Raw genomic sequence first — 72,089 nt, forward strand, 5'->3', positions numbered from 1 at the left:
TTGGAAACACCACTTCTCTTAAATAACATATCCAGCATGGTCGACAGCAGCAGTGCTAACACGCATGCCTATTTGATGCATCTGTGTCAGTTTGGGTTGTGTGGATTGGAAGTGCATGGGTGGTTGAGCAAGTAAAACGGTTAAGTATGGAAGGCTGACGCATCTGTTACTTCAGCACCAAGATGCTCAAAGGGATGCATCTATGCTTGCAAATACATATGTCATGTCATGGTCTGTTATGTTGTGTGTGGAGGGGTGAATGACTGTATTGAGACATAAGTAAAAGGATGGAGAAGGGGGTGGCATTGTCAGTTAGAGGACAGTTGGGTGAGTGAGAGGCTGGTTGACTTGTGCATTTATATTCTGATGAATGGTGAAGTTGTGTGGACAGATGGAAGGGTGGATAAATGGAGAATGCATGTGACAAGAAAAGGTCTGTGGATTGATGGGTATTTCTGCAATGATGTTTGATGGTTAGTTTCTGTGTATGGGTGGATTAAAGGTCACTTTGGGTATGTGTATGCCTGTGGTGTGTGGAAGGGTCTTGGGTTTGTACATGTACCCAGATGAATTTATATCTGGATGGATGTGATGCTGGCCCCCTAGTGCACATGCTGAGCCGTAAAAAAGAAGGGTCAAGTGGCTTTGAAGAGTATGTACGACTGCCTGCGGATGGGCAACCAGACACAAGAAATCTATGCAACGGGAAAGCACCATTACCAAATCTCATCCAGAATCCTGGTACTGCCCAAAGATTGGGAGTTGTCTTATGTGCACTCAGGATTAGACACTGTGACTTGGCCAGTGCTGGCTGTATGAGGAGTCCATAACAGAAAGAGTAGCAGTGAGCTATCTCCCATGGTGTAGAACATGTTGTTGACATGTATGTTCCAGTCCTCAGGTCACACGTGCAACAGTGCGAACCATCTCCTCCCGTGTATCAGCACATTCATTATTCACAGTGCTTTAAAAGGACTCGACATGAAGTGCTGTAATGAGTGATTGTTGGGATGCTAATCATTGTCAGTGAAGTGTGCCTGCTTGTTCTGCTGTTCTCTCTGACTTGAACCTGGTGAAAGCTAACAAAGCTCAATTTTGTTGGGACCTGACAGGGCCAGATAGAACCATTGGCATATAGATCCTGTATCTGATACTTCCCATACACGGCAGGGGATTCAGATAGAGGAAAAACAATGCTGCAGTGGGGACACATAATTGAAGAGCCAACGTCAGTAGCTAGAACACTGTATCCCGAGGGCCCAAGCACCACATACAAGGCCTGAGAGGGGCATGAAACTACAACTCTGCGCATCGACCGGATCACTATGGGCATCCTCCCAGGTGGGCAGAGCTTTCAATGGATTAACAAGATGGGGAGTCTCTAAAAAGGACATTAGCAAAGAAAAGGTAATTAAGGGTCTAGCTTAAAACATGAAAACTAACATCTTGTGCCTTACAAAGTATGGCACTGTCCAGTATGTGGGTGCCTCTCTGAGTTGTATGCTCTTGCATTTAGTCACGTGCCTAAAACAACAAGCCAGACCCCTTGGCTTTGCCAATGCTTATTAGCAGTATTAAATAAATGAGTAACAACAATGAATTTGCTGTGGTCGATTAAAATTGGGAATGTTACCGTTCTGAAAATGTGAAGCCATCTTCAGTGTCCCAATCACTCCACTTTCTTCTGCTGTTCCTCCCCCTTTAGACACTCCCTCCCTTTTTCTCTCCACATCTCTGTGAAATCGTCTGCATATCTCACACATCATCATTTTCCTCTTCACAGTGTCTTGTCACTTTCCCTTCTACATGTACCTCTGCCCACCTCCTCACTTCACCCCCCCCCCCACACACACACACACAACCCACTAGCTCAGCTTGAAGCACTGCATTTTATTTTCCTCTCTTAGGTGTCAGTATTCCGACGGTTGTGTACCTCCTTCACTTTGACATAAAACCACTGTTACAATTGGCACATGTGTGACCATCACGATGTGGGCTCTGCAGAGAGGCCAAGGAATGTGTGTGCGTGAGATCTGAACACCTGGTGCACATGCGCTTAGTGCAGAACCAGACACTTGGCTAGCTTGATGGCTTGCCTCTCCCTGTTAACATGTTGGCTCGCCCAGGTGCTCGCCCGAAACCTAGCCAGGGGTCTGGCTTGGCACTAAGATGCCGTCCATGAGCCGAGCAATGAAAATATGTGGCATGCAAATCCTGAAATGAACATCACGCAAATGTTTGTCAAAGTCCCTTCAAAACTCAAATAAAGTGTATTTCATTAATATGCGGAAGTGTTTCACCATCGGAAGTCATCGTATGTCAGATTACATCACGGCATTAAATATTCACGCCTTCCCCTGCCCTGACGTCAACACCACTAGTACAATCAGAGGCAAGTAAGCTGTCATGTGCACTTCTATGTGGCCTTGGTTCTTGATGTCACTGTGGCTGCAGACAGCCAATGTGACTGTCATTGCCAGGCAAAAACCCGACTAAGGCATTATTACGGGGTGCCCCCCCCCCCCCATACGCCCCTCTGAATCTGTGCCCCTTCCCGGGGATCACCCACCGTGTGCTGGGGTACACTCTATGTGGTGGTGTGTGCTGAATCAGGACAACCTACCAGGCAGGGTGCAGAAACCTCCAAGGCTTGCGCCCCTTGGGGGTTTCCTGCACCCCACAATAAACACACTGGAATCCAAATGGATGAATCTGCAAAAAAGAGCTTCCACCCAATTTGATAAGTTTTTGATCAAGAGACGAAGAGAAGAAAGTGAGGGCAGTAATTCTCCATCCAAACTCAAGGTCCTGTGCACCCAGCATGATGATGATATTGTCTATTCCCCTCAAGAACATACATCTCCAGCAATGAATTCTCTTGAGCTATGAACAGATCTACAGATGGGGTCCTTCACCTTATGAAGAAAGCCTCTCATCTTTGGATGCAGTCTCCTCACCGGTGATGAATGTAGTCATTGCAGCCTCTTTGCATGCTTGAGGTCACCAACTCGATGAGGCACACGTGGTGATGAGGAGCACAGAGCTATTTAGAAAAGGGGGTGGTGATGGACAGAGCATCTGAATTAAACAGAACACTCATACCCAGTCAAAAGATCAGGGCTTGATCCATCACCGTTTTTTAGCTCACTGCACCATCCCAGCTCAGAACCTGGCTACATGCAAATTAGTCTGTCCCTGGCCCAGTGCATCATGGGAACAGGGCAGACCAAACTACCAAGCCAATTCTTTACTGGAAAGGAGCACAGAGCTGGCACTCCAAAGCATAGGCCTGTGGGTGAGACGGCCATGTTGGTTGATGTAGAACATTTTGGTGAAGTACAAACAAATGTTATGTTATGTTAGGTTGTTTTCTATAGCGCATGGCTACCCCACCAACGGGGCGTCCCAGCGCTCACGGACATGCATGACTGAGTGGCTGCGAGGCTGCATGTGGAGAGAGAATGTAATACCCGGCTCCACAGCACGGCAAATTAGATTGATGAAAATAGCCAGGTTTTAATTAGCTTACGGAAACACTGATGGTGTGTGGTGGTACGTGCTTGTATAGGGATGGAGTGGCTAGAAATAAGGACTCTTTTCAACACAGGCCTGCAAAGCCAGAAATATGGCCTTCAGCTAAGACAGAAGTGTGTTTCACAGCTCTTTGAAAAGGTATAGATACATTTTTGAGAACCTCAAGACCTAGATGGGCAATCCTTACAAACTCAGAGAGATCTCATTTTATAGAAACCTCTAGCACTTTAAAGACTCCTTCTTGTACCATGAAAGGTTGGTTTCCTTGAACCTCCTAGTAAATGTTGCCATCAGAAAGTTGTGCAAGATGTGCACTGTTTATTTGTAGGACAATGGGGCAGATCTACAAGAAACTAACACAGCGTGGTGCCGCTAGTCATTTTGCTGTGCCGTGCTGCGTTCGTTTTGAAGCATAGGGATGCGACATATTTACAACAATATGTCGCATCTCAGTGCTTCCCCCTCGCTGGCGCACAAACTGCTGCCATGCAACGACGCAGGCACCTTTGCACCATGGTGCAAGGAGGCCTGCATCACGGGGATGATTGTTTGTGTACAGGAAGGGTTCCTTTCCTGCACATAAACAATCAGTAATGGCGTTTTCCAAATTCTATGTGTGCTGCATTAGCACACATAGAACTTGTAAAATGTCTTGTATTTAAAGGATTGTTTATGTGCAGGAAGGGACACCTTCCCTTACATAAACAATCATTAGAGGTTATTTCCTCGTTATATGTGTGCTGCAGATTACAGCACGCATGGAAAGAGGAAATACTAGGAGAATTGAATACATTTCTCCTCGTTGCGCCTCCCCTGGGGAGCCTTGGCATTCAGACGCATTTCCAGGTTTACGATTTCTCATAAATCTGGAAATGTGTCTGGTTTCATTGGTGTTGTATGGGAACACCCACAGCAACACCCATGGAACGACCCTTTCACGCAAACTGCTGCCTTGTAAAGGGGCCGTAATTACAAGGACAGGAAAAGTCTTGCAGGGTGGCTTTTCCTTTCTTTTTAAATATGGGGCAGAAAAATGCACTGCCAGTACGTCACGAAAAGTGACACAATGGCAGCGCAATGGGCTTGTAAATCTGCCTCATAGGTTTTTTGAAGAAATCCCTGAAGGAAGCCTGTGGGGCGGCCTGGCATGAGTGTGTGAAAGAGAGGCTCAGGCTGCCGCGAGCCTGGAAGGGCGTGAGCACCAGTGGGTCCCACAGAGTAGATGTAACTGGGTGGGACGTACCTGTGGGACCCCAGGAAAGCTCCTGTTTCTAAGTGTAAGGCTTGTGCCTTCAGAATACGTCTAGTTTGAGTGTATATTTAACATGCCAACATGTCCCATAATACACCCGGTAGCTGTGGTTGCCAAGTAACCAAACGCAGACCACAGAATTGACATCAGGGTAAAATAGACCTGGCTGGCTGGCTCTTTGGTAGTAAGATATTTTACTAGATACCTTCTAACACTATCTGTCCTCTAGTCCCTTTTTAGTAGCACTGTTTCCCGTGCTTGTTTGCATGTTTGTTATTTAGCTCCGTGTAGAATAAAGTACTTTTGCCTTTTAAAGTGAAAGGCAGCACTGGTTGGACACTTAAGTGTTACTGTGTGCTGTAATGAATTAAGGGTCTCACACCCCACATAAGCCTTGGACCGCTCTGCCTTGGTACTTTCTGTTATACTTTGGTGTGGTAATAGTAAAAAAGTCCATGTAGCCGAGGTGTAGATGAAGAAGATGGTACTTTATTGATATCCTGGAGGCAGAGTGCTTGGTTTTATGTGAGAGGGTGACCTAGCATGAGCTGAGCCCCTCTGCAGCTTTCGGAACCATCTCCTTATAGCTGTTCTATGATATAGCTATACCATATACTCCTAAATGCATTATAATCCTCGCGGTTAATGCTAACTTTGGTTTGGCTTTATCAAAACATGTCGTGTAAGGTGTCAAACACTTTGGAATACTACACCCCCTGCCCCCCACCAGTCCTGGCAGCGGGGTTAGCATTCCACCCTTCTAGAGGGATAAAACATGTAGTTACTGGTTTACCTGGTTAAAGGTAAACAGAGCCTCAGCATCACAAAATGGATGCTGCTGCCACAGACCCGAGTCTGACCTCCTGTTGCTGGACGAAACTCCGGCAGGGGAGGCCTGGACAATAGGTTTCCTGTCCAGGGAGGTGCCAGCACCTCCCCAGACAGGCTTTTGTATATTGGGGCAGGGAGGGCTGCATTCAAGGATTGACCACCCTGTTCAAACAGGCACCAACAGCAACTTTGCCAGTCTGCATTTCCAATGCTCCCGCCGGATCCCAAAGAATCTGCGACACAGGACACAGACTTCCAGACATCTCTGACCCCGACCCACACCCACAGCAAAGCTGAGACACGTGGCGGACACGAGAGACGTGGGAGCGGAACTTCTGGACATCCTGCATTTTGCAGGCGGCACTCCTTCTACGAGGTACCTTAGAGTTGTGCACTGGGGTGCTTGAAGCACCAGCCCCGAGCACCATTTGCACCGAAGCCCAGGCCCCCACACTCCGCGAGTGTCCAGTGGGCCCCACTTTAGCATTTGAGCTTGATGCGTCTTACCGGTTCTTTACCTGTTGGCTAGTGGGCCCCCTGAAGACTTTTCTTTACAACAAACTTGCTTTCCTGGTTGCTCCAGGGTTGCTCCAGCTTTCCTGCAAAGGAGAAGCGCCACAGACCTTACTGGTCTGCAACAGAGCCAATCTCAACATCCTGCGTGGGTTGCAGTTGCCAAGGCTTGTTGGTCCAATCCGGATACCGACACCGCAGTCAACTAGATCCGTCGTGGGACAGCTTGAATCAGGGCCTGGTCATTAACGATGCCTCCTGGACCTCGTGGCTGAAGAGACAAACTCGACTTCTTCCCCTGAAATCACCCGACTTCGCCTGGTTCCTTCCTGGTACCTTCCTGGTCACTGGCTAGTGACCCAGACTCTGTCCCTTCTGCTTTCAGGTTCTTCAGATCTTAGATACACCCTTGGATCCACCCGGACACTTTTCCTCTGGTCGCCTGCAGCACTTCTTTGCAGCTCTCCATTGAAAATGATGACGAAACCCGACACGAAAAGACACCTATGCACCCGGCTTCCCTGGGTGAGGTAACACGAGTACTCCAGTGCTACTGTGGGTCTTGACTCTGGAAGTGACCTAGTTTAAAAGGGTTCCATCTTAGTCCATTGGGAAGTGTCCTTAAATTGTATATTTGTTACTTCTACGTTTCCCATAGAAAGTCAATGGTAACCGCGTCTGTGTTTAGACACTTCACACGTCTCCCGTGGGCCTCCTACTTCCTAACCGTTGGTTGTTTAGAGTAGCCCCAGCAATTCCACAGGCCTCAGACCTGCTTTCTAATTCTTTCATGGTTCTTATACCACTATGTTAGTGTATGGTTTGTGAGGCCCCTGGGGCATAACGTACACTGTGCAACTTGTCGTATATTAACTCAGTGACTTGTATTGCATTTTTACCTCTGACCTCATAAAGAGTGCAGAGGGGTTGTGTTTAGAATAAATACATATATATTTGATATATACCTCATATGGTGCCCTTTCATTTGGTACTCAAGGGATTATAATTGGTAAAACAACTTGCTTAATATGCTCTCTGAAGTCTTAGCCTGATGACAGCTGGTCCATGCTACCACTAGGATAGCTTTCTATAAGGTTGACTTTACAACCACCATCAATAAGGGTCAATTAGACTGGTGTAAGGTGCCCACTAGAACTAGTGGACATCATATGCCAGGCTAACTTCTCACATTGGTGTGCAGCGGATGGGATAAGAGCTTTCATTGTTTTACCAAATAATCTTGAGAATATCATTTGAAAGATCATATCAAGGTACCTATGAGTACATATGAATCAAGTCTTATATACATAAGTTCTACTGAACTTAGCAGTTGTAGGTGGTAAGGGCTTAGCACACCCTGAATACAACTCCTAGAGAGGTTCTAGTAGGAAACAAGTAGTGTAGGTAGGTGCACACACCACACCACACTACCCATGTCCTTGGAAGCAGGGCCTAGTGGACCTCTGCCAGAAGACAACCCAAGGTTGCCTTTTCAGTATGACACATTCTCTTTTCAAGAATTGAGAAGCTTGTGTGTGGTCAGAAAGTTAAGACAAGGACAGAGTCCAACCTTTAACCACCAGGTAGACATCTTAGTGGAACATGATGTAGAAAATGCATCAGACCTAAGTAGCCAAGGTAGTAGAGAGGGGGGCCATCCCTCATCAGAAGAGACTCCTGATGGGGATGCCCCACTGGTCTCTGAGGGATGAGGTTCATTAACCTAACCTGGGAAACACAGGACTAACTGGAGGTGGAGAGGGCCTAGGAAGGCCTCCATCTAACCTTCCAGTTAGGCCTAATGGTGGGAATAGAAGGCCCAGATCCCTTTCCAGTGGATCTGTGCATTCTGACTCCTCAATAGGGTCCAATGCCTCTGCTCAGAGGAGGATGACTTCCCCTCAGAGAAGAGAGCATTAAGCTAGGATGAGAGAAGTCAAGCTGACGACCAAGAGGCAAGAAGTTGCCCTTGCAAAAGAGACCCTGGCTCTTGAAACAGAGAAGTAATTGTGTGGGCTAGAGCCCACTGGTGGCACCAACAACCCTAGTGGTAGGGAAAAGGTCTCATGACCATAGAAACCTAAACAAGATTGTCCCTCCTTATCAGATTGGGGATGACATCCACAAGTGGATAACTGCTTTGGAGAGGTCTTGCAAAGTACAGCAGGTACCCCAAAGTCAGTGGGCAGCAATCTTGTGGCTCTCCTATGCAGACAAAAGTAGAGACAAGCTCCTCACTGTTAGAGAAGAGGATGCTGACAACTACAATATCCTGAAGAGTGCTCTGATAGATGGGTTTGGCCTAACCACTGAACAGTACAGGTTTCTGTTCAGAGACACCCAAAAGACACAGACTCAGGACTGGACTGATTTTGTAGATTGTGTTGCTAAGGCTCTGGAAGGCTGGTTACTGGGCAGTAAAGTAAGTGACTATACAGGATTGTATAACCTTATTATGAGAGAACAGATTCTTAATAACTGTCAAAACCAGCTATTGCATCAACACCTGGTTGACTCTGATTTGACCTCCCCCCAAGAATTGGGAAAGAAGGCAGATAAATGGTTCAGAACCAGGGTGAAGCAGAAGGTACAGAACCAAGGTGGTGATCAGAAGATGCAAGGCCAAAAGGGTGGGGAGAAAGCAAAAGACCAGAAGTCTTCTCAAGGTCCACAAAAAGCTTCTAATGGTGGGCGTTCCCAACAATCTAAAAAAAAAGAAGGCCCAAAGAAACCATAGTGCAAATTTTGTAAAGTAAATACTCAATGAACCAGTGATTGCACAAGAAGGAGGCAGCTCCAGCCACCATTGCCCCTAAGGCGATTGTTCCCCCTGGTTCAGCTTCAAGTGGTGGTCCTCAACAGAAGGATGTAGTAGGGTTAACCCTGGGAACTGAGATAGATTCTGGCCTAGTCAGAACACCAACTCAAGCTGTTTTGATCTGTGATGGGTACATAATCCTGTCCTCTACTGTGAGTCCCTATAACTTGGGTAAGTAAAGACACATTCCTTTATTTAATAATAAAGCGGCTACAGGGACACATGTGCTAGTGTCACAATGGTGACGCACAGCTTTGTGGACCCTGGACAGATCATACTAGGTGAGAATTACCTAGTGACCAATGCTAGCAATGTCACTACCACTCACAGTATGGCAATTGTTAATTTCTCCTGGGGAGGGGTAACTGCCCTCAATAAGGTTGTGGTTAGTTCAGACCTCCCTGTAGAATGTTTGCTTGGCAATGACCTGGAGATTTCAGCCTGGTCTGCAGTGGAGTATAGGACCCATGCAGAAATGTTAGAAATCTCAGCACATGTCCTTTCTGTGACTAGGTCACAGGTCAGAAATTGTAACACTGAACTGGCACTGGATTCTGGAACAATGGATAAGTTGCCTACCAGGAAAAGAAGCAGTAGGGTTAAGGGTGTGCCTTCCCCCTGCCTCGGGAAGAGGATCAGCCTTCTGAGGAACTTGATTGTGAGACCCAGGAAGGAACTGTCCTAGATGAGCTTGAGCCTGATCAGGTTGAGTTTCTTGGGACAGGGGGACCTTCCAGGGCAGATCTGAGGCAGGCACAGTTGGACTGCCCTTCTCTTGAACCCCTCAGACAACAAGCTGCTGCTGAGTCTGCAGGGAATGCAGTGAGACCCATAAGACTTATTGGGATGAAGGGCTCCTGTATTCAGAGGCTAGGGACCCTAAGCCTGGAGCTACCAGGAGGTTGGTCATACCTTTGGCATTCAGGGGCTTCCTTTTAACACTAGCTCATGATATTCCCCTTGCAGGACATCTTGGCCAGAACAAAACTTGAGACAGGCGTGTCCCTCACTTTCACTGGCCTCACATGTCAGAAGATACCAAGGAGTTTTGTCGCTCCTGTGTCACCTGCCGAGCCAGTGGCAAATCAGGTGGCACCACAAAGGCCTCCCGTATACCACTAACTGTGGTGGGGGTTCCCTTTGAACGTGTAGGGATTTACATTGTTGGACCAATGGATCCCCAAACAGCCTCTGGGCACAGAATTATTCTGGTGGTAGTAGATCATGCCACCAGATACCCAGAAGCTATTCCACTTAGGACCACCACATCACCTGTTGTGGCAAGAGCCCTCCTGTGAGTTTTCTCAAGAGTAGCTTTTCCTAAGGAGGTTTTCTCAGACAGAGGTGCAAACTTCATGTCTGGATACCTGACTGCAATGTGGAAGGAGTGTGGAGTGAACTACACGTTCACCACATCCTATCACCCACAATGCAATGGTCTAGTTGAGAGATTTAACAAGACCTTAAAGGGCATGATTAAGGGTCTCCCTGAAAAGCTCAGGCAGAGATGGGACATCCTACTGCCCTGCCTTTTGTTTGCTTATAGAGAAAGTCCCACAGAAAGGGGTTGGCTACAGCCCTTTTGAACTTTTGTTTGGACATCCTGTAAGGGGACCCCTTTTTCTGGTGAAGTAGGGATGGGAGTTACCTCTCAAACATCCCAAACAAGACATTGTGGACTATGTACTTGGTCTCCGCTCCCGGATGGCTGAGTACATGAAAAAGGCATCCAAAAACCTTGAGGCTAGTCAGGAATTGCAAAAGGCCTGGCATGACCAAAAGGCTGTGCTGACTGTTTACCAGCCAGGACACAAAGTGTGGGTGTTGGAGCCTGTGGCCCCAGCAGCTCTCCAAGACAAGTGGAGTGGACCCGACACTATTGTTGAACAGAAGGGAGAAGTCACCTATTTGGTTGAACTTGGAACTCCGAGGAGCCCCCACATGGTGCATCATGTCAACAGACTGAAACAATATGTTGACAGGGCAGACATGGGCTTGCTCAGGGCCACTGATGAAGGACAGGAGGAAGAGAGTGACCCTCTCCCAGACCTGCTCTCTCAGAACCCTGATGATGCTTCAGTTGATGGTGTAGCCTTGGCAGGCAGCCTCACTGACCAACAGCAGCAGGACTGCAGACAAGTTCTGCAGACCTACAGGCATATGTTTTGACTGTCTCCAAGACAGACTAACCGGTGCACTCATGAAGTGGACAATGTGGATAGTCTGCCTGTTAAAAGTAAGATTTACAGGCAACCTGATCATGTCAGGAACTGTATCAGGACAGCGGTCCAAAAGATGTTGGAGTTGGGAGTCATTGAGCCCTCAGAGAGCCCTTGGGCCAGTCCAGTAGTGCTTGTGCGTAAACCTCACACCCAAGATGGTAAGAGAGAGATGAGGTTTTGCGTGGATTACAGAGGTCTCAATGCTCTCACTAGGACAGATGCCCATCCAATACCCAGGGCAGATGAGCTCATTGACAGATTGGCATCTGCCACGTTTTTGAGCACATTTGACCTGGCAGCTGGCTATTGGCAGATCAGACTAGCTGATGATGCAAAGCCAAAGACAGCATTTTCAACCCCTGGTGGACATTATCAGTTTGTGGTAATGCCCTTTGGTCTACAAAATGCACCTGCCACATTTCAAAGGTTGGCGAACCAAGTCCTCTCAGGCCTGGATGACTACTGTGCAGCTTATCTAGATGATATTGCTGTCTTAAGCTCCACCTGTGAAGATCACCTGATCCACCTGAAAAATGTTTTGGAGGCCCTGCAAAAGGCAGGCCTAACTATCAAGGCTACCAAGTGCCAGATAGGGCAGAGTCAGATTGTATACCTGGGCCACCTTGTAGGTGGAGGCCAGGTTCAACCATTGCAGAGCAAGATCCAGACCATAATGGACTGGACTGCTCCAACCACCCAGACTCAGGTCAGAGCTTTCATGGGCCTGACTGGGTATGACAGGAAATTTGTCAAGGGGTATGGTTCCATAGTGACACCCCTTTATGACTTAACTTACAAGAAAATGCCACAGAAAGTTCAGTGGACAGTCAGCTGTCAAAAGGCATTTGATGACCTGAAGCAGGCCATGAGCACTGCGCCTATTCTGCAAAGTCCAGACTACTCCAAAGAATTAATTGCTCAAACAGATGCTTCTGAGTTGGGGGTAGGGGCTGTGCTTTCACAACTGAATAAAGATGGTCAAGACCAGCCAGTAGCTTTTATTAGCAGACGGCTGACCCCTAGAGAGAACCGTGGGTCAGCTATTTAGAGGGAGGCCTTTGCTGTGGTTTGGGCACTGAAGAAGCTGAGGCCATACTTGTTTGGTACTCACTTCAAGGTTCAGACAGACCATAAGCCCCTATTATGGCTAAAACAGATGAAGGGTGAAAATCCCAAATTGCTTAGGTGGTCCATTTCCCTACATGGTATGGACTTTACAGTAGAACATAGACCTGGGAGTAACCATGCCAATGCAGATGGACTCTTTAGATATTTCCACTTAGAACATGAAGACTCAACTGGTCAAGGTTAGTTTAATATACCTGTGTTTGGGGGGGAGGGGGGTTGTTTAGGAGAGTAGGGTCTGCTTCCTATGGTTACCCCCAATTTTTGCTGTGATTCTCTGTTTTTTTCGACTTTAGCGTGGCTGTGGGCCTGCCAATCAGACCCACAGCCCAGCTGTTCTCTCTCTAAATTGATACCATGTACTTTAGGTACATACCAGATTGGTTACTGGGTCACCCTTGTGAGCCCCTGTATAGTGTACCATAGGCACCCAGGGCATAGGTCCACCTTAGGCCTACCAGGGGCTGCAGCATGTATTGTGCCACCCCTCGTTTGCCTTCCAAACTGACACCACAGGTCTGTTCACACAGCCTGGGTAAGGTGGTGTAATCACCCCTTACTTAAATATAGTATGCCTATATCTATATATACCTATAGACACATATACACCTATAAGTCACTCCTATGGCAGGCCATAACAATCCTGGAGGCAGAGTGCTTGGTTTTATGTGAGAGGGTGCCCTAGCATGAGCTGAGCCCCTCTGCAGCTTTCGGAACCTTCTCCTTATAGCTGTTCTATGATATAGCCATACCATATACTCTTAAGTGCATTGTAATCCTCGCGGTTAATGCTTACTTTGGTTTGGCTTCATCAAAACATGTCGTGTAAGGTGTCAAACACTTTGGAATACTACCCCTCACCCCCCCCCCCCCCAGTCCTGATGGCGGGGGTAGCATTCCAACCTTTTAGAGGGAGAAGACATGTAGTTACTGGATTACCCGGTTAAAGTTAAACAGAGCCTCAGCATCACAAAATGGATGCTGCTGCCACAGACACGAGTCTGACCTCCTGTTGCTGGACAAAACTCCGGCAGGGGAGGCCTGGACAATAGGTTTCCTGTCCAGAGAGGTGCCAGCACCTCCCCAGACAGGCTTTTGTGTATTGGGGCAGGGAGAGCTGCATTTAGTGAATTCTTTCCAGACACTGCCTGGGGCACACAAGGTGCTCCATGCATTTTCCAGTACAAACCGGTTGCTGGGGCACTCTGCCCCAGCTCTGGTGCGAAACTGGATAAAGGGAAAGGGGTGTAACCACCCCTTCCCAGGTCCACCCATAGGAGGGACCTTAAGGGTATTACAGCCCCTAAACTCAGTATAAGTATAGGAGCTGTGTCTCTAGGACTTTAGATTACCCTCGACGAATCTTTGCAAGACATATCCTGGACCTTCGACGTTCCATTCTGACTGGAAGATGGAAGATATCTCCCTTGTGGTCAAGGAGTGACCACCCTGTTCAGAAAGGCACCAACAGCAACTTTGCCGGCCTGCATATCAGAGGGTCCCGCTGGATCCTGAAGAATCTGCGACACAGGACATGGACTTCCAGACATCTCTGACCCCGACTCACACCCACAGCAAAGCTGAGACACGTGGCGGACACGAGAGACGTGGAAACGGAACTCCTGGACATCTTGCATTTTTCAAGCTGCACTCCTTCTGCGAGGTATCTCGAAGTTGTGGATTGGGATGCTTGAAGCCTCAAGCACCATTTGCAGCGAATCCCAGTCCCCCACACTCCGCGAGTGTCCCGTGGGCCCCGCTTTTGCATTTGAGTTCGATGCGTCTTCCCGGTTTCTTGCCTGTTGGCTAGTGAGCTCCCTGAAGACTTTTCTTTACAACACCTTTCCTTTTCTGGTTGCTCCAGGCTTGCTCCAGCTTCCCTGTAAAGGAGAAGTGCCACAGACCTTGCTGGTCTGCAACTGACTCAATCTTGACATCTTGTGTGGGTTGCAGTTGCCAAGGCTTGTTGGGTGCAATCCCGATACCGACACCACAGTCCACTAGATCTGTCGTGGGACAGCTCGAATCCAGCACCTGGTCATCGTCGATGCCTCCTGGATCTCGTGGCTGAAGAGACAATCTCGACTTCTTCACCTGAAATCACCCGACATCACCTGGTTCCGTCCTGGTACCTTCCTGGTCACTGGCTAGTGACCCAGACTCTGTCCCTTCTGCTTTCAGGTTCTTCAGATCTTCGATCCACCCTTGGATCCACCCGGACTCTTTTCCTCTGGTCGTCTGCAGCACTTCTATGCAGCTCTCCATTGAAAATGGCGACGAAACCCGACACGAAAAGACACCTATGCACCCGGCTTCCCTGGGTGAGGTAACACGAGTACTCTGGGGCTCCCGTGGGTCTTGACTCTCGAAGTGTCCTAGCTTAAAAGGGTTCCATCCTAGTCCATCCGGAAGTGTCCTTAAATTGTATATTTGTAACTTCTACGTTTCCCATAGAAAGTCAATGGTAAACCCGCGTCTGTGTTTAGACACGGCATGCGTCTCCCGTGGGCCTCCTAGTTCCTAACCTTTGGTTGTTTAGAGTAGCCCCAGCGATTCGACAGGCCCCAGGCCTGCTTTCTAATTCTCTGGTGGTTCTTATACCGCTATTTTAGTATATGGTTTGTGAGGCCCATGGGGCATAATGTATACTGTGCAACTTATCAGTGACTTGTATTGTATTTTTACCTCTGACCTCATAAAGAGTGCAGAGGGGTTGTGTTTAGAATAAATACATATATATTTGATATATACCTTGTGTGGTGTCCTTTCATTTGGTACGCAAGGGATTATAATTGGTAAAATAACTTGCTTAATACGCTCCCTGAAGTCTTAGCCTGATGACTGCTAGTCCATGCCACCCTTGTATATAGGGGGCAGCATCAAAATCAATTGGTATTGCGGTGGAACGCCCTCCACAAAACCCACTGCCCACCCCATTTACGCTAAGCATAGCGTGAAAGGGGGCCTTATCTACTAGGCAGCTTTAAGCCATGTTAAGTGACTTAACGCTGCTTTGTAAATAAGGTGAAGCCCCTATCGCCACAGGAACGTCCTAAAAAGTGATGTTTCAGTGGCGATAGGGGCTTGTACATATAACCCACAGTTCTATGAAATCAGGTGGAAGTGACTTACCACTTCTACACTGTGTACTACCTCCAGGCCAATTGGTTAGCACAATTGTTTAAGAAGAGCATTGACTGGACAGTTCCAGGGGCCTCAAAAGAAAGTGTAAACAACCTCTTGATATTTCTCTTGTACACTTAAAGGAAGGGCCAACAAAAAAGTTGAGCACATCTCATTCGGATTCCTTTTGGGCATCCAGTCTGAAGTACCCTGGAATGGTTTGAAAGGACTGGGACAGTAACCTGGAGTCGCCAACTCATGACAAATTGCACTATTGTATTGTATTGTATTGTAATTGCATTTATATAGCGCTTACTACCCCTGACGAGGAGTCAAATCACTTTTTCGGCGAGTAGCACGCTACTCCGGGACCCATAGAGGATTAGTGTTGAATTAGTATAGTGAAACATGCAAGTACATTTTAATTGGTGGATAGGTTAGTCAGTTAATTGGATTTGGAATGATAGCAGAAGGATAGAGGAGGACAAAGGGTTGTATTTATATAGCGCTTGTTGACGCACACTATTCAGGAAGCCTAGAAAGGATTAGTGGTGAATTAATATGGTGAAATATGAAGTAATTTCAGTGGTGGATATTAGTCAGTTACTTGGAGTGAGAAGGATAGCGGAGGGATAAAAGGGGAAGAAAGATTTGCATTCATATAGCACTTGTTACCCCTGATGGGTGTTGAAGCGCTTTTCTGGGGAGTAGCACACCACTCCGGAACTCTTAAAGAATTACTGTTGAAAATTAGTATAGTAAAAAAATATGAATTAATTTGAGTAGTGGATATGTTATTCAGTTATTTGGGTAGTATATTAGTATAGTTTAATATGGAATTTGAGAAGTGAACATTTTAGTCTGTTAATTTCGATTGAAAAGGAAGAGGCTTTTGGATGAGTAAAAAGGAGTTTTGGAGGGGAGGACTCAGAGGGAAGAGTTTAGAAAGGTTTGTTTTAGGGGATCTGTATAGTAAAAGAGGTGTCAGATGATGCAAGGAGGGGTAGAGTAGGAGAGAGTCTAGAAAGGGTTATTTTGGCAATCATAGTAGTGGTATGGGGTTTGGGATAAATGAGAGAGTGGATGTAGAGGATATATTGATAGATGTATAGGATGAGAGCTAGGGTAGTGCATCGGAAGGAGTAGTAGAAGAAGTTTGAGATGAGTCAGAAGGTTGGTCTAGAAAATATATTGAGCGAAGTATAGTCTGAGAAATAGGGTAGTGCGTTGGAAATGCTAAATTAGAAGAAAGTGATAAATATATAGATACATAATTATATTGAAAGTATATAGATACATAAAGGAGGTAAGTATATGTAGATTCAAGATATTGATAGAGGCACAGGATGAGAAATAGGGTAGTGCATTGGATACACAAAGATAGGTACAAATCTATAGTGTAAAAAAATGCTTGTATACAGAGGGATATGCTGTAAATTTCTGTTTGCGTATGGTGCTTATGTGGGGAAGAGCCAAATCTTGAGTAGTTTTCTGAAGATAAGGTGGTTGTCGGTGGACCTTATGTTGGAGGGTATAGAGTTCCATAGTTTGGCTGCTTTAACAGAGAAGGATGTGCCACCCATGGATTTTTTATTGTATGGTGGGATTTTGAGGCGAGATGCTCCTTTAGAGCGGAGGTTCCTTTGTTGAATGTGTTTGGTGATTTTATTCCTGATGAAGAGTGGTCCCATACCATATATTGCTTTGTGGGTGATGCAAAGCAGCTTGAACATGGATCTTCTGGCAACCGGTAACCAATGTAGGGCTTTCAAGGCAGGGGAGATGTGGTATTGTGGTTTGATATTCAAGAGTAGTTTGGCAGCCGAGTTCTGAATTAGTTGTAGTCTTTTCATGGTCGTTAAAGGTGATCCGTGATAGAGGCTATTGGCATAATTGAGTTTGGACAGAACAAGGGAGATGGTAGCTTGGACCTTCTGTGGAAATCCCAAATGACGGAAAATTTGTCGCAGCGTTTTTATAGTAGCAAAGCTTGATCTTGCTAGTTTATCCACTTGGGCATTCATCGACAGCTTGGAGTCCATGGTCATTCCGAGGTTTCTTACTTCCTTCAATACTTTAGGCAGTGATCCCAGTTCATCAGGCCATGCGGCAAGCGGGTTGTAATGTTTCTAATCCCCACACGTGAGTATTTCAGTTTTTGAAGCATTCAATTTGAGATGGCTCCAGACAGCTGAAAATTGGTCATTTTCCAATGTCTTTAGGGCATTCCATTTGAAGGAGTATTTGTGTGTCATCTGCATGTTATAGCACGTAAGGTGAAATGTATTGATCAGTACTGGTAATGACTTCTTGTAGATGTTGAAAAGCATGGGCAAGGTGATAGACCCTTGAGGGACCCCTGCTTTTGTGGAGTACGGTTTAGACGAGAAAGGTGGGGTACGGATGACATTAGTTCTGTTTCGAAGGTAGAACGCAATCCAGCCTAGAGCAGTACCCTCTATGCCAGCTTCATAGAGTCTTTGTTTCAGAGTGTCATGGTCAACCGTGTCAGAGGCAGCTGAGAGGTCCAAGAGGAGTAGCGCAGCAACCCCGTTGAGGTCAACTGTATTCTTTAGGTCATCCCAGATGGCAAGGAGGGCAGATTCAGTGCCTCTTCACGGACGGAATGCTGTTTGGAAGTCTGAAAGTATCTCATTCTCTTCAATGAATTGTGACATCTGGGCGAACGCTGCTCTTTCTATCAGTTTGCCCATGAACGGTCCATTTGTAATGGGTCTGTAGTTGTCAGAGTTCAGTGGGTCCAAGTTTTTTTTTCAGTAAAGGGCATATGTATGTATGTAGTAAATCCTCTGCTCTGCAGTTTGATTGGCGGTACTGCTCCCATTCTAAGTGCTTGCGGACTGTTTGTCACCACTGAAATAGTCTCTGCACTCAAAAACCTTTTCAGATTTCGGGTTTGTTCCCCCAACAAAAATGCTCCTTGATCTCGTGAAGTACTTCGCTAGAAAGGTCCAAATGGTGGACTGCTAAATAGTTTCCGTTTTGTAAGCAGAATGCACACACTACAGTACTCCTCTGGCACTTTTTGTAAGTGTGCTTGGATAGAGTGATCTTCCATCACAAGCTTTATAGTTGTTCTACAACTGTTTTCAGGTCCATACTTCCAAATTCTGGAAAGTCACCTGGAGTCCTCAACTCTGTTTATATTTGGTATGTCTGCCTAAAGTAATGGTCACTTGAAAAGCTTGATCTATAGCCGCAGTATTTATTGGAAAATGTGTTTTTTTCACACCTGCCACATGGTTCTTCAATGCAGGATATATGGCCTTCTCAGGACCTTTTATACCATTTTGGTACTTTGTCCGGTCTCATATCTATTCTCTCTCATTGACCAGGGCAGTTCTAAAATAGTGGTCAGCTCTGGCAAATGATTGTGTCGCCTCTCTCAAGCATCTACTAACTGCCTATATAGCACGGCGTAAGTCAGAAACATATTGTCAAAGCCAGTGTGATGTAGTACTAGAGCGCTCCTTCAGTTTTTATCAGCCATGGGTTGACTCATTCTGTGTCCATGACATAGACACTGGGGCAACTATCCAGTCTAAAGGAAGCACTAATACTGCCAAACTAGGGGAGGGAGGTCAACCGGGTGGAGGGTGAGATGTGGTAATGTATCAAATAGCATGATGGAGAGATATCCCCTGGACACCTCATCACTCCTGTATTTACCCTGAGACCTGCTCCTGCCGGGGCTACAAGCAGGCATAAGTATAAGGCTACTTCTCAGTTGTTTTCAATCCAGCTAGTGCCAAGAAGGCTTTATAAATCAAATGTATAAATAATAATCCAAGATAAGGTGTAACAACCTTGTTGTGATTGTGTTTTTGCAGCTTAAGCGAGGGGTGCTTGTGAGCCCTACTGAACCAAAGAAATACCCAGCACAACGGGAGGCAATCCGCCGGCACTTATGTGGGTTTATTACAGTACCGTGTGAGTTTATTACAGCACCAGCACTTCTGTGACTTTATTACAGCACCGGCACTTCTGTGAGTTTATTATAGCACTGGCACGTCCCGGGTCCCACACAGCAGTGACAAGAGGCAGCGCTGCCTCATGGTAGTTGTAGTCGACAGCCCTATTCTCCTTACTGGGAGCTGCCTTTGTAAGACTAGGTCGGAGGTCGTGAGGGGACCCTATGAATAGACAATGCATCCCCAGCAAGAAGGGTTCTATTTCTTTCAGAATGTAGCTGCATTTCCAGGGCTGTGGGATTCATCAAAACTTGCTGTGTGTTCTGCATATCAGATTCCAAGGAGACGGGGCGTGGCTTGCGCCTGACGAGAATGGCGGCTGCTCTGTGACTCTCCGGAGCCGGCGGGGACGAGAATGGCTTCATGTGACGCTCTATACTTCTGCGTCGTCTTCAGGTTGAGGGACATGGCGTCTGAACCTGTCGGGATCCCTTTGGAGTCTCTTTCGATCGTTGACCAGGTCTGCTTTTGACTTTGTTTGCTCACGGCGGTTGCGCCCGCCATTTTGTGCTGCACGCTGTTAGACCCGGCACCATTGGCGTGGGTCTCCCTTCCATTTTTGCTGTTGCCTCATGTGTTTTTCTGGTGTTAGATGCTTTGCGCAGTGCCACAGTGCGAGTGCTCCCTACTGTAAATTGATGTATTGATTAGTGGTTCTATGATTGGATATTTGGTTTACTTGTCAGAAGCTAGTACAGTGCACTGAGTGTGCCCAGGGCGTGTAAATCCAACTGCTGCCAGTGGGCTTGCAGCACTCGATGTGCCACCCACAGAAGCGGCCTTGTAAAACGTGTCTAAGGTCTGCCATTGCAAAGCCTGCGTGCAGTCTGGTACTGTCATGCTGACTGGGCAAGTGCACCCACTTGCCAGTCCCTAAACCCTCCCTTTTCTTCATATTAGTCACCCCTATGGTAGGCCCAAGGGCAGGGTGCATTGTAAGTATAAGGTAGGACAAGCCCTGATGTGTGTGGCATGTCCTAATAGTGAATTAAAGCCATTTTCGTTTTTCACTATTGCAAGGCTACCTGTTCTCCATAGGCTAGAATGGGCTGCTGGATTGTTACATGTTTATAATCCTGTGATGAGTTATAACGGGGAAGACCCTACAAACTCACTGACCTGGGTCAATTAGGCAAGTACATGGCTACCGTCTGAATTTAACCCACCAGTGTGATACGAGATGCAAGACAATTGAAAGCCTCGTCGACCTAGTAAGTTCTCCACCCCTATGACCAATTTCTTGAGAATTCATTTTCAGGGGAGGGTCCCCCTCCACCTCAGGTTCTAACTGATCCTTTTGACCATTTGCAGATATATCTCTCTACACATGAACCTTTGATGGTCCCAACCTAAGAGCCATTGGATGGCCTTACGTAAAGTATGCACTGTTTTCCTAACCCCGCACTTTTTGCAAACAATGAATTCAGTTCTAATTTGAGAAATTCATTCTAAATTACATTATCTATAGGCGCTCCTGTTCTTTTTTGTCCTGATGAAGACCCCAGCCTGAGGTTCCCACTAACCCTTACACCAGGGGTCGAAACGTAGACAACCAGACCACGCCATCTCTCTGAACATAGGAACAAACTATGGAATAACACAGATCCTATGTTTAAGAGTTTCATGGAACTTACGATCTAAATTAGACTGTAAAGGCTGCACTTGATTTTACTGTGATTGTAACAGGATCACAACACCTTTACCCAGTCCTCACCTCTTTCCATCACACCCATTCCCTCTAACTACCTCCTTTCCTGTTCACTTTGAGTGCACTGTTTCTGCATTATAATGTGAATATTATGATATGTTACCTTATAATTTCAAGCTATCCTAATAATGAAGCCTATATGTTATTTGCCTCTCATTCGTCTGCATAAAATCAATTGATTCAAGAAATCTATGGATAGGCTTGTATATACAACTGCTTAACTCAATGTTTTTGGGTACCTAATGAAGTATATTAAATACCCAGTTATCTATGTATGATAATAAAATACACACTGGATCTATGAATTGTTATGGTTTAAGTTATGTTGCACTTACGTTTGACATTTGATGCCTAGAAAACTAATAGACTCTGACCATCTCCACATGTACATGTTTATAATCCTAGCAGACTCGGAGAACATGGTGGAAATTCGAGATTAGTATGCCTGGACTCAGAATAATAAAATACATCTTTTAGTAAAGTTTATTTTAATATTGTGTGTTTGCAAATGTCACTTTTAGAAAGTAGGTATTTGCTTGCCTAACCATTTGAGCCCGCCTCTGCTAGGTTGTGTATTCCTTGTCTGGGTTTGTGTGTGACAGGACTGGGGAATTCCAGGAGACAGGCTGGGGCAGCACGGTGGTGAATAGGGAGATCTGCAACCAGATGGGAGGAAGGAGTTGCACCTGGGACTTGAATAGGACTGTGCCCGCCCCCCACAGTGCTGGCTCCACCCCCTGTGGTGCGTCTGTTGTCTCTGCCCTGCACACTGAAAGAAGAGAAGAAAGACTGTCAACAAAGTGCTCCTAGACTGAACTTGCCTTCCACAATGCTGGCTCCACCTCCTGTGGGGCATCTGATGTGCCTTCCCTGTGCTGTGAAAGGGAAGGAGAAGTCTGGTAAACAGAGTGCTTCAGAACTGGCTTGAACTGGGCACTGGCCCCTCTCCCCTCAGAGAACAAAGGATTTTGGGGTATGAGTATCGGGACCCTGATCCCATGAAATTAGATCACTCCTGGAACTGACAAGAAGAAACCTCTGCTGGAGAAGGAACCTGAAGAAACTGAGGGGAGACTATTCCCAAGCTGAAGTGCTGCTTGGGGGTTTGGCCTGCAGTGGTTACCTGGCTGCCTAGAGAGGAGACTGGACTTTGTGGATTTTACCTTTGCTTTTCAACTTGTGCTAAAAAGATCTCCAGGGGCTTGGAAGAGAGCTTGCCCCCTGACCGAAGTCCCAGGACCAGTGGACTTCACCAGCCTTTGTGAATTGCTACTATTCCAGTGGCTACAGAGGCAGGGAGCTGTGACCGACTCTCACGACCGGCCCGGTGTCCAGTTGGCACTGCACTGAGCAACGTCCGCCTCAAACAACGCAAGCTCTGCGCTCACCAACTCCGTCTCAACGCCGTCAACGAGCCGTAGCCTGCACCGCAACTGGAAGGACACAACAGCACCGATTTGAACTGGTCTGACCGACGCGGTCACTGCTGCTGACTTCGAGTCCTGTGACCGCACCGGAGTTAGGCACCGCCTCGCAACCTTCGTGACCCACCGCCCGACTCGCACCGCTGTCCGGACTGAACGACGCCAGCTCCCGAACTCCGGCTTCAACGCCGCAGCGTAAAGCTGGAAGCACCGCAACGAGCAACGTCCGCCTCGAATGATGCAAGCTCTAAGCTCACTGACGCTGTTAACGAGCCATAGCCTGCACTGCGACGGACAGGATACCGTGACCTGCAACGCTTTCTTTTCCTGCACCGCGACGATCACCGGAGCCGGCTCGCACATCCGTGCCGGCCGCCCCAAGGAAAAGGTACTGTGTTTGAGTCTGTCGACATTTGAGTGGGACTGGACCGCCATGGTCCGCTGGATTTGTTAGACTCTGTGTTCTATCAGCTCGGTGTAGCCGGACAAGGCTACCGACTCGCACAGAACTTTGATTTACACCATTTTAACCAGAACTCTTGAAATTTGATAGGACTGTGGATTCTCTTTGTCGTTTATTGGTCTTGTGGTAACTCTATATAAAGTATAACTTATTTTTGATACAAAACCTTGTGTGGTGTCCATTTGTAGTGTTGTCACTGTGTTACTGTATGTAGTCACAAATGCTTAACTTACATCGCCTCTGAACTAGCCTTGACTGCTCGCGGCACGCCGCCTAGAGGGTGAGCAGGGGTTATTTTAGGAGGGTAATTCCCTTGCCCTGACTGGAGGAGAGGGTCCCTGCTTGGCACAAGTACTTACCTGCGCCAACCAGAGACCCCCAATTCTAACACATGCTGACAGAAATGTAATCTCCCTCGCGGTCCCCATTTCGTCGCACTTGCGGTAAGCACTTTGAAGACGAGGGGACAGAATTACCAGGTTAATAAAATATTTTCCTCAAACCTCCTCTTAGGTCTGTAATTTCACCTCAACCTACTTTGTGACTGGCAGCATGGTTTTAGGAAGGGTGTGCCAGCCATTTCATGTTATCCGCTGACGGAACTGTCTCCTATGCGGTTTTTGTCTGGCCGAATCCGACGCTTGCCCATAGAGTGCAATATTTCACCTCTATGCCTGTTGCAGAGACTTTATTTTAAACACCAATTCAGGCATATCATATCTTCCATCTCTGCACAATATGCCTTTTGAGTCTGCTGAGCTTCTGCCTGCTTTCACATGCTCCCCTCATTCTTACTGCTGATGGAGTCTCCTTCCTATGCGTTACATCTACTTTTCTCAACGTGATATAAGTGAATGTTCAACAGCACTAATTGAATGCCTTTCCTAAAGTTCATTTACATTGGGGTTTAACTACAACTTCAATTCTGTAATGTTTGTTGCTGCAATACCTTCAATATGATGCCTCTTACAGCTCTTGCCTCTTTCCATGTATGATCTACGCGCTGCTCAAGTTTACTAAGAAAAGCACGCATTAGCAGCATCTCCTTGACCTGCAAGACTTTTTTTCTTCTCATACATTTGTCATATAATAACTTTGATGTGATTCTGTTTGCCAATTTTGCTCTCTACTTTCTTTTATTATGCTTGGAGCCTTTTTTTGTATTAAGATACGTTTATACACTCCTTATAACATAAAAGTGCGCTATTTAAATGATTTTTCCCGAGCTACACTGAGAACTGAAGTCACTGTTTATATCTTGATGGTATTCTATGATGTTTTGTACATGAATTTGATGGCATATCCCAACTGCCTTCTTGTCTCAAATCTAGCTTATTTCGACTAGGTAGTCAACTAATGTTAATGCTTAACTGATTACTTGTTTTCTTAATTATTAACTGTTTCTTTATTTTCAGCAATGCACACTCTCGACTTTTTGAGTCTAATAATTGCAGAGGCTTTTCAGTACGCCTATTATCAATGTGGTATTAGTCATATATAGATCCATTTTAGCACTAGTTTGATAAGTGTACGCTTTTTCCTTAAATGACTTTTTGTGGTGTAATTATATAGTATTTTTTCTATACTGTTGGTTGATGCTATGATTTATTGGGTGCCTACTTGTTTAACCGTTGATTGTTTCTCATTTTGCCTGTGAACCTTTTCCACTTGTTCACATATATTACATCATTTTACTTTTGGGGGTGATCTTATCTAATACGTCTGATACATTGTATCACATGCTACTGTGTCCTCTTTAACTTAGCTATATATACGTCACTAGACGTTTGCTATTGTTAACTCTTTTTCTTTTCAGGTCCTCACTTTGCCTACTATATGGGAAGACAGCTAAAATCTCTATCTCAGTCCAAGCCTGTATAACGTAAGATTTTACCTCAAACTAGTTCACGTTATCAGTGCCTCACTATGGATGATTCGGCTAGTAATTCGTCTAAAACCTCCACGACATCAACGACTGCTGCTTCTTCTACTATAACAAAGACATCCACCAAAAGATTGAAGAAAGACCCCCCTTCTCCTCCGAAACAAAATTCTTCGGTTACTATGGATCTGCTGTTAGAAGAGATCCGAACTCTTCGTCCATTTATTGAAGAAACCAACTCAGCGCTTCAAGTTCTCACTGATAAATGGTCTAATATGGAGGAATGTGTCATCACTCTGGAACAAAGCGTTGACTCCTTGTCCTCTTCCACATCCAAAGTGGAGTCCTTATCTTCTCAGGTACAGATGCTTCATAAGCAAGTGGAAAATTTGGAGAACAGAAATAGAAGGAATAACCTTCACATTTACGGTCTGCCTGAAGAGACAAAGGGCTCAGATTCTATCACTTTTTTCATTTCTCCTGCAACTTCTTAAACTCCCGGAAAGCACTAATTTGAACATTCAAAGAGCCCATCGCTTAGGTTCAAGACACGCATCATCATCCTCACCTTCAGCCAGAAAACCAAGAGGGGTGATTATATACTTTCTAGAGTACACTGATTTGTTGAAGGTCTTATCTGCCGCTAGAGCACTTAATAGAATCAACTGGTCTGGTAATTCCTTATTTTTCAGGCAAGATTATGCCAAATCAACGGCAGATCGACGTAAGGAATTCCTGTCACTAAGGCCCCAGTTACGATCGATAGGGGCACGTTATGGTCTTTTTCATCCCTGCCTTTTTAAGGTGACCATCAATAACAAAACTAATACTTATGAGGATCCATTGCAACTGAAAAGCTTCCTTTACTCAGGCTCACCCGATGGAAACGGCTTTGTCTAAAAATTCCAAATAATTGTTTGTATTTGCAATTATCTTTAACGTATTCTTCTCTCCTTCAGGCATGTATCATAGTTATCTCTCATTCATAGAGTATTAAGTTTTGGGTTGCATAGTAACTCACCTTTTTCTTAATATTTTCCGTATTTGTTTGATATTTCTTCTTTTTTATTCACAGATTAATTTTCTACCCATGTTCCTACAGCTCACTGGTTGTTTGTTCTCCTCTCCGTCCTCCCTCATGGGTCTCGAGTACGTCATTATTCGCTGTGGCCTTCCATTCTTCCACCTCCTGTATGTCTTGGATTTATTGTAAGTCTTTTGTTCTTTTATCTTTTCTCTCTTTGCATGTTTTGTTCGCCTTTTCTTTACTGTTTTTACTCTTTTCTTGGCCTTTTCACTCTCCTGTCTCAGCACTTTTTCTTACCTTTTCTTATTCTCCTAATTCCTATTACGCAATTCTTCAATATTATTCCTTCTTTTCTCTTCTCTTTTCTTTGTCATTTTTATTACCTCTTTCAAATGTGATTGGTTCATTGTTGAATGTGGTTCTATTTGCTTAGATAGTTGGTTCTTTTTGTTTGCACCATTTTGCTACCTTTCTAATATATGTCTTTAAAAATTATTTCATGGAATGTCAGGGGTTTGCACTGACCTATTAAGAGACAAAGGGTTTTAAATCATTTAGCTAAATTGGACACATTTATATTGCATGTATACAAGAGTCTCATTTGTCAGCTGAAGAATCTATAAAGTTAAAGAGAAATTGGGTAAACAAAGTTTTCTTTTCTCCAGGTGATGGCAAACAAAATGGTGTCATTATTCTTTTTCGTAAATCCCTTCCCATTAAGGTACTTTCCCATTGCTCTGACCCAGTAGGTAGATGGGTATTTGTTAAACTTTTGATAGATAATGTCCCACTCTGCCTGTTGAACATATATGCGCCTACAACAGGCGATCCTTCCATTTGGAAATCTTTAGCATCACAAATAACACAATGTTATGATGATAACTTCATCCTCACAGGTGATTGTAATGACATTTTTTACCCCTTTATTGATCGGCATTCTTTATCTTCTTTTATTCCTCACAAATCTCACAAAATATTTACACAAATTGTAAAGCAACACAAACTGATAGACGCTTGGCGGCTTTGCAACCCCACAATAAGGGAATATTCTTTCTACTCCCCATACTCAGTCCAGACTGGATTATTTTTTCATCTCTCATAATGTAGCTCAATCACTTGTAAAGGCAGATATTGGTTCCATTTTAATATCTGACCATGCACCGGTCTCTATACTTCTTGATGTCTTAGGCAAGTCTAAACAAACTCGTAAATGGCGTTTTAATAATTCTCTGCTTTTAGAGCCAGTTTTTACATCATCTCTTACTTCCTCTTTTCATAAATTTTTCTCTTTAATCACACAAATAATACACCTTTTCATGTAGTCTGGGATGCATTTAAGGCTTCAGCTAGGGATTTTATTATCAGACTTGTTTCAATAAACGTCGAAAAGCATGACATACTACTAATGCTCTCTTAGCCAAAATTAAAGCATTGGAACATTCCTATTACTCATCCAAATCTAGGGACTGTTTATCTGACCTTCTGAAGCCAAATTTCAGTTCAATCAGGATACGGCCAACAACGCTTCCAATTTCCTGCTACGATCCAGTGCCAAATATTACGGAGGCCAGAATAAAGCCGGTACATTTCTAGCTAATTATTTAAGGGTTCAACAAAATAAGCTTAACATTGAATCTGTTTTTGGTCATGATACTCAATTGAAATTTAAATATGGAGATATCTTGAATGAGTTCCTCCCCTTTTTGAATCACTTTACACGTCTGAAACTTCTTCCTCTGACCATGACATAACTCAATCTATCTCCAATACAATTTACCCCTCCTACTAATTTGGATCTTTCCCCGTTAGAAACTGATCTCCCACAGAAGGAACTTTCGGAGGCGTTAAAGACACTTAAGAAGGACAAGGCTCCTGGTCCGGATGGGTTTACTGTTGAGTTCTTTGTTCATTTTTCAAATCTAATCCTCCCTAAATTATGTATCCTCATCTCTGCTTTTTTGCAGTCGGGTCAATCTTCGGGCTCATTTGCAGACGCCCTTATTTGCCTTATACCAAAAGAAGGTAAGGATCCACAACATTGTAAAAATTACCACCCTATGCCCTAGATTTATCAACCTAAATTGCGCTTGCAATAGCTGCTAAACAGCTATTGCGATCCCAATTATGGCTCCCGCAATTCATCAAGCAAAATTACAGTAAATTGCGGATTCGAAAAAATAAATTCGCAGAATAAATGTGGAACCCCCATAGCGAATTGGTAACCGCGAATTCCCACTAATTCTGCGAATTTCTTTGCGAATCTGCAAAGAAATCGCAAATCCAATTCATCAAACATCGCAAATTGCAAAAAACACAAAATCGCTAAATGCGAGTCGCAATTTAAGGAGAAGTCAAACCAGGTGATAACAATGAAGTTCAATCACAAAAAAGAAAGAAAAAAAATGTCAAACCGGAAAAATGGGCAGAGAAAAACAAACACACTTAAGGAGACACAGTAGGAGCATGAGGACTTTCACAATGCCAAGTCTATACATCGTGGCAAGGCGACTGAGGCTCCAGGCTGCAGCCCGGAACCAACGCAGGATCCAGGAGCTTATCTTCCGGCTGCGGATAACACGCCTGGGCCAGACTGAAGAGGAGATATACTCCAAATACAGGCTGTATGGGGCAATGATAACCAAGCTCATCCGAGACCTTGACCCCCTGATGCAGCACGCAACAAGGAGGACCAATGCTGTGCCCACCCATGTCCAGGTCCTGTGCTGCCTGCATCTCCTGGCCTCCGGAAGCTTCCAGGGGATAGTTGCAGTTGCAGGGGGGATCTCCCAAAGCACACTGTCACGCTGCCTACGGAGTTTCCTGGACGCCATGCTGACCCGGATACACCATTACATAACCTTCTCAACCCAACCACCCAACAGGACTTAAATCAAACAAAGCTTCACTTCTATAACATTGCGCAATTCCCCCATGTAATTGGGTGCATTGACTGTATCCACATCCACATCTGCCCACCCGCTGAGACAGAATACATGTACCGGAACCGCAAGTCCTACCACTCACTCAACATCCAGATGGTCTGCAATGCAAAGACAATCATCACCGACATAGTGGTCCAATACCCGGGGAGCACGCATGATTCTTTCATATTCAGGCACAGCGGCATACACACCCGCCTGGCCAGGGGTGACTTTGGCGAAGGACACCTCCTAGGTAAGTACACATGCCCACATACAGTACGTCAAGCCCATGTAGCTGTGCATGACAGGCACTGACCCTCTGCTCCTTTCCTTCGGGTGATAGCGCCTATGGCCTCTGTGAGTACCTCCTCACCCCATACCTCAACCCTGCCTCACCACATGAACGGCGTTACAATGCTGCGCACATTCACACCAGGAATGTCATTGAACGGACATTTGGGATGTTAAAGAGCCGATTCCGCATCCTACATAAGACTGGTGGGGCCCTCAAATACCAGCCTGAGGTCTGCTGCCGCATCGTGGCCGTGTGTGCAATACTCCACAATATTGCTATAAAGCGGAGGATACCTGTGGAGATCTCTGGCAGTGAGTCGGAGGGGGACAACCGCCCACCCGCACATGTGCTTCATGCACGCGGTGAGAATCCTGCTGAAGGACACAGGCGCCACAACAACATCACACTGAATTATTTCTAGTGCATCCATACCCCTCACACAATACTGCACTCATGCATGCCAAATGAAATAATGACATGAGTAGGATTTGCGTTTGAAATAAATTCTTATAATTATGTAAACAGGATCTTTCATTTACTTCTTGTGTTCAGAAAACATGAAAACTGTATTACGTCATACAGCACCATGATTGCGAAGCAGGGATGCTTGGTACTTCAGCATGGCACTGCTGCTAATGGTCAGTCAATCACTGGCGCCTCCGGCCGGACCCGCCCTGTCGCCTCTCCACATCCACCTTGCCAGTATCAAGCCGTGATGCTGCACTGGGCCTGGTACTGCGGTGTCGTTCTTGTACCACCGGCAGGGACAGGCTGCTCAGACTGGATGTGCCCTCACTGGCATCATCACCCCCCTCTTGCATGGGCATGGCCACACACCTGCTGGTTTTGGACAGCGGCTGTGACCTGTTCCAACGCCCTAGCAACATCCTGGCAGCATTGCACCATCTGGATTTGCATTGCCAGGGACCGGCGCGACAGTTGGGATGTCGCATTCCCGATCAGGTGGTTTGACCTGGTATATGCCGATAGCCGGGTCAGCAGCTGGCGGTGGCGGCGGTGGGTGATGTTCTGCTGTGACACCATGATTTGGCTGTTCTCCCTCACTGCAGACATTAACACCTGCACGCTTTCGGTGAGCTGGCTCACATTGCGTGCAGTCTTGTAAAGCTGCAGCTGCATGGCTGCCATGTGCCGTGCCTACTTTTGGTGGACAGCTAGCATCCGGCGTTCGATACCAAGCCCTGGATCTTGGGCATGTTGCACCCTGTCAGCACATGTTGCCACCTTGCGCTGCTGCCTCATCCGGCCGCTTGACTGCGACCGCACAGTGGCTGTGCGCCGTGCCTGCCTCCTGGGCGGTGGTGTGGCCTGTTCCACTGCCATGTGTGACGAATGGAGTGGTTGCTCTCCTCCTGTGGCTGCAGGGGTGGCCCTGTCCGCATGGGATGGTTTGTGGTACTGGTGCAGGTGTGAGTGACGGTCCAGGTCGTGGGGCAGGATGGCTCTCTCCCTCGGTGTCCTCTGGGTTCTCCTCAATTTGGAGTGCCTCACTGTCTGTGCTCTGTGGTTCTGCAGCGCCTTGAGACCCTACGGGTGAGTAGTGCGCTCTATAAATGCCTTGATTGATTGATTGATTAATGATATGAATCTTGCACATGGGATGTTGCAACATGCATGCAGGCTTGCATTCCCTGACTGGCTTTAGGGACATGTTTCACTTGACAGGTCTGCCTGTGTGTGGCTATCAGGGAACTATTATCACACTACAGGTCCCACAATGCAATAAGGAGTTTCTGATGTGCATGGCCTGCATTACTGGGGTTATCAAATGGCTAGCTCTGGGGGCATGGGCATTGTCAGGGGACGTGGTCGCAGTTGCATGGCTCTTACATTGGGATTGTTGTGTGAGTCGGGATGTGTCCAGCCGAGTGACCCTCATGCAGGCTGCAGGGTTGATGGTGTCCTCAACCAGGTCTTCAAGTGGTGTGTTGGCCGCAACTGTGGGGTCTCCTCCTCCCGTGGCTTGTTGCTGCCCCAGCCTCTCTGCTATGCACTCTTTGGCACGACCTCTGAGGTCGTACCACCTCTTCTTCAACTCATCAATTGAGCGTTGGGTCACTCCTACAGAGTTTACCTTCGCCCTGATGCGCTGCCAAATGTGCCTCTTGTCTGCTTTAGGCACCTTCCTGGATTGCTTCCCAAAAAGCCTCTCATGGTCCCTGCTGACTCCCTCAATAAGGAACTCCAGCTCCTGTTCTGAACATTTTTCTGCCAGTTGCACTGCTTCCTGCTGCATCCTGGGACATTCTGGAGTTGGATGTATGTCCTTTTGTGATGCTGCAGGGTGTGTCTGATAGAGCTCAGTGCTGTGCCTTTTCCTCTCCCAAGCTCTGTGTTCAGAGTGTGTGTGGGAACTGCCTACTTCCTGGTTGTGATGTCATCATTGTGCTCGAAATGCGACTTCCCGTTTTTCCGATCTCGGTAATTGCGAAATCGCAATTTCATCCTGGGAAACAGGCGATTCTGTGATTTTTGAAGGATTTAGCAAAATTCGCATTCGGCGATTGCGGCCGACTGCGAATCGCATTTTTGGATCGTTTTTAGGTCTCGCGACCTATCGATGCGCGCATGCGCATCGAGCGGAGCGAGAATTCAAGCAGCGAAAACATCATGAAACCACCAGCTTTTTGCTGGCGTTTTATGGCGTTTTCATGCAGTTCATGTGAACCACGTGTTCAAACATGAACGCGCATCAGCCTCCCTCCATTTGCCGCACAGCACATCAAAGGGCTTCGCCCAGCGTGTGCTCTGCGGCTTCTCCTCCCCTAATTAGTCATTTACGCCTCTCCCCTGCCCGCCGTCTCGCATTTCTCCTCCCCCTCCCCTTCTCTGTCTTCCTTTCCCGGCGCACGCATTTTTTTTTTTACCAAGAGCACACTTTTAGCTCATTGGCAACATTTTTCCCTCAGTTTAACTACCCGATTTGGCCCTCGCACTTTCCACGCACCCAGCAGGAGTGGGGCTCTGTTTCCAATCTTTCCCAGGGATGTCGTATTTGCCATTATTCCCAATCCGTGTGGGTATGAACGCCTCTTTCTCCTGCTTACTTTTTATGTGTGCAGCACCAGTTTCCCGTCAGATGTCATGCTGTTTCACCGTCGCGCGCGTGGGGTCCCCTGGCAGCCGGAAGCTGCAGGCAAAGCCACGCTCCGCTTTAGCGCTTCAGCCCACTCTGCCCCGGCTGCCCCTACTCGCACGGCTTGTCGGACTTGTCGGCTTGCTGTTTCTCGTACTTGCGCTTCTCTCCCGCCTCCTCCGTGTTGTGCTCACCCTCGTGTGCTTTGTCCCACAACACAGTTTTCTCGCCCATGAGCTTCCCCCGCAACAGCTCAAACGTTACTCTCGCTAGCCCATGTGCTGCTCTTCCCCCATGCTCCACGTTCCTCTCTGGTGTTGACTTCCCCGCCCTCTGTGTTGCTTCTGCACAGTAGTGCTTCGGCTTGCTCCCCGAATATTGCTTCCTCCCAACCCTACTTAAAAAAAAAAGAAAACAACGCGTTTATCCTACTTTTTAATTTACCGAGCCAACTTACGGTACGTAAAAAATAACAAGCATTGGCATAGCCAATAGGTCTCGCTTGTAGGACCTTATAAGTATTTAGTTACAAGGATATTGTGCTGCAAAACAAAATACTTATAAGGTCCCACAAGCGAGACCTATTGGCTATGCCAATGCTTGTTATTAATGCATCCCATTCTGCAATTTCTAATTTGCGATTCTGTATTTTTCGTAAATTAGAATTCGCAGAATCAGGACTTGATGCACCTGGGGGTATATCTCCAGTCAATATTGATTATAAGATTTTCTCAAAGGCATTAGCTTTGCGGCTAGAATCTCATTTGCCCGATTTGCTGGGAGCAGAACAATCCGGATTTGTTAAAGGACGTCTTATTACAGATAATACCCATTTATTCTTTTATATTTCGTCTAAAGCCTCGCACTCCTCTCATCCTCTAGCGGCCATAGCGCTTGATGATGAAAAAGCGTTCAATAGAGTTGAATGGCCTTATCTTTTCATTGTCCTTCAATGGTTTGGCTTTGGCCCGAAGATTATTACTTTAATCTCTCTTCTCTATTCTAATCCTACGGCAGCCGTGTCACCTTTCTCCTTACTTTCACCTACATAGAGGTGTCAGGCAGGGATGTCCACTTTCTCCTTTTCTTTTTAACCTTGCTTTGGAACCCTTTCTATTACGAATTCGCCAAAATGCCGATATTCACAGTTTCACTTTTAAAGATACTACTGTGAAGATGGCAGCATATGCTGATGATGTTCTGTTTTTATCTCGACCTCAGACATCTCTTCCTGCTTTTCTAGCAGAGGTCCAGTCCTTTGCATTTGTCTCTAGTTATAAGTTAAACAGGGATAAGTGTGAGATTTTACCTCTCACCAAGTTTACCCCCAGTGCTGGTTTTGTCTCTTCAGGTTTCACTTGGACCCCCAATACATTAAGTACTTAGGTTTACACTTCTCTCCGACCATCTCAGAGACAATCTCTCGCTGTCTGAAAACTGCATCCAAAAATTATCGTCTTTGACATCGAAGTGGCATCCTCTTTATCACTAGCAGCCCGTCCCGACATTGTCTGGGTATGAAACAGAATGTGTGCAATGTGTGTAATAGGCAAGGGAAATTTATTTTAAAATCTCACGGTAGAGAACATTTTTAGCATGAAGTGTCACAATAGTTAGGCATGTGTGTGCAGATACTGTGTGTACCTCGGAGTAAGAAGTATTAGCAGATGTCTCTAGTGTATATGTACTCCACTTCCGTAGGTAAGCATGTGTGAAAGTGCATTCAGTTGTAAATTTCACGTCCCCGCAGGCACGCTGAATCGCGTCACCCCCGCTTGAGGCCCAGCTCCAGTTTTGATGTTGTGCTTGTGGTGTAAAGTCGTTGATGCAGAGAGTTGAGTGGGTGACAGCGCGCGCTAGAGACGCTGCGCATGTGGGAAAGTGCAGTCAGTTCAAAGGTTAGTGTCCAAGCAGGCGCGCTTAGTCGCGCCATCCGCCACCTGAGCCCGGCTCCAGCCCTGGTTGATGTTGTGCGCCTGGCGTCAATTTGTTTATGCAGAGAGTTGAGTGTATGACAGCTTGGAGGAGACGCTGCAGTTAGTGTCCCCACAGGCACGGTCCTTTATGCAGAGAGTTGACTGGCTGACAGCGCGCAGGATACTGTGCAGTTATTGTCCACGCAAAAACAACAAGTGATGGACTGAATGTGGATCAATGTCACACACTCCCCCAGTCAAAAGATCTGGGCCCAAATCCATCGTTTTTTTGCACTCCACACCACCCTGGGTTAGACAATGGCGATATGCAAATCAGCTCTGACCCTGTTGCCCCATGGGAACAGTCCAGTCCGAACTACAAAAGCCATGTCCTTCCCAGAACGGAATCAAGCATCCGAGGACCGGACCGGTTTCGAGGTAACACCTCTCTTCAGCCCGGCTAGCTTGACTCCAAGTGGTGTGGAGTGCCTGGGACCCACGTCTGGGCATCGCCAGCGCACTTAGGGCGGCAATTGCAAAAACAACAAGTGATGGACTGAATGTGGATCAATGTCACACACTCCCCCAGTCAAAAGATCTGGGCCCAAATCCATCGTTTTTTTGCACTCCACACCACCCTGGGTTAGACAATGGCGATATGCAAATCAGCTCTGACCCTGTTGCCCCATGGGAACAGTCCAGTCCGAACTACAAAAGCCATGTCCTTCCCAGAACGGAATCAAGCATCCGAGGAACGGACCGGTTTCGAGGTAACACCTCTCTTCAGCCCGGCTAGCTTGACTCCAAGTGGTGTGGAGTGCCTGGGACCCACGTCTGGGCATCCCCAGCGCACTTAGGGCGGCAATTGCAAAAACAACAAGTGATGGACTGAATGTGGATCAATGTCACACACTCCCCCAGTCAAAAGATCTGGGCCCAAATCCATCGTTTTTTTGCACTCCACACCACCCTGGGTTAGACAATGGCGATATGCAAATCAGCTCTGACCCTGTTGCCCCATGGGAACAGTCCAGTCCGAACTACAAAAGCCATGTCCTTCCCAGAACGGAATCAAGCATCCGAGGACCGGACCGGTTTCGAGGTAACACCTCTCTTCAGCCCGGCTAGCTTGACTCCAAGTGGTGTGGAGTGCCTGGGACCCACGTCTGGGCATCCCCAGCGCACTTAGGGCGGCAATTGCAAAAACAACAAGTGATGGACTGAATGTGGATCAATGTCACACACTCCCCCAGTCAAAAGATCTGGGCCCAAATCCATCGTTTTTTTGCACTCCACACCACCCTGGGTTAGACAATGGCGATATGCAAATCAGCTCTGACCCTGTTGCCCCATGGGAACAGTCCAGTCCGAACTACAAAAGCCATGTCCTTCCCAGAACGGAATCAAGCATCCGAGGACCGGACCGGTTTCGAGGTAACACCTCTCTTCAGCCCGGCTAGCTTGACTCCAAGTGGTGTGGAGTGCCTGGGACCCACGTCTGGGCATCCCCAGCGCACTTAGGGCGGCAATTGCAAAAACAACAAGTGATGGACTGAATGTGGATCAATGTCACACACTCCCCCAGTCAAAAGATCTGGGCCCAAATCCATCGTTTTTTTGCACTCCACACCACCCTGGGTTAGACAATGGCGATATGCAAATCCGCTCTGACCCTGTTGCCCCATGGGAACAGTCCAGTCCGAACTACAAAAGCCATGTCCTTCCCAGAACGGAATCAAGCATCCGAGGACCGGACCGGTTTCGAGGTAACACCTCTCTTCAGCCCGGCTAGCTTGACTCCAAGTGGTGTGGAGTGCCTGGGACCCACGTCTGGGCATCCCCAGCGCACTTAGGGCGGCAATTGCAAAAACAACAAGTGATGGACTGAATGTGGATCAATGTCACACACTCCCCCAGTCAAAAGATCTGGGCCCAAATCCATCGTTTTTTTGCACTCCACACCACCCTGGGTTAGACAATGGCGATATGCAAATCAGCTCTGACCCTGTTGCCCCATGGGAACAGTCCAGTCCGAACTACAAAAGCCATGTCCTTCCCAGAACGGAATCAAGCATCCGAGGACCGGACCGGTTTCGAGGTAACACCTCTCTTCAGCCCGGCTAGCTTGACTCCAAGTGGTGTGGAGTGCCTGGGACCCACGTCTGGGCATCCCCAGCGCACTTAGGGCGGCAATTGCAAAAACAACAAGTGATGGACTGAATGTGGATCAATGTCACACACTCCCCCAGTCAAAAGATCTGGGCCCAAATCCATCGTTTTTTTGCACTCCACACCACCCTGGGTTAGACAATGGCAATATGCAAATCAGCTCTGACCCTGTTGCCCCATGGGAACAGTCCAGTCCGAACTACAAAAGCCATGTCCTTCCCAGAACGGAATCAAGCATCCGAGGACCGGACCGGTTTCGAGGTAACACCTCTCTTCAGCCCGGCTAGCTTGACTCCAAGTGGTGTGGAGTGCCTGGGACCCACGTCTGGGCATCCCCAGCGCACTTAGGGCGGCAATTGCAAAAACAACAAGTGATGGACTGAATGTGGATCAATGTCACACACTCCCCCAGTCAAAAGATCTGGGCCCAAATCCATCGTTTTTTTGCACTCCACACCACCCTGGGTTAGACAATGGCGATATGCAAATCAGCTCTGACCCTGTTGCCCCATGGGAACAGTCCAGTCCGAACTACAAAAGCCATGTCCTTCCCAGAACGGAATCAAGCATCCGAGGACCGGACCGGTTTCGAGGTAACACCTCTCTTCAGCCCGGCTAGCTTGACTCCAAGTGGTGTGGAGTGCCTGGGACCCACGTCTGGGCATCCCCAGCGCACTTAGGGCGGCAATTGCAAAAACAACAAGTGATGGACTGAATGTGGATCAATGTCACACACTCCCCCAGTCAAAAGATCTGGGCCCAAATCCATCGTTTTTTTGCACTCCAATCAAGCATCCGAGGACCGGACCGGTTTCGAGGTAACACCTCTCTTCAGCCCGGGCCCAGATCTTTTGACTGGGGGAGTGTGTGACATTGATCCACATTCAGTCCATCACTTGTTGTTTTTGCAATTGCCGCCCTAAGTGCGCTGGGGATGCCCAGACGTGGGTCCCAGGCACTCCACACCACTTGGAGTCAAGCTAGCCGGGCTGAAGAGAGGTGTTACCTCGAAACCGGTCCGGTCCTCGGATGCTTGATTCCGTTCTGGGAAGGACATGGCTTTTGTAGTTCGGACTGGACTGTTCCCATGGGGCAACAGGGTCAGAGCTGATTTGCATATCGCCATTGTCTAACCCAGGGTGGTGTGGAGTGCAAAAAAACGATGGATTTGGGCCCAGATCTTTTGACTGGGGGAGTGTGTGACATTGATCCACATTCAGTCCATCACTTGTTGTTTTTGCAATTGCCGCCCTAAGTGCGCTGGGGATGCCCAGACGTGGGTCCCAGGCACTCCACACCACTTGGAGTCAGGCTAGCCGGGCTGAAGAGAGGTGTTACCTCGAAACCGGTCCGGTCCTCGGATGCTTGATTCCGTTCTGGGAAGGGCATGGCTTTTGTAGTTTGGACTGGACTGTTCCCATGGGGCAACAGGGTCAGAGCTGATTTGCATATCGCCATTGTCTAACCCAGGGTGGTGTGGAGTGCAAAAAAACGATGGATTTGGGCCCAGATCTTTTGACTGGGGGAGTGTGTGACATTGATCCACATTCAGTCCATCACTTGTTGTTTTTGCAATTGCCGCCCTAAGTGCGCTGGGGATGCCCAGACGTGGGTCCCAGGCACTCCACACCACTTGGAGTCAAGCTAGCCGGGCTGAAGAGAGGTGTTACCTCGAAACCGGTCCGGTCCTCGGATGCTTGATTCCGTTCTGGGAAGGACATGGCTTTTGTAGTTCGGACTGGACTGTTCCCATGGGGCAACAGGGTCAGAGCTGATTTGCATATCGCCATTGTCTAACCCAGGGTGGTGTGGAGTGCAAAAAAACGATGGATTTGGGCCCAGATCTTTTGACTGGGGGAGTGTGTGACATTGATCCACATTCAGTCCATCACTTGTTGTTTTTGTTATTGTCCACGCAGGCACGATCAGTCGCGTCCGCCCCCGCCTAAGCCCCGGCAATTGCCGCGCCCATTGGCCACGCCCCAAGGCACGTTTTTTTGGGGGATGTGCCGCGCGATTGTTGCCGGTTGTTGCTCCCATTTGCCACACCTCTTGCTGCCGCGCAATTGCAATTGCCGTGCCCATTGGCCTTGTTCACTCCCCCAGCACAACGCACACGTTTAAGGAACACTTTTTTTTTGTCGTCATGCCGCGCCCCGCCCACACCCACAAGGGACTCCTTTGCTGGTTAGGTTCTTTTACCTTTCAAATGTATATGGTGGGCATCTGTATAGCCTACGTCCTTCTGCTGCAACTGCCCTTTTCAATGCTGTATTGGGTATTTTCAGATTGGTGTTGTGGTTCCTGAGATTACCCGCCTCAAAGGTTTGGGCTCTCTCTTTATAATATTAGTATAGATGGTGGGGTCGATTGGATACTATTAAAATGATGCTCTAGCCCATAGTCTTGTATACGATCTCTAATATTCCATTAGTTATTCCATCCAAACATTTCAAGAAGATCACTTCCATTTTGTCCTCCTTTTTATGGAGTCCTAAAAAAGCATGTCTGTCTGTTTCAAAATTAATTTGTTCAAGTCGGAGGGTGGGATGAATTTTCCTGACCTTCCTACTAATCACAAATCATTCCTTCTGCACCAAGCATCAAAGTGGCTCTCTGACTCTGACACATATCTCCCTAAGTGGGCTTTATTTGAGAAATCCTTTCTTTCACCTTTCTCATTTCAAGAGTACCTCTCTTTTACTCGCATACCACAATCCATTTCCACTCCCATAATTAAACTTACTTCCATATTGATCCTGTCTGCTGTTGTGACTTCATTCTCTACCTCACCCATTTGGCATAATAAGAATATTTTAATTAATAACTGTTAGAACTGGCTATTTCTGGTAGGCTAAGGCTGACGCCAAAGCCAGGCAGAAACCACCATTCTAGTCAGGGCAACAAAGTCACACGCCAAGATAACCCCTGCTCACCCCCTTGGTAGCTTGGCACGAGCAGTAAGGCTAAACTTGGAGGCAATGTGTAAAGCATTTGCGCCAGCACACAACAGCAACAACATCCTAGGCACACCACAAAAGGAACTCCACACAAGGTTATATGAAAATAACTTTTGTATTGTCAAAACACATCAGATAAAAATCACACATGTACATTGTGCCAACTGGCACGGGCAATATTCACAAGGGATTATGTACAAGACAGGGCCACATGGGCCATTGTCATAATCAACACTTTTAGAAATAGAAATACTGTCAGAAATTAGAATAAAAGGATATAAAACCACTGTAGCACAAAGTAACAGTTATAAATCACAACCAGTATCTACTGGTAACAGGTAAGTACCACCTACGCAACCCTAACCACCTTAGGAGAATGTCACGCAGGGGACCAGGACCTCACTAGGACCACCTGTACTGGAAAGAACAGCCACCTAACAATAATATACATTTAGCGGTACCAGCAAGAACACATTACACATGATGCATCACAACATTCAGAGGTGTAGGGAAAAAGGTAAACACATGATGTATAAAAACACATTCAGCTGTGTAATAATAAGGCACATGATGCATCAAAAACACATTCAGAGGTGCAGGGAAGGAAAAACACATGATGCATCAACCAACACATTCAGAGGTATAAAATCAAGGAATACACAAGATGCATTAAAAACATTCAGAGGTGCCAGGAAAGAAAACACAACTCAATAACGCAAAAACACATGATGCCTAAACATTCAGAGGTGCAAGGAAAAACCACACAATTGCGCAAAACCTTACATAAACCACCACCTGTGGCAGTCCCTAGGCCAACTGGCCTTGTTGGGGCTAGGACGCCCTGTGTCTCAATGTCAGGGGGCCTAAACGTGGCAGCTGCCCACAAAGTGCTGGGCAGCTGTAGACAATCCCAAGCGCCTAAACGGTGCAGCTGCCCACTAATTGCTGGGCAGCTGGGAATCAACAAAAACTGCGACAGGGGCTCTCACTAGCCACTCTGGGCAAAACTGCGCCCAATCGTTGGAGCCACACAGGCTCTGAAACAGCTGCGCACGTTGGAGCCACACAGGCTCTGACACAAACTTTGCCCCCTAAGAGCCCTCTAGGCTCTTAACTAAAACATGTGCATTGGAGCCACAGAGGCTCTAAAAATACTGAGCCCCATGTCGTTGGAGTCCCTCTCGGGGTACTCGAAGTAAACAAATGTACCCTGAGCCTCTCGGGGCTCTAATGAACCAACTGCCCTCTCATCGCAGCTGACCCCTGCTAGAGTGGGGCAGCTGAGAATAATGCCCCACAGGGGAGGCATGGGTCTCCAGGGCCTTAGGACCCCCACGGGGGGACCTGGCTGCACATATGGAACTCTAGGCTCTAAGGACGTCCTTACAGACATCACCCTTCCTTGGGGCAGCCCGCTGCCAGACGGGCCGCACAAAATGCAGGCAAGAGCCGGCGCCTCGACCAGGCGCCATCTATTGTGCACACGGAGCCCCCCTCAGCAGCTTCTACTCACCGGCTGCTCTTTACTGGCGGGGGCTCCTCTGGTCTCGCACCGGTGCAGCTTCCCTCCGGATGCGTGGGGAACTTCCCTCCACCCGGTCCCGCTCCCTGGGGCCGTGTTTCTTCACAGGCCACGGGCGAAGCTTCTCTCACAGCGCGGGGCTCCTCTTCGGGAACGGAGCCCCGCCGGTACCTCCAGCCGCCTCTTCTCTCATCTCGGGCTCCCTCCATGCGGCCAGAATTTCCGGTCTCCCTCTCCACTCGGGAGACCGGCAAAGAAAACAGAAGCAGGCTTCCCCCCGGCCTGGGGGGAAGCGGAAGTGACCGCCTCGAGGCCCGCCCACGTCACCAAAGGATCTGCCTGGCTTCCTGTCTCGCAGGGCCGCCAATGGCAGCGCGGCCCTGGGCAGGGAGGCGGGCACAGCGCCTCCTCACACGATCTCCGGGCCGGCGGCGGTGATTTCCACTCGAGGCACAACATGAGGGGTGGGCACCCTCGATGATAACAATAAAAGCGCTACTAAGCGCTTGGGGGCAAAAATAAAGCGCACTCAGCGCTATAAATGAAATGCAGCGCTCTCAGGCGCTTGGAAGGAAAATAAAGCGCTCCCTGGCGCTTTGAGGACAGTACAGCGCTCCCAAGCGCTATGGGACAAAATACAGCGCTCTCCTCGCGCTATAAGCCATAAAGCAGCCCCCATGAGTGAAGGGGGCAGGAGAGCCAGGAAAAAGGGGTCCCCAAAAGTCCTGCAGGCATCCAGGAAAGTCCATCAGGTGTCCAGGGGCCGGGCAGGGCCCAGGGATTCCCCTGGGCCCAAGCAGCAGCACGCCCCTGGCAAGATTCAAGTCCAAAAACAAGAACATTTTGGAAGGGGACACAGCTTCTTTTTATACTGTAAAAATCTTTGAAGTCTTTGTGCAGGCAGTGTGAGAACCAGCTAGAACTGGTTACAGGGAACTCTTTTCAGTGTCAGGGACAGAGATGACAGTCGCCCAGCGGGGAGGTGGAGCCAGCATTGTGGCAGGCAGGCACAGCCTCATTCACTCCCAGGTGCTATCTCCTCCCACTTCCCTGGCAGCAGATGCAGCCTTTCATCCACGGGCTGACTCAGACAACCTCCTGGGGCTCCCCAGCCCCTGTCATCCTCAAACCAGGAAGTCAATCCACAAGCAGGCCCAGGCACTCCTGGGCCAGGCTCACCAGCCAATCACACGCCAGCCACAGACTACACAAATATGCCAACTTCTAAAAGTGGCACTTCTAGACTAGACACAATCATGCCGCATACACCATTACGCAGCATTCATTCTCACGAGTTCGCACATATCAAACTCGACCCTGCACTCCCCACACATCAGGAACTACCATGGGCATACATATTCCCCACTCATTCCTATGGGAGGGCAGGTCACTCACCACACATACACAGAGAGCTCAAGCACTTTACACTGTACCACAGTGAAAAAGTGTGCAAAGGCTTAAAACCATCAACACTAGGTTCCAGAAACAGGCTAGGAAAAAGCAAAAAGTTTCGGGGTGAACCTGCCAAAAAAGGCCAGGTCCAACAATAACAAACCCATTTTTTGGAAAGCCTGGAGACAGCGTGGTATAATATGGGTCCATCAACTCTATGATCAAGATCATATCCTGCCAGTTGAAAGGGCGCGTTCTATGTTCTCCTTACCTCTATCCTTTAAATCTAAATATATTCTCCTGTCCGAAGCTAATCGAAATGCCCACTCAAAATTTGAGTTCATCCAACAAACTGATCCACATGAGCTCCTACATACGGGTCTACTTAGGACTCTTGTTCTTGGTGCTTCCGCGGCGTCCTCTATATATAAGTTTCTTCATACTTCCTTACATCCAAAGGATAAATCTAAGGTAGAATTAGCGTGGGAAACCGATTTAGGATCCTCCTGGCCGATAGACTTTTGGGGTAAAATCTGGCTTAAAATTTGTAAATCTTCTAGGGTGGCTAATACCACTCAAACACTCTTTTTTATTTATAATAGGCTTTTACTTTCTCCACTCACACTTCATGCTAGACACGCTAATGTCCCAGATCTATGTTGGTCTTGTTCGTTACCACAGGCTGACCTATTTCATATGCTCTTCATGTGTAATTTTGTTCACACTTTTTGGAAAAAAGTATGTGCTCAAATAAATTCAATTTTTAACTCCACCCACTCTTTTACACCCTCACATATTTTCTTAGGTAGTCTATCCCCCATATGGGAAAATTGTGAGTCTAATGTTAAGATCATAGATTTATTGCTTGTAGTGGCCTTTCAGCAAATTACCAAGAATTGGAAAGACTTCACCAAACTGTCATTTCAGGCATGGTGGTATGCGGTTTGTTATAATCATAAACTTTGCACATCTTTTGTATACCCGTTACACATGGCATCAAAACACCTTCATCTGTGGTCACCTATCACACTCGTTATTGACACAAGCTCAAGTCTATCTCTTCGTGTGCCTCCTTCACAACAAGAAGTTGCTAAACCCCCATGACATTGTTTTGAGTTGTTTCTGTTTTATCTTGTAGAGTACTCTCCATTTTATATTTGCATATTTTTTCACATGATGTAATTTTGTTATATATTGATATTTATCTATTCTGGTAACATACCTTATAATACTTTCTCTTTTTCTTTGCTTTGTACCATACTTGTTTTCTTGGATACACAATTGATACATTACATGTTATGTTTCTATTATATGTTGTTTTCACCTCAGTTGTATTGGTAACATATTTAATTCTAATAAACTTTCTTCTGAACTTAGAAAAAGAATCCAAGGAGACAATGTCAGCACCTGCGCGAGCAGTGGCGAGTTTAGCCCTTTGGCTGATCGTGGCGGTCCTTGCGTTTGTCGCCCCGCGACAGACTCATAGAAGAAGAGGGGGCAGTGCTGGCGATTGTCACCCCGAGACGCCAGGTAAGAGCGGGAGGAGGCTGCTGCCCCCACCCAAAGCTCGTGTCTCCCGGGATGGACCGCCTCCGCCTCCCCCCTTGCTACGCCACAGTGCGAGAGCAGTCTGGATTCTTTCATGGATTCGAGAGTTAATGCAAAACCGTGTTTTTTATGAACACCGTGTTCCACTTTCTAAGCTTCAGGCTCAAAGGAACAGAAGTTACTTTTCATGGAGCACACGCTGTCAGCTGAGATAACATATGTGCGTGCTTGGACCTAAAAACGCAAGTGTGCACCTCGGGGAATGGGTTTCCTGAGGAGAGCAGAACCCTCAAATGTCCCTGTCCTGTGTGTGAGTAGCTCACACCGTCAATGTGTTTTTTTGCATTCTGAAATCTGCAGTCCTGTTGATCCCCGCATAAGATCAGGACTACATGTCCAAGAATGCAAATAAAGAATCTGGGCTGGATAAGCTACTCACAGATTGGGTTGGGAAACGTGAGAGCTCAGGAAGAGTGGGAGGTTAGGAGCCATAAGGCAGGACTGCATGCATTGAGGCCTCACTTAATTTGACTTATTATGTGCATGCCTGTATACTGCCTCTCAGCAAGTCCCCAAACTGTGGCGATGCTATTTTAGGAACACAAATTGGACTTGGAAGCTTGTGCACATTTTCCACATAATCCTCCTGAAGTAAATGCCCTCAGCCCTTAGCATAATAGTTAATAGTAGTGTTCAAATGTTCTTTTTTTTTCTTTTTTTTTTTTATTTCAGTAGATTTTATTAAGAAAAAATTATATTTACATGGTGCAGAGGATATACATGATATACATGGGAGATGACTGAGGACCAGGAAAAGGGGGCCTGGGGGGGGGGGGGGGGGGTTTAGTAGTCATTTGCAGCCTCCGTTGTCCATTTTATTTCTCGTTACTTCTTAGTTCCTTTGGCATTCCCCCTTCCCCTTTGCTGAAACTGTCCAAATGTCCTTCCGTTCCCCCGGTGGCGTAAAGAGAGAGAGAGGTATAGAGAAAGAGTAGGGAAAGTAGAGAGTAGAGAGGCTCAGCTAGTTAACCAAGTAGGCAATCTTAGTAGTCTATTCATTGGTGTCTTGTCTTTCTTCGGGCCTTATTCCCTGTTATCTTTCTGGCGTTCATGGTGGCTTGTGTGAGGACAGGTAGTTGTCCAGCGAGAGCCACATTTCGCTTTTCTTCCCTGCGTTCGGTGGGCTGTTGGATGATATGTTGTCAGCACCCCGCAGGAAGATGGCCCAGTTAAACCAGGCTTTGAAGGTGGCTTTCGCTGTGTCTTTCCAGTTAGTTAAAACCGTCTTGACTGCGGCTGTGAGCAGGAGGTCGGTCAGGTCTCTATCTGTTTCGGATGTTATGGATGGATCGGTGTACCCCAGTGCTAAATGGTGGAAATCAAGTGCTAATGTGGCCCCTGTGACATCGTTTATCAGTGCGTTAACCGATTTCCAAAATTCCCTCACCTTGATGCAGTTAAAGAGGAGGTGTGCTAGGTCCCCCCTCTGCTTGTTACAGTTCCAGCAGAGGTCGTTTTCTCTAATGCCCATGGATGCTAGTCTGGCTGGGGTCCAATAAGCCTTGTGTAGGAGCCAGAATTTTGTCTGGTCTAGTGTTGTTGTCACCTTCCTTCTTGATGTGGAGGACCATAGGTCAGCGTTCTCCTTGTCTGTTAGTTCCTTTCCTGCCACTGTCCCCCAATGGGCTGTTATTTTGTTGTTAAGTTTCGAGGTCTTGGGGCACAGGGCTTTGTACATGTGTGCTACTTGGTGTCCTACTATGTTTAGGCTTGTGGCGTATTGTAGTATTGAGGGTGTGCACCTAGATATGTTTGCTTTGGTGATTGCTACTCTTATCTTTAGGAAGTTGTATAGCTCTGCGTTTTCAAACTTGTGTTGTTCCTTGAGTGTATCGAAGGTGGCTTGAGCTCCCTTATGCTGTAGCTGGCTTACTGTGGTTATGTCGTGTCCATACCAAGTGGGCATGTCTAATGTGTTGTTTCTGTACTTTATTTTAGGGTTATGCCAGAGGGATTCTAGCTGTGTCTGCCTGATGCTGGTTTCTAATAGCTTATCTATTCTTAGTAGGGCTTGTCTCGTGTTCCTTAGTATTGGGTTTTGTTTTAATGCGGGGTGTTTTGTTGCTGTGAGTAGGGCCACAGGTTCCATTCCGCCTAGTATCCTCCTCTCCAGAGAGAGCCAGGCAGGGGTGTAGTCGTTCTTCGGCGTTAGCCAGTACAGGCCTTGTTTTGCTATGCAAGCTGTTTGGAATAGCTGAAAATTCGTCAGGTTGAGGCCTCCTAGTGTCTTGGGCAGTCTGAGCTTTTGAAGGCTGATTCTGGGTTTCTTCCCTCTCCAGAGGAATGTGTTGATTAGCTTGTCTAGCTTTTTGGGGAAGTCTGTTGTGTTGGTTAGCGGTAGCATGTTTAGCAGGTAGTTGACCATTGGGGTGACCATCATTTTGATGGTTTCTATCCTCCCCCACCATGTAGTGAACTTTGGAGACCACCCCTCGAGCTTCTCCTTAATCTTGTTTAGGATGGCGTGTTCGTTCTGATCTAATGTGGTGTGTAGGTCTTTCTCGAAAAGGAGGCACAGGTATTTGATGGCTTTCCTTTGCCAGGTTAGTCCAGAGGACCCCAGCATCGTCTTGTTGATGTGGATATTTAGCGGTTTACACTCCGATTTTTCCCTGTTCAATTTATATCCTGATACCTGGGCGTATTGATCTGTAGTGTCCATTAGGGCCACGATGGATCTTTCTGGGTCTTCTGTTACAATGAGGACATCGTCAGCATATGCTGCTAACTTGAAGGTCTCTCCCTCTATGGGTATCCCTTTTATGTCTGGGTTCGCTCGTATCATATTTAGAAGGGGCTCTATGGCCAGTAGGAAGAGGGCTGGTGAGAGCGGGCATCCCTGCCTGGTTCCCCGTTTGAGGTCTAGCAGCTCTGACGTGCCCCCGTTCACTACCACGCGTGCCTTGGGTTCGTTATATAGTGCCATTACCATCTTCCTAAAGCTGTGACCTAAGCCGAATTTCCCCATACATTGGTCTAGGTACGGCCATGATACCCTGTCGAAGGCTTTTTCTGCGTCAAGGCCGATCATGACCGCCGCATTGTTGCTTTTGGCTGCGTGGTTGATTATGTGGCAGAGTAGTCTCGTATTGTCGTGCGACATCCTATTCTTCAGGTATCCCACTTGAGCGCAGTGTATGAGGGATGGCAGGTATGCGTTGAGTCTGGTTGCTAGTATCTTGGCGTATATCTTACAGTCCACATTTATGAGTGAGATTGGCCTATCGTTCTTCGGGTACTGTGTGTCTTTGCCTTCCTTAGGGATTACGATGATGTTGGCCTCTGCCATTGATTGAGTCATGCGCCCCTTGTGTACACAGCTTGTGAATACTGATGTCATCGTTGGCCTAAGTGTGTTGATGAAGTGTTTATAGAACTTGGCTGTGAAACCATCTGGGCCTGGGGCCTAGTTATCCTTTAAGCTTTTTGCTGCTCTTTCTATCTCCTCGCTTGTTATTTCGGTGTCTAGCCTCTCTCTTTGTGTTTCCGTCAGCTTCGGTGTCGTTATGTGGTCTAGCAGGTCTTTGCCTCCATCTGCACTTAATGTACCGTCCTCCCTGTACAGCTGCGCGTAGAAGTCTTTGAAGGTGTCAAGTATCCCTTTGTTCGTCGTGTGTGTTTTGTTTGCCTTGTCTCTAACCGCGGCTATTGTGTGTTGCCTCTGCTTACCTTTGAGGTATGACGCTAGGGCTTTCCCTGCCCTGTTGGTTGCGCACAAGTTTATTGCCTTATATTTGTTGACCCAAGTCCCTGCCCTTTCACTCAGAATCTTGTTTAGTTCATATTTTTTCTTTGTTAGGGTCGTGAGGGTGTTCCTGTCCTCTGTGTTGGCTATGTGCCCTGATTCTAGAGTCTTGATTTCCCTCTCCAGGTCGGTAACCCTCTTGCCTCTCTCCTTGTTCTGTCTTCCTTTGATGCTTATTATCGCGCCTCGCACTGTGGCTTTTAGCGCGTCCCATAGGGTCTCCCTGTCTATGTCTGGGCTGTCGTTGTTTGAGAGGTATTCTTTTATGGCTCTTTCTATCTCGGCACTGGTGTTTGTATTTTTTAGTGAGTCATCATCAAATCTCCATCTTCACGCTGGGCGTTCATTGTGCTTGCCTGTCAATGTTAAGCAGATGTGGGAATGATCTGAGATGGCTCTTGGGCCTATCTCCGTATGGTCTATGAGATGCGTGTGCGTGTCCGGTATGAGGATGTAATCAATTCTACTGTAGGAGTTGTGTGGGGTTGAATAGAAGGTGTACTCTCTCTGGTCTGGGTTTTGAAGTCTCCATGGGTCCCTGAGCCCTAGCTTTGCGCATAGGTTCTGCAGTGTTTTGTCTTTCTGTGTACTTTGGCTGTGTCTTTGTGGGTGTCTGTCAATGGCTGGGTCTAGGACCTTGTTCATGTCCCCAGCAACTAATAGCAGCTCTCCTAATGGCAGTGTCTCCAGCTCCTTGCTAGTCTGTTCCCAGAATGCCTTCTCTTCGGTGTTGGGGCCGTAGATGTTTGCCACATGTATGGGTTCCTCTCCTCTGAGCAGGCTTGTGACTAGTAATCTGCCTTCTGTGTCCCCCTTTGACTTTGCTAGTGAGAGTTTCGACTTTTTGCTGAGTATTGTAATCACCCCGTTTTTCTTGTTCTTTGCAGGTGACCCTATTACCTGACCTATCCAGTTGGCCTTCAGGCGGTCTATGTCCCCCTCCTCTAGTCTTGTCTCCTGCAGGACATAGATGTCACCCTTAAGCTTGGCCAGGTGGTCTAGGATCTTCCTCCTCTTAACTGGGTGGTTAAGCCCCTTCACGTTCATCGACACTATCTTGATGTCGGTCGTGAGATTATGGTCTGAGTTGTGTGTCATCTCTCTTTTTGTCTGGACTGGCTGTTAGTCTGGTTAGCTTCCGATCGTGTGCCTTCCTTGGTTCTCTTCTGTCGTGTGCTCTCTAGGGATAGGTGATAGATGTGATGGATGTGATAGGATAGAAAAAGAGAAAAGAGTAGTATCAGCCCTTGTGTGTTCTCCTCGCACCCCCTCCCCCCCTCCCTGCCCCCTCCCCTCCCTCCCCCCACCCCCCCTTACTTGCATAGTGGGTGTGCGACAACAAAGTTCCTTTGCTCCGCCTCTTCCCTGAGGTAGGTTGCTGGCTTCTTGTTCCTTCATCGTTCGCTTGTTCTTAAGTCTATTCTTTAGTCTTTGAGTCTTTTTAGTCTTGTAACTAAAGCGTGTGCATCCTGTTGCAAATGGCGTCGGTTGTGAGGATGCAGGCCTTGGGGTTTCTGAGGTTTCTGAGGTTTCAAATGTTCTAAAACCTCGCAGTTCTAGGTAGATGGGAAAACAGTGGCTTCATTGGGCAGACATGGTGATTTGCCTCAACTCACGTATTGTAGTTGAGTGGCCAAGATTTTAACGTCAATCAGCAACTTCATCACTAGATTGAATTTTTCACTGTATGTTTGTTATGTTTTTCACATTTATATAGCGCGCAATCTGTCAGTATGAAACTGCGGTTCGTAGTTCAGGGGCTACTTTTCAAAAGGCTCAGACTGGTGTCTGATTCAGCCTGCTACAAGGTGTAACCAGCGAAGTGCGTGGGCGTGTTCTCTGCTGCTTTCGGAAAGCATCTCCGTCCATGGGTAGACTTAACTCTGAGGACAAATTCATAGAAACCATCTGAAAAGAGGAACAGGATGCCCTTACAGAAACAAGCATTTGCAATGCAATAGGTCTCGCATTTTCGAAACATTGACCTATTGGTATTATAAATGACAATGCCTTTTATTATTGCAGGTTTTTAACCCCTTGCATGCCCCCAGCCGTCATGCATCACGGTGGGCATGTCCTGATGACGGCCGGGGGCAGTCCGAATCCCGCTCACTATGTAAATCGGCCACACAGTGCGAAAATTCGCAGCGCATGCAAGGGGTTAAACAGATACATAACAGGCATTGCCATTTACAGGCCATCCAAGGCATACTGATGCCCCACTGTCCATTTGCGACATCATGGGCTCCTCCCTGGTGGGCATCCCTGCCACGCATTATGATTGCCACCGGTTTCACACTGTGGCGTAATAGTAGTCATCCAAGGTCAATCACTGGCCATCACTGGCTAATGGAGCCTGGAGCTTGGGGGCGGCGGGGGCCTGTGTTACGCCCTTGCTGGCCATCTTGTCACGTGATACGATGGCACGCATCTCTGGTTTGATGGTGGGCATTCCTGGCATGATGGCTTATATTGGCAGTGTGAGGCTGGTCCTGAGCATATGGGGATCTAAATCAGAATGTGATCAAATATCTGTTCATGTGGACAGTACATTTAAGTATGTGATGAGAAATTGATATTTAAGGTCTACATTAATCTTTTTACCTTAATTAAAGTAGTTATTTAATGGAGTGAAACTGTCAGTGCTTACAGAAAGGGAAGGTTTTGCATTTAGGGACATAATGTGCTTGTTTGAAAAAATGTAAAAAGCTGGTATCTGAGGGCAAGCGGTGTATTTAAGGGAAGGCCACAAAGACAGGTGTTTGCTGAAAATTGGTTTATTTGTTAAAACGTCAATGTGATATTTAAGAGCAAAATGGACTTATTTTCAGAAAGTTATGTCGTTGGTTGGGACAAAAATGTGTCTATTTAAAAAAAAAATGGTAGGTGGATATTTGAAGGGACTCAAACTGCTGATGTCATTATTTCCGTGCTGCCACAGGGCCCTTCCTTGGTGCTTAGTCAGCTATTTCATGACTCACATGGTAGTGTTTCATCATCTACTTTGATAGCTTTTTATGACATTATCATCACAAATCTTGGCGAAATTGGCAGAGGTGATCAATCCGCTGGCGAATCCGCTATTTAATCTTTCGTTGAGCCAGGGCGTGGTCCCGTCAGCCTGGAAGCAGGCTATGGTGATTCCGCTACTAAAGAAACCAGGACTGGACCCAAAGGCCCCTGTCAGCTATAGGCCTATTTCTTTGCTGCCGGCTCTCACGAAGATCTTGGAAAAGCACGTGCAGGTGGTGCTCTCCAATTTTCTTGAGACCAACGAGATCCTGCATGACACCCAGTCGGGTTTTCGGCCCCATCTCAGCACAGAGACTGCGCTCCTTGAGGTTTCAGAGACTGTTAAAGGTGTTCTGGACTCGGGGGGCAAAGCCATGCTGGTGATGTTGGACTTGTCGGCGGCTTTCGACACCGTCCCTCATGACGGCCTTCTCATGAGACTTTATGAGATAGGTTTACGAGGGACGGTGTTCAGCTGGTTTTCCTCCTTTCTAGCTGGCCGCCGGCAAACGATCTGGGCCTCGCCAGACTCCGCCGCGATGCCGCCTCTGGGAGTCGGGGTCCCTCAGGGCTCGATTCTGAGCCCGACCCTATTTAATATCTTTATGACCCCTTTGGCGGCGTTGGCGGAGTCGTTTGGGGCCCGGATCGTATCCTATGCTGACGATACCCAGCTCCTCTTCTCATGTAAGAGAGGAGGAGACTTTGACGGGGAGAGTATCCGGGATTGCCTTGGGGCTGTTTTTCACTGGTTCCAACTGAACAGCCTCAAGTGCAATTCCGAGAAATCTGAGGTACTCTTCTTTGGGTGTGACATCGAGCCCAATTGGCAGGCCTGGTGGCCCATTGACATGTTTCCTCCGACTTGCTCCTCCAAAATGGTTAAGAACTTGGGGGTCAAGATGGACAATGGGCTTTCTTTAAAATCTCAGATCTTGGGGGTCTCGGGCACCTGTTTTGGCGTCCTCAGGATGCTGCGGAGGTTTCTGCCCCTGTTGTCTGAGGAGCACAGGAGGCTGACGGTACAGGCTCTGATTGGGTCCAGGTTGGATTATTCCAACATTCTCTACCTGGGCCTACCAGAATACTTGCTGCAGCGGCTCCAAGTGGTGCAGAACGCGGCCGCAAGAGCCATTTTTGGCTTAAATAGGCGGGCTAGTGCAACGGGGCTGTTGAAGACCTTGCACTGGCTTCCAGTTCGGAAACGGATTGCCTTTAAGGCTCTGACCTTGGCTTATAAAGCCCTCCATGTGGTGGGAGCAAAATATCTTCAAAAGAGAATGTCTTTTTATTATCCAACTCGCTCCCTGAGGTCTGAGTCTCTGCTTCTGGCGGTTGTCCCGCGAGTGAAGAAGGCCCGCGTGGGTGGCCGCTCTTTCGGCTTACTTGCACCACAGCTGTGGAACTCTCTGCCGCTTTCTATGCGGGGAGCAACCAGTTTACTGGCTTTTAGAAAGGATCTTAAGACCTGGCTGTTTACTCAGTAGATTTTATTTTGTCTGTTTCCAGGTCCTCCTTGTTTTATCCCCCTCTTTTAAACGTGTTATGTTATTATGATGCAGCATTCCTTTACCTAAAAAGCGCCGGGATACTCTTTTTGAGTCGCCGTGCGCTATATAAAAAATTAAATAACATAACATAACATCACTACATATATATGATGTCTCAGGACTGAACCTGCATGATGTATGGAAATTTAGAGACACGACTGATGTTCAAACCCTTATTGAATCTGTAACGTAAAAAACCTGCCTGTTCTGTAGGTCAGCCGTCTGTGGGCTGCAATTGTGAGGTTTGTGTAACTTTTGTTTTTCTTATCTTGTCCCTTCCAACTAGAGTCTCAGTCATACTTTATGGCAGCTAATTTAGCCCGAAGGGCCTGTTTGGTGAAATTGGAGAATATGTAGTGGTCAGAAAACGTATGAGCAGGCGCCCAATATTTACCACCGGCACAAATTAAGCACTGGATAGTTTGCATTGGAGCTAAAGACATGCTTTTAGAGTAAAATCGTGCTATATAAACTACCATCCATTTTGACACTCTTGCCATAAAATACACACATATTATTTGAAATAAAAAATGACGGGGCATATTATCAAGGTGGGCAAAATGAGATTATCGCCGCTTTAGCGGCCGTTTTCAGCCGCAAAGCAGCAATAATCTTATCGCCCTATTAGCAAGCTCTCGCTAACAGCAGTTAGCGACAGCTTGTAGGCGATAGCAAGCGGTTTGGGGCCCGCTTTGCATGTTAGCGATATTTTTCGCTAATGACTTGCAAAGTGGGCGTACCCAACCTGTTAGCGACTGAAAGCAGTCGCTAACATCGCTATTGCCTATTATCAACGCAGGCGTAGCGATAAAAAAAATCACGCTAAGCATGAATATCGCCAAAACCTAACGCCTGCTCAGACCACTTCTTAGCCTGTATATCCAATGGGAGGTGGATATTCAGGTTAAATCCCTATTAGCGATAATGCGCGAATATTGCTGTATTTCCAGCGATATTCACGCATTTCGCCGCTTTCGCTGGATATTTTATCGCATTGGAGATAAACGTTGCTAATAGCACGTTATCTCTGTGATAAAATCCAGAATCCAGCGATGCGCGGCGATAAAACAAAGTTGCTAAATTCATTTAGCGATAAATATCGCTAGTTGTTGATAATATGCCCCTACATTTGTACGTTTTTTTGCCAATTTATTTGTGTAACTGTGATGTAAAATGTATTGTTTTCGCAAACACTTAACAAATGGGCACTCATTCAAACATGTTTTTGCTTGTAAGCAGACATCTTGAGCGACCCGGATGGTGCGTCTGTGAATAATGCCCCTTCAGAGCGTGCATGTGTGTCAAGTGGCACCTGGAAGCGAGGGCGCATCCGAGGCTCTTCACATTATCTGAAGATTGTCGCAATGTATCCTCGGCGCAATGAAAACAAACTGCGACAGCCGGAATGCAACAATGTAATAAATATTCAAAAGAAAAGAAGCGGGACGGCAACTACGTTTCTGTCAGAGGGTGGTCGGAGGGCAGAAGCAGCAACTGGTTGAAAGCAATGTTTAAAAAGCAAGTTCTCTAAAACAACAAATGAAGAAAGGAAGCGTAAGGAGACCGTGCTTGGTCAGTGCTCCTTAGCCTTGACCGGAAGTATTGATTCTGCTACAGAACAACTTAGGAGGCAGCAAGAGGAGTGATGGAGGAGGGAACCAATGGTAAGTAGCAGGGGGGAATAAAGTGGTTTTGTTGAATACAGCATGTCTTGCAGCAGCGCATGCAAGCTGATGCTCGACCTAAAAAGGAAACTCCACATCAGGAATTTCACTTGAAATGAAAACAAGGAGGGCCGGACTAGCTATAGCGGGCACCGGGCTTTTTTTCGCGGTGGGCTACCAGGGTTGGGGCCGGTTTTGGACCCATGGAGGGGCATTTTTGTTATCGGGGGCTGGTTTGGCAGCATAGCTGCAATATCAACCCCCTGTTACAAAAGCAGCTGCAGTGTTTTCCACATGCACCAACACCCTTTACCCCCCCCACCCCACGTGGCCGGTCCATCTCAAATGCCAGGGCTAATTTGCATTCCCAATCAAGCCCTGAAAACAAGATGTGAAAGTTGCTGCCTTATTTCAGTTTGCAGGTTAGGACAACTGTGCAGTGCACTAGCGAAGCTGGTCAGGTGGGTCAGTGCTAACATCACATTAGTCCCTGATGAACTCTTCCTAAGCTGGTCAGGAGGGTCAGTACTAGTATAACACTAGGCCTTGATAAGCTCTACCGAAGCCGGTCAGAGGGATCAGTGCTAGTATAACACTACGACTACGCCCCGATGAGCTCTATCAAAGCTGGCAAACAGAAAGAGATGATGGACGGAGCACTGAATCTTTTCAGACTCTCACCCCCAGTCACAGATCTGGGTTGAACCCATCATAATTTTTTAGCTCACTTCGCCACCTCAGTTCAGACCCAGATATATGCAAATCAGTCTTGACCCTGTGACTCATGGGAACAGTCTAGCCCGAAATGCCAAGCCAAGTTTTCCTTGAACCGGAAACAAGCATCCTGGGACCGGTTTCTGGGTAACACCCTTCATCAGCCAGGCTAGCTTGAATCCAGTGGCAAAGTGAGCAAAGGACCCACTGATCAGGGGGGTCTGCTAGTATAACACTAGGCCCCGATGAGCTCTACCAAAACTGGTCAGGGGGGTCAGTGCGAGTATAATACTAGACCCTGATGAGCTCTACCAAAGCTGTTCAGGGGGGTCAGTGCTAGTATAACACTAGGCCCTGATGAGCGCTACCGAAGCTGGTCAAGGTGGTCAGTGCTAGTATAACACTAGACCCTGATGTGCTCTAATAAAACTGTTCAGGGGGGTCAGTGCTAGAATAACACTAGGCCCTGATGAGCGCAACAGAAGCTGGTCAGGGGGGTCATTGCTAGTATAGCACTAGTCCCTGATGAGCTCTGATGAGCTCTATCGAAGCTGGTAAGGGGGTCAGTACCAGTATAACACCAGGCTCTTTTGAGCTCTACCGGAGCTGGTCAGTTGGGTCAGTGCTAGTATAACACTATGCCCTGATGAGCTCTACCAGAGCTGGTCAGGTGGGTCTGGTCAGGTGAGTCAGTGCTAGTATAACACTAGGCTCTGATGATCTCTACCAAAGCTGGTCAGGTGGGTCAGTGCTAGTATAACACTAGGCCCTGATGAGCGCCACAGAAGCATTAAACAAATATACAAATAAGGGAGCCATACCCCTATTTGATCTTTAAAAAGATCGCCAGGAATTTTGTCAAGACCAGGCGCTTACCTGCTGGGAGCCTTTTTATAGCGATTTCAAGCTCCTTCAGTGTGATTTTAGACTCTATGGATTCGCAATTAAAAGAGGCTATAGGAAAAAGAACCAAATTGCTATTTTGCGCTGGGTCGAGTATGGGTATCTGTACAGAAGCATCCACTGGGGAGCCATCTTCAATCGGAGGGGCATACAACTTCTGGTAATGTTCGACCCATCTCTCTGGTACGATGTTACAAACATCAGCCTTTCGACCATCCTTGCTACCAGAGCGAACAATAGACCGAAATTCCCTCATATCCCTGCACCCAAGCGCATTTTTAATAGCAGTCCATTTAGAATTCTCCCAGGTCTGTTTGGCAACAGACTGTTCTTTATTATACTTGAGCCTCTTGGTTTGAATTAATGATCTGTTCTTGGCTCTAATAGCAGCCAGGAGTGCCACCTTGGCTTCCTTACAGTTAGCATCGAACCATGAGCTATCCTTCCTATTTTTCCTTAAATTGTCCACAGGTGGATTATGTAATTGTGTGAGGCTCATTATTAGATCTGAGTGAATGTTATAAATTTGGTTAGGAGGTGCTTCCTGCCCCTGTTCTAACAGGCCACTTAGATTATCAAGTGCCCGTAGAACACTTTGGTACAGTAAACTCATAAGTTCAGGGGAATTTTTAACCGATGGACATTTAAGCCTTCTCCTATGATTAGATATTAATGGGGTCTCCCAATTGGTCACTCCTTCACCCTGATTTATGCCTAATTCAGGGAGGTTTAAGTCAAGTACCAGGGCATTATGGTCACTGTCGTGGCGTGGAAGAACCGCAAAGTCAATGACCTTGGAGGCCTCAACCAGAATATAATTAGGACTCCCGGTTTAACGTTTTTACGGATTTTTACATATAAATACAGACGGAAAACAAGTTTTCCTTTATCTGTATTTATATATAAAAACGGGAAAATACTAGTATATTTTGCTGTGCTGCCGTCTAGTGTCTCCCCTTCCTTAGAGGGTTAAGAGGTGTCAACATGGGCTCAGGCAACTTCCCGGGAACACACACAGCTACCAGTACTTCACAGGTCTTTGAAAGACCATTTATTTGTTAATGAGGCTTTGTTGTTATTTCACCCCTTTTAGAGCCCCTACCAGAGTCAGATTAGGACGGACTGCTCCCTGATGGAATTAGCCGGTCTGGGAGGCAGCAGCTGCCTCTGGGAAAGCAGAGTCGTGCTTGACACGTGGATATAAAGTGTGCCCCCGCCCCCTTTCTAGACGGAAAGCTATAACTGTTTTTCCCATCTCGTGGTCTCTCTAGAGCTTATCACTTTCCCACTCGTGTGGGTACATCAGCTACCCGGTTCTGTGGTGTGATGTCCGTGAGAGCAGCAGTCACTGGTGTGTGGGTAATGTGACTGCAATCAATATGTGACTTGCTCTACTAGGACTCGTATTGTGAGGTGCACGAATTAGCAATGTAAATAATATGACGGCCCGGTACTACACTACACACCTTGTGGAAAGCAGAAACCCTTTGTATAAGTAGGTGTGTGATTTGGGGGTGATGGCCTAGCTGGAAAGAGATCCACTGGGGATCGACATTATAGACGCTCCACAGGTCATGATGGGCACTGGGTAAAATGCTTTGTCTGCTACCCTCGAGTGAGAATGGAAGTGGTGAAGCAAGGGGTGGTGGTTGAGGGAGCGTTGGAGGAGGTAGAAGAGGAGAGAGAAGTTGAGGCACATAAGGGTGCCCTTTCTCAGTGTTTCTTGAGCTTTTGAACTGGGAGACGCTATTTTGTTCTAAATTTTACACGACGTTCTGTATGTGGAAAATCTCTTACAAAAATTATGTTTTAACAATTAATTATGTACATCACATACCGTGCCATTTTATTTTTTAAACGCTTTCATAATATCTTAAAATGCTTGTTGCATTCCAACAGGCAGGCTGCATGAAGCGAAATTAAATGTTTCATTAAACAACACAGAGTGCATGTGCATTAAATAATTACAAATGATTCTAAAGCGTGTCACGCGTGACGTGCACTGTGTGCGCCAACCTGCAGTGCCAGGCGTGTATTAAACAAAAAACGAATTATCACAATGAACACAGCACTGCATGTTTTTATCATGGGAATTCAAGCCAATAGGCTTAAATCTTTTAAACAGGAACAAAGAGTGGGGGTTAAGTTCTACCCAACAGCAATCTTCCTTTCTCCCCAAGTAGGAGTCTAATGACCCAACATGAGCTGTGCCCTGCCTGCCTCCAGGCCTTCGACAGAGATCAATCACAGATTGGGGCTTATTTACAAACTCCTTTCGTTGCATTGTCAATTTAAATGAATGTGGAAAAATACTAGCTGTTGCGTCGTCTTTTGCTTGTCGCAAAAATAAATGTGGATAAATACAGAAAAAATGCCCGAAAAATAAATATGGATAAATACAGACGGAAATAGCAAAAAAATAAATACCATAAAACCGGAAGCCCTAAATATAATCAATACGAGAGGATTGGGCTAGCCGATTGAAAGTGTTGTTACCCTCTAGGTCAGATTTAGTACGACCGTTACAAGCTCTCAGAGAGTGAGCCAAAGTGATGGAATTCATTTGGAGGGCTATTGGGGTCCAGGCCCTAATCGGGGGAATTTGCAGATCTGGGATGGACCATAGAGAGTCCTCAGTGCTAGAGATGGATTCAAGCATGCCCGGGAGCGGCTCATATTGACAATTAAAATCTCCCGCAACTATCAAAGTACTCTCACCCTTAACCTTTATGATGAAATCGTCTAATATATCCAAAGTAGGAGATTCTTTACCCAACCTAGCAGGATGAGAATAAACATTATTAAGGGTTAAGCTAAACTTTGGTGTAAAGGAGAGTCTAATACACTGGAGATCTAAAGAAGGGGGGGTTTAAATGCTTCACCGTACAACCCAGATGGGAGCCTACAAAAATAGTCATGCCCCTGAAGGGTCTTCCCCTCACACCCAACGAGGCCAGAGTGTTTACTGACAAAAATCCTGACCTATACACGTTTTCCCTAGCCCAAGACTCTTGAAAGAGACAGATGTCAAAGTTGTCTATAAAGCATCCCCAATCAGGGCTATGCATTTTGTTGGAGAGCCCTGCAACATTCCAGGATATAATAGAGATTTTATCACCACAACATTTCACCCCGCCATTGTTACCAAGTTCGATCCTAGTCACTGAGGCTTGCCCGACCAAAATACTATCATTATTTTCAATATCAGCATTGCTGGCTTCCACCTCCAAGCAACCCCTTAATGGAAAGACCGGTTGTAAATGACCATCAGATGGACCTGACTCTAGATCGTCTAAACTTACTAAAAAATCCCCACTTGGAGAATTGACATCTGGACCTAGCTTTCCAGGGAACAAATCCTTGGTAGACGTTGCCACACATGACTTGGGTTGGAACACAGGAGAATACGGGATAACCTGCCCACTCAGTCAGTCAACATCCTCCAGTGGTCCTCCAAAGTCTTTAAATATCTTGGTATCACCCTTACTGATAAAATGGACTGGGCACCTCAACTTGCAAAGGCCAAACTCAGATTAGTCCAGACTACGGGTCGTATTCTGAAAACCCATCGAGAATCCACTTTCAAGCCAGTTGGTCCCATCATAGAAATTTACAAAGCTCAAGCTAGGGGAGACATTTTATATGGGGCTGAACTCTGGGGCATTTGCCTGGTGGATGGCATTAGCAAGGCTGAAAACCAATTTTTAAGATCACTGCTGACACTCCCATCTAGTACCCCCCTGATCCCTATGAGAATGGATCTTGGCATTGCACCTATACAAGAGGTAGTCGCACTACGCCTTGTCATCTACTGACGCAGACTATGGGTAACCCCTGAATTATTTCGTTTTAGACGCGATTTGGAAGAGGTATTGGGCCTCCCTGAGTCTGAGAAATTGCCATGGTTCGCCTTTTTAAAAAGGGAAAGTAAGAGACTGGACATACCCGGTCTATGGTCTAATCCTGCTGTGGTCTGCGCACAGTTGTCGCGCACAGAGCTAGTTAATTTAGACCGTCGTTCCAGAATCTCGGCCATCCTTTGTAATCCCTCCCTTGGCACACTTACTGTCCAGTTTTTTAATTTAAAAGATGAATACATAATTGAGCCTGTTCTTGACGAGATTTTACCTATCACAGCGAGGAAACTTTATCTACAATTTAGATATAGTACACTTCCTCTTAGGATCTTCTCCCACAAATGGTCCACAACTAAACTAACTGATTGCCCGGTGTGTGGGGCCAAAGAAGAGTCTGAGTCCCATGTTTTTTTTTCTATTTATTATTTATTTTATTTTGAAAGTTTTATATAGCGCGAACAAGATCTTTGCAGATATCAGAGCGCTTTACAGATGAAAAGAACAACGTGTGAGCAAATAGTATTGGGGTGGGGAAGGTACATGTGGGAGCATAGACCACCAGATACATCCATAATGATACAAGTACAACTACAAGTACAAATAATTGATAGCGTAAACACTCAGGCAGGTCATCAACACGAGTCATGCAAAAATGCAAAAAAGGTCAGTAAAACTGAATGATGCAGCGTCTGTAAATCACATCCCCAGTAATAATTCAAGTGTATTTCGCCATGAGGATAGCTTTTACTTCTTTCTTTAAAAGTATGGTAGAGGAGATGAGCCTGATTTCAGGGGGGAGTGAGTTCCAGATCCTGGGTGCCATTCCAGAGAAGGAGCGTTTATACGTTTTTTCCTTACGGAATCTTTGGGGCTTTAGCAGGAGATTGTTTGTGCCTCTAGTGATTCTAGAGCCTCCGGAAATCGACAGCTTTTGGGCGAGGTATCCGGGTGAGCTCAGGTGGACAGCCTTGTGCGTGATGCAGGCGATTTTCAGATGAATTCTGGCTTCAAAAGGTAGCCAGTTCAGGGCTCTCAGGTCAGGGGAAATGTGTGAGTGTTTTCTTGATCCGGTGATGAGTCTCGCTGCAGCGTTTAGAGAAGCTCTTATGGGTGCCGTGGTAGTTAGGGGGAGACCGCAGAGGGCGATGCTGCCGTAATCTATTCGAGGGATGACTAGAGCTTGTACCGCAGTTTGGAAATCTTTGGCTGGAAGGAAGGGTTTGAGTTTCCTTAAGGTATTGATCTGGTAGTTCGCCCCTTTAGTTGCTTTGTTGATGTGTTCCTGCATGTTGAGGTTGGTGTCAAGTGTTATGCCTAGAGATTTTGCTGAGTCTACAATGGTGGGATGAACATTGAGTGCGGTTAGGTGTTTAAGCCAGATTTGAGTGGCAGTGATCTTCGCTGGAGGTGAGATCAAGAGGAACTCTGTTTTAAGAGCATTGAGCTTGAGATGATTAGCAGCCAACCATGCTTGGGTGCTTCTGATCGTTGAATTCAAGAGCATAATGTCTTTGGGTGATTGTACTTTGAGATAAAGTTGGGTGTCATCGGCATACATGTGGAATTGAACATTGGATGCTTGTAGCAAGGTGGTGAGAGGTTCCATGACTAGGTTAAACAAAGTTGGGGATAGGGAGGATCCTTGTGGGACGCCTAGCGATACCGGTATTGGAGCAGACATCAAGTTGTTACTCTTGAATTTCTGCGTTCTGTTGTGTAGAAAGGACGTGAACCACTTGAGCACAGTTCCAGATATACCCATTCTTGTGTTTAATAGATCGAGTAGGTTCTCATGTTTGACGGTGTCGAATGCAGAGGAGAGATCCAGAAGGATAAGGAGACAGGTATCGTTTTGATCTAGGATTTGGAGGGCGTCGTCAATTATGTGTATCATAGCAGTTTCTGTGCTGTGGTCCGCTCTGAAGCCTGATTGATGAGTGTTGAGTAGATCAAACTGATTAATGTGATTAGTCAATTGGGTTTGTGCGCATTTTTCCAGTAGTTTGGCAAGACTCGGAATATTGGTAATGGGACGGTAATTATTTAGATCAGAGGGGTCGGCTGTAGGTTTCTTTAGTAGAGGTGTGACTTGTCCAACTTTGAGGGAGTCGGGAATGGTCCCTTGTTGAAGAGAGCTGTTGATGATTTTAGTCCAAAGTGGGAGGAGCGACGGGGTAAGGTCTTTGACAGCGTTGGCAGGAAGGGGGTCTGAGAGGTGATTGGCTGGTTTCACAGTGCTGAGCAGTCTACCAATTTCTTCTTCCGAGTAGGTGGCAAAGGATGACCATGTAGCATTATTTTTTGGTTCAGCGGGTGCTGTGCAGAGCGGTTTGGGATAGGAGATCGATCTTTATGTTGTCTGTTTTTTGGATAAAGAAAGAGGCGAAGTCTTCACAGGAGGGTGCTTCGCCCAGGGTACTGAGTGGTTGGGTTTGATCCTTGGATTGCGTTCTGATTAGCTCAAACAGCTTTCTCGGACGATTTTTGGCTTGGTCAAGCTGATGGCTGAAGAAATCTGATTTTGTGCGTTTTATTTTCCTGAAGTAGGCATTTCTCTTTTTCTTCAGCGTTTTTAGGTGCAGTGCGGAGGGAGCTGATCTCCAGGTGCGCTCTGCAATTCGCATGGCCCGTCTATCGTCGTTGAGACTCCCGTTGTACCAAGGATTGGACATTTTTGTGGATGCTCTTTTTAGCTGCATAGGTGCAGCTTCATTAACTAAAGAGGTCATAGCGTTGAGATAGTGATCCGTCAAGGCTTGGACATCTGCAACGCCAGTGGGAGGGAGTAATATATTGCAGCTGTTGGGGGGTAGAGAGTTTGGGTTGAGTTTTTTCAAGTCTCTTTTCCAGACTTTGGGTTTGAAGGATTGAACCGGGTTAAATTTGACTTTTTCGTTGATGAAGAACGTGGCAATGTGATGATCTGACCAGTCACAGGGTTTGATAGATTCGAGCTGGATAGAGTCTTCTTTGGCGATGATAAGGTCGATGATAGAGCCTTTCTCGTGGGTCGGGCTATTACATATTTGGGTGAGGTCAAGGGCGTCGAGGAAGTTTTTAAGACTATTCACCACCGCGTCATTATGATCGTTCCAGTGGAGGTTAAAGTCACCAAGGTATATTTGTGTGAGTTGTCGCCCCGAATTGGTGGTGATCAAATCCATAATTTGTTGCGCAAAGGTAAAGTTGTCCCCTGGTGGATGGTAAATGCCGTGGAGAGAGCATATCGGTTTGCCCTCACTGATAATATCAAGGCAAATGTATTCACAGGAGGTTGGGGAGGGTAGGGAGGGAGAGGTTACTTTCTTGACAGAGAGGTTACTCCTGTGTATACATGCGATTCCCCCACCTTTTTGACCAACCCTGTCTAATCTGGTGATGTGGTAGTTGGGGGGAACCAGTATGTCCAGTATGGGTGTAGAAGATTCAGTTAGCCAGGTTTCAGTCATGAAGATGAGGTCTATGTCCAGTGATAAGATGAGATCAGCGATTGCAGAGGAGTGCCTAGAGGCCGATCTGCAGTTGAGGAGGGTGCATTTGAGACGGGGTGTGTCGAGGGTGGAAGGGGGTTCTAGAGAGAGGGGGACTTTTCTCAGGTTACTAAGGATAGAGATTCTGTTGTTTTGCGTGGGGGGTCTAAGGGGATTTGGATGAATCGTTGGAATGGCGCGGAGGGTGGAGGGTATGTTGTTAAGGGGAGCTGGGTCGTAGGAGCGGAGGAGGGTGACTGTGTCGAGGTCCGATAGTGTGTTGCGGGTACGATGGGGGCGGTTTTCCCGATTGCGAACAGGGATGGAGATCCAGTGCGGGGGGCGTTGAGTGCGAGAGTCAGCCACCCGAGTGGAGGTCCTGTTAGGAAGGGTGGTGCTGGTGAAGGCGGGTGAGGGGTGTCCGGGATGTGTGCAGAGTAATTGTTTGATGATGTGAATGTCTTGTTTGAGCTTGAGGAGGGTGGTGGGTGAGGAGTGACTGGAATGCGAGCGGAGTAGTTGTTTGATGATGTGAATGTCTTCTTTGAGCTGGAGGAGGGAGGCCATAACATGGTCTGGTGTGGGATTTGTGTTGGTGATGGGTATTGGAGGGTTGGGGGAGGATGACATAGAGTGGAGGAGGGTATTGGTGGTAGGTGGAGAGTGCATAGTGGAGGATGGGCGTAAGTTAGTTGTGATGGGGGCGCATGTAGGGTAATGGGGGGTGAGAATCGGGGGGGAGTGTCATTGTATGTGGTTCTTTTTTGCGGAGGCGGAGTTGAATTGATAGTGGCGTGCTCAGAGTGATTAGTTAATGTGTGGAAGTGGGGGCTTCGAGTTGGGGGGGATAAAGGGTGGGGATTGTCTGTGTGCGTGTCGGTCTGGTGCTGAACTCGGTTGGGCAGATTGTGGGTGGAAGCTGTGTTGTCATGGGTGAAAAGAATGGGAATATGGGCTGGTGACAGGGGGGATGGGGTACGGTTGGTGTATATGGGTGACAGATCTGTGTCTGTGATTGAGGGGTGTGAGGTATCTACCGTAGGTGGGTGTATGTCTAAGGTGCTGATGGTAGAGGAGAGGTGCATGTCCATTTGGGGCTTAGGTATGCTAGAGGCGTATTAGTTGGGGGTTGTGGTGTCAGGGGAGAGAGGAGTGTTAGTGGTATGAATGGAGGTCAGGGTGTTGGTGGGCCTGGAGGGGGTGCTGCTGGTGTATGTCGGGGAGAGATCTAAGTCTGTGATTGAGGAGTGTGAGGTCGTTACAGTAGGTGGGTGGATGACGACGGTGCCGGTGGTGGAGGGGAGGTGCGTGTCATTTAGGGACTGAGCTGTGTTAGCATCGTTATGGTTGGGGGCTGTGAAGTCAAGGGTGATCGGACTGAGTGGGATCCGCGGATTGGAAAGGTGCTGTAGGAAAGTATGGAACAGGTTGTCTAGTAGTTCCAGGTTCCTGTCTGTGGATTGGATTAGGACAATCCTAGTTATAAAAACATACGGCCCTAGTTATAAAAACATACGGCAATGTTGGCTTATCCAACTTTGCAAAAACATGGGGTTCAGATACCACATAGAGGACCTTAGAATGCTCAAGAGTAATGCTTCCACCCCGGTTGTCTTTTCAGTTTCTCGCTTTATTGATGCTATGTGGCGCAGGAGAAGATCCTTCCTGTAGTAACTGTTTTTTAGCTTGTTGAACTTACTTATGAATTTATAAAGTATATATGTTCTACTTTTGTAATGTATTTATATTTTTATAATCTTTGTCACTTGTTTATGTTTTTATCAACGTTATGAATGGCTATTATGTATCTTTTATGGTCGTCAACCGAAATAAAGATTACTTGACTGACTGACTGACTGCCTACAGAAGCTGGTCAGGAGGGTCATTGCTAGTATAGCACTAGGCCCTGATGCTCTACCAGAGCTGGCCAGGTGGGTCAATGCTAGTATAACACTAGGCCCTGATGAACGCTACGGAAGCTGGTCAGGGGGGCCATTGCTAGTATATCACTAGGCCTTGATAAGCTCTACTAAAGCTGGTCAGGGGGTCAGTGCTAGTATAACACTGGGCTCTGTTCAGCTCTCCCGAAGCTGGTCAGGTGGGTCAGTGCTAGTATAAAACACTAGGCCCTTAGGAGCTCTACCGAAGCTGCTCAGGTGGGTCAGTGCTAGTATAACACTAGGCCCTGATGAGCTCTACCAGAGCTGGTCAGGTGGATCACTGCTAGTATAACACTAGGCTCTGATGAACGCTACCAGAGCTGGTCAGGAGGGTCAGTGCTAGTATAACACTAGACCCTGATGAGCTCTACCAGAGCTGGTCAGGTGGATCACTGCTAGTATAACACTAGGCCCTGATGAACGCTACCAGAGCTGGTCAGGTGGGTCTGGTCAGGGGGGGTCAGTGCTAGTATAACACTAGGCTCTGATGGGCTCTACCAGAGCTGGTAAGGGGGGTCAGTGCTAGTATAACACTAGGCCCTGATGAGCGCTACAGAAGCTGGTCAGGGGGGTCATTGCTAGTGTAACACTAGGCCCTGATGAGCTCTACCGAAGCTGGTCAGGTGGGTCAGTTCTGGTATAACACTAGGCCCTGATGAACGCCACCAGTGCATCTCTATACAGGTGTGATATTGGACAGTGCTCGACTGTACAGGAGTACAGTACAGATCCTATGTGCATCGATCCTGGCATGTGCACCCCAAGTTATTACAGCATTGGAGTCCTGTCAGCACAGTTGAGCAAAAGCACCTCCGTGCTGATCTGAACACTCTGATATTAGGGTACCAGCTGTCAGGCAGCTCTTTCAATGGAGCTCAATTGTAGCCTTAAATTGTCTGACCAAAACAGGAATAGCAAAAGCACATCCCACATTCTAGTGTAACTCATCCTGAGATGTAGCATCCAATCACAGCTCTGGGAAAGCATCATAACTGCTACTTGAACACACAGATATTTTATCACTTTACCCACCATAGTTCTATAGTTTTTTAGCGTGATAATGTTGTGAGAGTGCATTGTGATTATCCTCCTAAACGTCTAAATGTTAAATGTTGTATACTTGTAAAGCGCACAGCTGCCCCAGCAAAGGGGCGTCCCGGCGCTGTATACCGCTGGGGAACCCGTCCTGGCTTTCCCTGTGGGATGGTCCCTACTGGGAATCCCCAAGGTGGAGCCAGGCATCCCCGGCATTGATGGGGCCGTTGTGGAGATTAGGCAAGCTAATGCCCAGAGTTGCCGAGTGGGACCCCAGGTTAGAGTAGGCACCGAGGCGAGAATTGTTGAGTCTGCTGACCCTGGTCCATGACCCTGCCGCGTCGGGAATTGAACCCTGGTCCCAGGCCGACTTCTGCTCCCGGGTCTGCCGCCTCTAACCAGTGAGCCACACCACTCCACAGGATAAGAGCGGTTAAGATTACGATTTTGTAGAGATTGGGGCCATTGATTAGAGAATAAGTAGAGAGTTAAACCTTTTACGTCCTATAGAACAAACCAAGGAGTGTTAGTTTATATACGAGACATAAGGTTAGAATTGATATATATCCAACTTAAGTACCGGTTCTCATGCCCTTATTTCATTAGATATTTGTATATGACTGCAAATCTATTTCTGGTGTGTTGCACATACTTTATATTTCCCTGTAGGTACCCGCACATAGACATGTAAGGTAGAGGCAGAATTTGCTCTGCTTAGAGGTGAGATACTTGGTTCTCCCAGGGCTTTTTCACAATGGTGGTGTGTTGGCACTTGACACGTACACTTGGGGAACAGTCACTGTTGACATGTGTGTATAAAGCAAGTATTAAATTGATGAAGGTATGCTTTTGTTGTTACAGAGACTAGACCAGACGGAAGTTGGTCCCTATAGAGTCCACATAAGTATGTTTTTTGTTTATCACTAGGTATAGCAGAGTGACATGACACTGGTCCTGATGAATGCCGGAAATGTTATACCTGACAGAAACATGTTGACCTAGTCGGATAGGGCACATCTATATCCCTACCATTACACTGGTTTTATTTCATCCATTGAGGATATTGATTAAAGCAAATTTTCCCTAGATGAGATCATTTTAACTCACTTTATGTTATAGTTTTTGCACTCTGCCCCTCACTCCCTCATCACATTGGAGAAGAAAACACCTCACACTCCTCTCCTGAGGGAGAGTAGTAGCCCACACAGTGGATCTTGCGGTCATTGTGTGTAAGAAGGAACCCAATGATGAAACTTGTCACCCGCGTGGTGAGTGAGGGTTCTCGTCTTTAACCGCTTCAGCGCGGCGCGAATTTCCACGCTGTGCTGAACGTTCCATTGGGCTTATGGAACCATGACGGAACGGTTCCGTCATGAGCACAGCTCAACCGACGCTCATGACGGAACTGTTCCGTCATGAGCATGGAAGGGGTTAAAAAGCAAATGCCTTGTTTCTTTCAATACACATTACTCTGCACACATTACGTTTTTTACCATTTGGTTACCTTTTGTGAGAATACATGTAGCATCCAATCACAGCTCTGGGAAAGTATCATAACTGCTACTTAAACACATAGATATGTTAGCACTTTACCCACCATAGTTCTATATCGCACCTCAGTCATAAACTGTAGAACCTCCTGCTAGTAGTAAAAGTCTGACAACAAACTTAACTCTACATTTGTATTTCAATACTGAACTGTCTGCGTCTCTGTTATTGTAGTGCCAAATCCACTAGAAATGCGCCCGTGCGCATCAATCTTGACCTGACCCAACTTCCCTCACTACAACACGTGTGCCTCACACAGCTCAACCAATCCACATCAGTCTCCAAATAACATCCAAAGGGACTTCAGCACATGGCTCCTCTGCTCATCTTTGTCAGTTCACCGTCTGTGGTTGCACAACTGGCTCCTCGCTAGACCCTACCCCAGCCAATGCTTGTTTATGCTGATCTGCAGCCCTGCAGCCATGTCCTGCAGTTGTCTGAATAGCCTGACAAGCAAATCGTGGGACAGCCAAAGTACAGATGACCCCTTTGTCGGAGTAGAAATAATGTGGATGACTGCAGTGGCATATATAATTAAGCATACAGGAAAAATCTATTTGTGTTTTGGGCGGGATAATTGATCAAAATTAAATGGTTACTTATACACCGATGAATGTACTTTCCTTAAAAATATTTCCCAATATTACAAAACTTCTTAAATTAGAACTTGCCTCTAAAAAGAGCAAGGCACCAGAGCCTGCCTGCAATAACATATCACAAGCAAGTCCTCCTTCCTAAGGTAATACAGGCAAGTTTTGATGTCTCATTGCCCAACTTTCCTTCTCTGCCATGGAAGAAGGCGGCAGGTGTGAGGACAAGCACTCTATCAATGCACAGTGGATGATGGAGCCGCAAAACTACTGCATGAAGTAGGAGTATGTACGCCAGCCTCACACATTAGACAGTTGTGTGAACGTCTACGGCATATTGTGAATCAGGGAGATATTTGGGATAATGATAAGCAATTTAGATAACCAGAGATTGGAGAAGTGAAGAACGACACCATACAGGCAGGTTGCTTACTCTCATGGAAGATGTGGAGTTCATTGTTGCTCTTAGCTGGGACAGTTTTGAACTTCTCATGAGCTGGAACACTGATTGAATGTATGGAACAAGTCAGAGGAGATATGGCCTGGTGGTTCGAGATACCATCTTAGGAACTGTAGTCTACAACCCAGGCTCGAATCCTAGTCTCGGCACTCGGTCCACCAACGTGTGAATCTGGGAACATCACTTAAAATGCGTTTGTGTAAACCCCACTTGATGTGCATGATCCACAATCTCCCAAGCCCTCATGTAGGGTACAGCGCTCCGTTGCTTGACTGCTACGTTTGCATCATATAAATACCCATACATACATAATATTATTTTGAATGTTCTTGTAGTATACTGCAGCTACTGTTTTCAAGGTTTTGCTACAATATGAGAAATTGGAAATTAACTCAGTAGTTGGCCAGTATCTCTTCAGATTTGTTGTATTCATGGGGAGATGACTGCCTTCTTCAGCTGGCCCGGGACCATGCAAGTTACAACAGAGAAGAGTTGAACATGTTGATAATGGAGGCAGCCAATGATGGGAAAAATTACATCATATAGGTAAGTTTAAGGTGAATTGACAGCTTGGAGGCTTTATCTTTAGGGCTGGTCTTCTTGTGTCCTATTCATGTATCTGTTTGAACATGGTGAAAAATGCTTGGAGACGGGGAGAGCAGATATGAGGATAATAAGATGGATGGGAGATTTGTTTCCCAATATTTTTTTCTTTTTGACTAATACAACAGGAGTAACTCAGAAATGTTTGCGGCCAATACACAACATATTCTTACTGATGTTTGAGCTGTCATTTCTTCCTGGATATCGGACATTTCTTTTGTGTGTCTCAGAGCACCATTGACATACCTGGGAGGGTGGGATTGCTTCACTCACAGTTCTGCTTTATGATAGACTTTTCCAAACCGTTTGTGCGGAGCCTTGTTCGTCCTGGACAGTATATTCTGCCCTCCACCCAGTTTTCGGCAATGTTGTCTCGGTTCTGCCTCCTCGAGTTTAAGCAACTTGTTGTGCAAGGTAGAATTAAAAGAAGAAACTACAACAATGAGAAAAAATGCTGAAGCCTACATCAAATTGTACACACGTGTAATTATAGCCAAATTGTCAGAGAAATTATGTTGTGAAAATATTTTTTAGTCCCATTTTTTCTTGAGTTAAAAATAAAAACACTGGAAAGGTCGACCTTACTATTTTTTAGATTGTTTTCTCGGTGGCCTATCAAGTAAACCTTTTGGGTCAAATTGTTCAGAATTTATACTGTAATATGCACCCTCTAATCCCAATTTAAACAAAAAATTCCATTGGGGTAGATCGCCCCTGAGCCTTCAAGGGGAAGTTCAGGCTTACTGACTCACTCGTTCACAGTCATTCGGGATGTGCTTTAAAGTGGGAGTTTTTTCCCTGGCTACTTCCTTGCCTGTGCACAGGTAATAGTGTGGCTCTAAGTTTCTGTGTGTTAGTGATGAATGCCGGGGTCAAAGGTCAGACGCATCTTCTGGGTCTGTACCAGGAAAGGAAAAATAGAAGAAACTAGGGAGGAGGAATTTTCTCAGGGACCAGTAAAGATGGCTCATCACAATGTTCACATTTGTGTACCTATCATTAGTGCAAAAGGTGCAGTGGCACCGTCAGCTGCTGATTGTTGTTCTCGGGTGTTACACTGATAAGGGTATTAACATGTATTTTTAAAAAAACAGTGATATAATACTGCCACAGAATGGACCAAATTGTGTTGCATAGTTTGCAATTTCTTGCATAAAACCCCAAGGGAGCACGTGGGGGATGGAGTCGTCACCTGAGACAGACTGCATTAGTTTCCACAAACGGGAGACGGTGTTAGCAGGTTGTTAATGTTATCAACGGCTGGATGAGGGTTTCCGTGGTGGATACGGCCCATGGGGTCTTGTTTTACAGGCTCTCTTGTGCCCCGGGGGCCGGGCGGGGGCTGCGGACCCTGTTCCCGGACTGCGGTGACTGGGCGTCCGTCTGAGTCAGCCGTGGAGCGGCCTGCCGCCTCCACATTGATTCTGGGCCCCGGGTGTGACTCTCAGTGGGGTTACACATTCGAAAGGGCGGGAGGAGGTTTCCCCCGCAGGGTGGACGTGTTTCGTGTCGTTCCATGCCCCGCTTCCCGTAATCCATATCATTAAAAGCGGAATACGCTGAATCGTATTTCCATTAAGCTGCAGCGCGGGCAGGTCTCGCCGGTAATAAAATGTAGTCAATGTGCCTCGGTTCTGAGAAGCGTGAGCGTCTGACGTCACGTGTTCTTCATGGAGCCTCTGACGCTGTGGAGACTAGGAAAGGTGCGAATACTGCTCGCGCCTCATCCCACCACCGTCTGCAGAAACCATGGGACTTCTCCTTGCCTTGCCCCAAAGCTGTAAAACATAGCATGTATTTGGGGTGTCTGTGCGCTATATGACCTAATGTGTTGCTATTTTTCCCAGCATAGTGGAGAGGCCAGACATGGAGAGCGGCTGAACAGACATGGAGAGACACAGGCCAGACATGGAAAACAGACTGCTCTGATGTTATTAGCCCTATCAGCAGCCATTGATACTGAATCACATATACCATTTTTCTCCAGTGATTGGAGGACATTGCCGCGGATTAGCCAGGCAGTTTGAATGGCCCCATCATGGTTGTTCCCATGATGATTACCTAACTTATACCATTGCCAGCATCCCTCATTCAGGGCTAGGAAGCCCTTGGGCAGCCATGCGCTCTATAAAACCGCCAAACATAAACGTATTCCTCTGGTTTCAAAGTTTGGAGTCCTGCAGGGCTCAGGATTGAGCCAGACTCCAGTTAATATTTACATGGCGCCCAATCTTTTGGGGTCCGGATGCATACATGCCAAGGTTTGAGATTGCTATGTGTGACATTTTCACAGTTTCAGTGTAAATATGAGTGACATTTTAACGACTATGAGTGACACATTCTCCAGAGCAAAATCGAGCAGCGAAAGTGAGGAAAACATATAAATATCAGAAATGGCATCCACTTGAGCAATGAGAAACTCTAAGAAGATCTTAAAACAGCTGCAAAGCACTAGAAATAGAACCAAACTGATGTAGAGCCCTTGTAACCTGATCGGACCGTGGCCACAGACACTCAGCAGCGGGCAAGCCTCAGGAGAGTCAGGATGAGGCACACATAGGTTACAACCAGCCAGGGCACTGTTGTGTGTAAAACGTTATGTCCCCTTGTGGGAAAATCCGAACATGTGGCAGACGATAATCACCAAAAGACAAACAGTTAATATTTGACATAGGCAACAAAAGAGGTGTGCAGTTAAAAAAAATTTTTATTAAACCACCATACGTTTTGGGAGCAGGAGCACCTCTCTATCAGTTTCCCAGCTGAGGACGGATGTCCCATTAATCCTAAACACAAAAGCCTGGAAGGAGTATTAAAGTCAGAAAGAGTAATGTAAATTGATACTTGTATAGCGCACTACTCACCCGCAAGGGTCTCAAGGCGCTTGTACGAATACCGCTGTGGAACCCATCCTGGCTTTCCCTGTGAGGTGTCCACTCCTGGGCACCCCCAGGGTGGAGGCCAGGCATCCTTAACGTTGTGGGGGCCGTTGTGGAGATTAAGCAAGCTATTGCCCAGAGTTGCAGAGTGGGACTCCATGATTGGAATAGACACCGAGGCGAGAATTATCAGGTCTGTGGAATTTTTGAGCTCAAGACCCGCCGCGGCGGGGATTTGAACCCTGGTCCCGGGCTAGACCTCTGCATAATATGGAAAGTGTCTCGACTAATAGTCATTCCTGAATGACTTTTCCCATCAGTAACG

Source organism: Lissotriton helveticus, chromosome 7 (assembly GCF_964261635.1).
Source record: "Lissotriton helveticus chromosome 7, aLisHel1.1, whole genome shotgun sequence".
Taxonomy (NCBI): Eukaryota; Metazoa; Chordata; class Amphibia; order Caudata; family Salamandridae; genus Lissotriton; species Lissotriton helveticus.